The following is a 72,089-nucleotide window of genomic DNA, read 5'->3' on the forward strand; positions in this document are numbered from 1 at the left end:
AAATATATAAACTGACTCCACAGATGTTCACCTCTTGGTGGAATCCACAGCACAAAAGGAGGCCAAGAGGTCAAAACTAAAGGTTTTATAAGGAATTGTATAATAGATTTTGAGGCTTTTGAGGCTATTCCAAGTATGAGATTCTAGGAAAGTTGGGCAGATTTAATCCCTATCACAGTGGAAATCAGCTTTTCTTTAGGTAGTAAGTCGTCCCCAGAAGGAAGCTTCATTCAGGCGGTTCTGAATCATAGACCAACTCTGGGTCTCTCCTGGTATAGTCAATTAACAGCGGCAAATATTCTGGTGTGAAAATGGCAATGTAAAGTAAAGGAGTCAAAAGTGTGTAGCCTTATTTTATGGTGTAATAAGTTCTGCAACTTTACTGTTTATCCAGCCTATGCACAGTGTACATTCCATAAAAGATACTTACTAAATGGATGCTGACATTAACTAAATTCTTTATTAATGATGTATCACATTCAGTATATCAGAAGAAAAAAAAAAAAAAAACTTCCAAAGGATTATAATAGTGATTTTTTTTTTCTAGTGGGAATTGTAACATATACTAACACTTCCATAATATAATGAATGAAACCAAGGAATAGGAAACTGAGCTATGTACTAATATCTAAAGGTCATTTGTATAGAAAAAGGTAGTTAAAGGAGGTATAAAACAGGAAAGAGATGCATTAGGTCTGTGAAAATAAACACACACTTTCATAAAAGAGATAATTCCAAATAATTTGAGTTTATTTCTTATTTGAATGTATTTATGTATCACTTTGTTCAGAAAGTCTTTATTTTTTATTCTGTCCCATATTGAATTTAGGTGAGAATTTTGAGGCATTTTAACCCAACCTAGTAAAGCAAAGAATAATTAGAGTCTGTGTTATGCATAACAATCATATTAATAGGAAATATATGAACGTGGTTATTTTTCAAATCAGGAAATTATATACTAAATTGAATCTTACTGAACAAATATAACTACCTGTTTAATACTGTATAGTGTATTAAAGTAATTTGATTCTTTGCATTGATAATTTCTGATGTGTTTTATAAAGTAATATTAAGACCACTTTTTTCTGTGCACATTTTAACATAAAGATATATATTGATCAAATTTTGAAGAGAAAATTTTCTTGTGGAAATAAACTGTATAGCAACTTGTACTATTAGGACATTATTTTATCAAACAAAATTTTTCACAGCTCAAAATTTGCTTTTCTAAATTTTCATTAAAAGATTCTAATAATTTATCAGTTTTATTATTTGCCTTTAAAATATCTAACTTTATCTAAGTTTTTATTAAAATTTTCCTTGCATTCACCCCTTTATTAGAGGCAGACGGACTAAATACCTTATCATACAACATCTATGGGCCCCATATGTGTAGTTTAAAACGACACTCGAAATATGGCATTGCCCCAGTAGACCATTGTTTCCTTGAGATTAAGGAGAATTTTTAATAAGTTCTTATTTAATCAGTACTTGCTATAGCTACTAAAGTACTAAGTATTCCTTCCTTTTATTTTCTTTATTTTAGTCTGCCTGAACTCTTAGCTGAATGAATAAATGCTTCTGGGTAAGGACATGAATAAGAAGACATAGGTAATGTCTCAGTTAAGCACCCCTAACTTATTGTCATAAAAAATCAAACAAGTGTTGAGTGGGATAGTTTTTAACTGATGATACACAAACCACATGTCCTCAGATTACTGCAAATGTGACTTTTCTCTGCAATGAGTGTGTATAAGTCTGTTAACAAGTGTCGGTGTGTCTATGTGGTGTGCATATGCATGTGACAGGGAGATATAAACAGGCATAGAGACAGATAAAAAGAGAGACAAAGAGAGAGAAAAATAAAGAGAAAGAATAAAAAAAAACGGACAGAGAAGAGAATTGAAATTTGAGATAAACTACTGAGGAAGCCTTGTAAATTCTTGGATCTCATCAGTAAATGGGTATGTCTGAAAAATTTCATGGAAACCATATTCATTTCCTGACCATATTAATCTAGGCCAGAACACAAAAAGAACCGAGACACCCAATAGACACAGTCAGCCTGAATCTGACTCTTAAGCAAGGGTGCTCTAAGGCAACATGCTCGGGCTCAATGGAACAGTCTTCATGCCGTCGGTGCTGGTGCTCATTGGAATCCCTGGCTTGGAGGTTATGCAGTGCTGGATCGGGATTCCTTTCTGTGCCATGTACATCATTGCTCTGATGGGGAATTCCCTGCTCCTAGTCATCATCAAAAGTGACCACAGTCTCCATGAGCCCATGTATTTCTTCCTGGCAATGCTTGGAGCAACAGACATTGCTCTCAGTAGCTGCATCCTACCCAAAATGCTAGGAATATTCTGGTTTCATCTGCCAGAGATATATTTTGATGTCTGTCTCTTGCAGATGTGGTTCATCCACACATTCCAGTGTATTGAGTCAGGTACTTTGCTGGCCATGGCACTGGATCGCTATGTGGCAATCTGTTACCCGCTGAGGCATGGATCCATTTTTACCCACCAATTTCTCACTTGGATTGTGGTTGGGGTGACCCTCAGAGCAGCCCTTCTTGTAGCTCCATGTCTCATCCTTATCAAATGCCGGCTGAAGTTCTACCGGACCACTGTTATCTCCCATTCGTACTGTGAGCACATGGCCGTCGTGAAGTTGGCAGCAGAAGATGTTCGAATCAACAAGATCTATGGTCTGTTTGTGGCTTTTAGTGTACTTGGACTCGACATAATCTTTATTGTACTCTCCTACATTCAGGTATTTTTAACTATCTTCAGTCTACCTCAAAAAGAGGCTAGGCTTAAGGCCTTCAACACCTGCATTGCCCACGTTTGTGTTTTCCTTGAGTTTTATATCCTCGGTTTCTTCTCCTTTTTTACACACAGGTTTGGGTTTCACATTCCATCTTACATTCATATTCTTCTGTCCAACCTTTACCTACTTGTCCCACCTTTGCTCAATCCTATTGTTTATGGGGTAAAGACCAAACAGATTCGAGATAGAATGTTCAAGATTTTCTACTCTAAAGATGCTTCTTGATTTCTTAGTTGTCTAATTTTAAGTAACAAAAAGTCATTCTTAGTAAACTTTGTTCTTGGTGAGAGTCTGTGCTGTATTAAGTCTATTGTGTGCTGAAATGTAAAGTTTTAGTTTTTCATTCAAAACAGGAAAACTTTGACACCTATTTAAACAATTTCACTTGTTCTGGCTACAGCACTATTTGAAATATACAGTGCTAATGAAAGTTAATTAGCAGATGACATATGACAGAGTTTGGATATGTTGTCTCCCCCAAAGATCATGTCAAAACCTCATCCCCAACTCGGCAATCTTGGGAGACATTTGGTTCATGCAGGGCCCAACCCTTGAGAATAGGTTAATTCCCTCCCTAGGTGGTGGGGTAGTGAGTAAGTTCTCAATCTATTATTTCCCATGAGAAATGGTTGTGTAAAGAACCCTGGCACCTCACTCTCACTCTCCTGCTGACTCGTGCCATGTGATCTTGTACCCTCTGGCTGCCCTGCTGCATTCCACCATGAGTAGAAACACCCTGAGGTTGGCACCAGATTCACCTGTCCTAGAACCATGAACAAAATAAACCTCTTTTCTTTATCAATTATCCAGTCTCAGGTATTCTATTAGAGCAACACAAAAGTGAAATAATACAACATTCAAGAAAAAAAATAGAAGAATTTATAGTTTAATTAGTTCTCAGTAATAAACACTTTAAAAAATAAGACTAAGTTAATATTTCAGCCTCTGTTTAAAAATTCAAGTGGCATTAATGCCACAGCATATAAAATTCAGCTTAATGCATTAGAATTCTAATGTATATGACACAATCATTTTTACTATCATTTATAATCGAACTAATTATTTTTAAGACCACCATTACTAAAGTTCTTTACTGAATGATTATGGATTAAGAACTAAGTGGAGAATGTGGGTTTTAATTTATGCAGCAATATATATGTTGTCTTCCAACAAATATTTTATACAACCTAAAGAAAGGACATATATAATAGAATTATTAACATAAAATTGAGTCCCGATAGGAAAATTTGGATGGAAAATCAAATAAGTAAATGAGGAATGATTAGCAGTTAGCATACTTGTTTTGTGCTAATATTTAATGTAGACAAATAAGACGTTTTATATAAAAGTAAAATAATTATAAAAGCAAGATTTATTTCCATAGCTCAATGGAAAATCAATATTTTCTGCAAGTGAGACTATATTTTTTCTATTATTTATGTTCAGAGTTTTGTTATTTTTGCATTTCCCTGGAACTAATATTCAAGATAATGAGCACACTTGCATACATATATGGGAAATGTGCATGAGCATATGATAGACTTTTTTCTGAAAATGGATTTTGATGTTATCATTTTTAGAGAGTAGAAGACAATGGTTTTTGCAGAAACCTTGAATAGAAGTTTTAAATCCTTCTCTTGTTCCTGTTCTTAATGGAAAAGCTTTGAGATTTTCCCCATTCAGAATGATGCTGGCAATGGGTTTGTCATATTTGGCTTTTATTGTGTTGAGATACTTTCCGGTTATACCTAAACTGTTGAAGGTTTTTATCAGAATGGATGCTGAATTTTGTTAAACACTTTTTCTGCACCTAATGAGATTATCATATGACTTTTGTCCTTGATGTGGTGTATCACATTTATTGATTAGTGTGTGTCCAAAAATTTATGCATTTCCATTTCCTCCAGATTTTCAAATTTGTAGGCATATTCTTGTTCATAATAGTCTCTAATGATTCTTTGTATTTCTGTGGTATCTTTTTGTCACCATTTTTATTTCTGATTTTTGTTCCATGGGCATACTCTCTTCTTTTTTTGTACTTAGTAGGATTTATACCAGGGATGCAAGGGTGTTTCAACATTGCAAGTCAATAAATATGATACATCATTTCAACAAAATCAAGGACAAAACCCACATGATTATCTCAATTAAAACAGAAAAATCATTTGAAAAAATTCAATATCTCTACATGATGCAGACTCTCAAAAATTAGGATTAGAAGGAAAATATCTCAATACAATAAAAGCCATATACAACGAAACCACAGGCAATATCATCATAAATGGGGAAAAGATGAAAGCTTTTCCTTTAAGAGCAAGAACAAAACAATAATACCCACTCTCCACTATCCTACCTAAAATAGTATTGGAAGTATTAGCCAGAGTAATCAGGCAAGAGAAAGAAATAAAGGACATGCAAATTGGAAAAGATGATGTCAAATGGTCACTGTTTGCAGATGACATGATCCTATGTATAGAAACAGCCATAACCTCTAACAAAAAACTCCTAGAGCTAATCTAAAAATTCAATAAAGTTGTAGGATACAAAATGAATACACAAAATGAATACACAAAAATCAGTAGTGTTGTTAAACATCAACAACCAATTACCAGAAAATGAAATCAAGAAAGCAAGCCCATTTACGATAGCTACCAAAAGAACAAAATAGGAATAAAATTAACCAAGAAGTGAAAGATCCCTACAATGAGAACTACAGATCACTGCTGAAAGAAATCAAAGAGGACCCTGGAAGATGGAAAGACATTACATGTTCACGGATTGGAAGTATTAGCATAAAATTGTCCATGCTACCAAAAGCGATAAACAGATTCAATGCAATCCCCTTCAAAATACCTATGACATTCTTCACAGAAATAGAAGAAAACAATCTTAATATTCATATGGAACAACAAAAGACCTCAAATAGCCAAAGCAATCCTAAGCAAATTTAATAAGTAAACTAGAGGTGTTACACTACTTCAAACTGTACAACAAAGTAATAGTAACCAGAACAACATTGTATTGGCATAATAAAAGACAAACAGATCAATGGAACCGAATAGAGAACCCAGAAAACAACCCATGTGCTTACAGCCAACTGACTTTAACAAAGGCTCAAAGAACATATGCTGGGGAAAAGAGAGCTTCTTCAGTAAAAGGTTCTGGGAAAACTAGGTATTCATGTGAATGAAGCTAGACCCATGCATCTTGCCATATATCGAACTCCACTCAAAGTGGATTAAAGGCTTAAGTATAAGACCTGAAACTGTAAAACTCCTAGAAGAAAAAATAGGGGAAAGATTTTAGGACGTAGGGCTTGTCAAAGACTGTAAAACTAAAACCCCAAAAGCACAAGCAAAAAAGAAAAAAAATAAACAAATTGAATTATATCAAGCTAAAAAGCTTCTGCACAGCAAAACAAACAATCAGTAGAGTAAAAAAATAATCTACAGAATGGGAGAAAATATTTGTAAGGTATGCATCCAATAAGGGATTAACATCCAGAATATACAAGGACCTCAAACAATTTAACAGTAGAAAAAATAACGAATCCAATTAAAATATGAGCAAAGGAGCTGAATAGATATTTCTCAAAGGAAGAAATAGAAATGGCCAATAGGTACACGAAAAAAAAAATGCTCAACATCACTAATCATCAGGGAAATGTAAATCAAAACCACAGTGAAATTTCATCTCACCTCAGTTAGATTGGCTATTATCAAAAACAGAGAGAATAACAAATGCTGGCAAGAATGTGTAGAAATTGGAACCTTCCTACACTATTTGTGGAACTGTAAATTAGTACATCCATTATGGAAAACAGTATGGAGGTTTCTCAAACAACTGCATGTAGAAGTACCATATGATCCTGCAATCTCACTTCTGGGTATATACCCAAAGGCAAGGAAGTCACTATTTTGGAGGGATACCTAATTCCATGTGCATCACTGCTCTATTTACAATAGCCAAGATATGGACCCAACCTAAATTTCCATTGATGGACAACTGGATATGGAAAATGTGGTATATATACACACAATGGAATACTATTCAGCCATAAAAAAGGAATGAAATTCAGCCATTTGCAACAACATGGATGAGCCTGGAGAATATGATGTTAAGTGAAATAAACCAAACACAAGAGAAGAAATATTACATGTCCTCACTCAAAAATGGGAGCTAAGAATGAACGAAGTAAAGGAAGGAAGGAAGGAAGGAAGGAAGGAATGCAATAATATGTTGAACTTTCAGAAGGAGAGAACAGATCTATTCCACATCATAGAGGTGGGAAAGAGGGAGAGGGAGGTGGTTTAGGGAGAAATTTGGTAATGGACACAAAGAATGAGTATGATCTATAATGCTGAACATGCTAATAATACTGATTAAATCATCACATATTGTACACAAATATTGACAGTCTACTGTGTACCCCATAAATATGTATAGTCAATTATGTTTCCAGTGTAAAATTAAAATAAATAAATAAATAAATGTAAAGGGCAGGAACAGACTGATAAAGACAATTATACGGGGAAATTAGTGACTATGGCCTAATGATACAGCCAATTGGTGGCAAATGATAACACTCAGAGTATTTGGAGATGTGGATTTGGGACAGTTCCTTTACTCTATATACCTCCTGGTTAATGTATATTTACATCGTGTCCTTATAGGAGCCTGACATATTCACTTCTGAGTGGTTGATCATGTGCAATGCCAGACACTTATGCATGAAAAGTAGCATTTTCATTATATTAATGGGTTCAAGTTTTGGTTTAGGTTTCTCACGTGCAGCTATGGTTATCTGTCCTACAAAAAATTCTGTGGGGTTTCACCATTAACACTGCTCTGTCTTTTGTTTCCAGTGATGACCATTGAACTCCATAATAGCAAAAGCCAGAATTTTTCTAACTGGACACCTACTTTTGCCTTAAGATGTTATTCTCCTCAAGAGATATTTCCACTCCTCTTAGTTTTTCCCCCACTCACTCTCATTGTAATATATTCTGCACTGGAACCTCATTTCCTGATTCCGTTAGTGGTAAAATAATCTTTATTCTCAAAGACTAACTCAGACTGTTCTTGACATTTATTCCATTTCTTGCCTTAGCTAAGTTTCCTCTGGTGCAGTTCTGTTCTCTGTGATCCATGGTAGCCTGTACAACAGTTTTCAAACTATGTTGTATTAGAATGTATCTATTATTTAGGGGTTTACACTGGGTGTCTAGTAATTTAATAAGTTACCACTTCATGTCATTTAACTTTGTGTCATATGTATGGTACTTAATAAACACTCAGTGACTTGGAATCATTTCAGTGACTTACTGTGTATTCAGTGAGAATAAATTTTGAAGGACGATCTGGATATGGAAATGTGTGCAATAAAATCCACTCATATTAATGATTACTTAAGGAAATAAAACTCTACTACAGATATCCACTTGACAGCTAAATATAATTTTTTTAAAAGGATTTAATCTAATTCATCTTCATATCTCCAGTACTGGTATGTAATGATAATAAAGAATAATAATTTATTAGATAAGTGTAATGATGAGATAATGTTCAAATTTTAATTTCATCCACATACCAACCCTATACTGTATTTAATGTATGATAGAAATGATCTGAGATCAAGTGTCCAAGATTTCCTTCTCTAAGGACTCATCTCACATGTATCTCATTTTATTTTAAATATCAAAAAGTTTCTTGTTCTTTGTGAGAGCCTGTGCTTTCTCAAGTTTATTGTGAGCTGAAGTATAAAGTTCTAGTTTTGCATTCAAGACAGGAAGACTTTTACTCCTATTTAAACAATTTCACTTGGTCTGCCTAGAGAACTATTTGAAACACACAGAGCTAATCACAGTTATTTAACAGATGACATACAAAGTGAAAAATTATAAAATATTTGTTTATAGTTTAATTTTTTCTAAGTAATGGACATTTTTTTAAAGCCACACTAAATATTAATATTTTTGACTCTAAAAATATCATGTGACATTTATGCCATTGCATAAGAAATTCAGTCTAATAGTGTAATTCTAATGAATATGAAACTAAATATGTATATTATGGTTTTTTTAATGATTACGCTAATCTATACTAATCACTGTACTAATGTGCTGACAAAAACAGTTGTAGGCTTGTATTCAAGGCAGCAAGCCTCTGATTCCTACTTAAAAAAAAAATTCAGGTTTTTTTGGATTCAGAATTAATTGTTCAACAGATACCATAATAGACAGAAATCATAAAGATTATTTAAAGTTAGTTACCAGAGATATTTCGTCAGTAATTCAGTGAATAAGGTTTCATACAAAGATAATTAAATTAAAGTGTATTCCTTTGATTAAAACTATTAAGTGCATGCATTTCTTTACCACCAGAACAAATTCAGACTTAAAATTAATTATTCCAATGATATTGAACAAACTGTTTTCAAATTTTGATTGCTATCATCATCATCATCATCATCATCATCATTTTCATCACCATTCAACTATTAAGTTATTTTTTGCCTTATGATGATCTGAGCCCTAGGAAGGTTTAGATATTTAATTACGCATTGGAATGTGTTTATACACTTGTTTTTCAGAAAAGATTTGGATTTACAGAAACTTGAATACATAGTACAGAGATTTCCCATACCTAGTTTCCCTTATTATCATCTTACATTAGTATGGTATATTTGTTACAATAAATAAATTGATATTGATATATTGTAATTAATGAAAATTTATATTTTCTTTTACACTTTTGTAGTTTTACCTAATTTCCTCTTTTTCCTTAATATACCATCCAAGATGCCATGTTACATTTAGTTATGACGTCTCCTTAAGCTCCTCTTGGCTGTAGAAATTAGTGACACTTTCCCTTATTCTTATGACCTTGAAACTATTCAAATATTCTATATGATGTCTTTCTATTAGAATTTATGTGATGTCTTTCTTATTATTAGAGTTTGATTATGTGTTTTTGGGAGGAAGATCACAGAGGTAAAGTGCTATTTTGATGACATATTTAGGTGTTAATATAAACAGTAATAAAGAGGAAATTAGGTAAAACTATGAAAGTGTAAAAGAAACTATAAATTTCCATTAATTATAATGTATCAATATCAATTTGTTGTAACAAATATACCATACTAATGTAAGATGATACTAGGGGAAACTAGGTTTGGGAAATCTCTGTACTATGTATTAAAGTTTCTGTGTTTTTAGGAGAAAGATCACAGAGTAAAGTGCTATTTTGATGACATATTTAGGTGTTAATATAAACAGTATAAACAGTAATAAATACATAATTAGTTAACATAAACAGTAATAAATCATGTTGATACTATGTATTTTTGATATCACTTTAAATTTGCAGAATTCACTGGTGACACCATTAAGGCCTGTTGTTTTCTGCTTGGGAAGGTTATTATTTATTGTTTTATTTTTAATAGATATCCACCAATTCATATTTCTATTTCTCTCTTTGAAAGTTTTCCTGTACTGTGTCTTCTGTATAATTGATCCACACAATCCATTATCAATTGAGTGGGCAGAGAGTTGTCCAGAGTTGTTCATGGTGACAATCCCTTTCATTACTGATATTAGTAATTTGTTTTTACTATCACTTTCTTGTTTGCCTGGCTATAGGTTTGTTAATTTTATTAACCTTTCAAGAAATCACATTTTACTTTTATTAATTTCTGTATGTTTTCTATATCCAATTTAATTGATTCATTTTTGAATTTTTATTATTTTTAAAGATTTATTTTTTATTAGAAACATATTGATTGTACATATTTATGAGGTACAGAGTATTATATTTCAATACATATATACAATTTGTGATAGTCAAATCAGGGTAGTCAGCACATTCATCACTGCAAAATTTATTATTTCTCTGTGGGGAGAACATTCAACCTCCTCCTTTCTAGTCATTTGAGAACATAAAATAAATTATTGTCATTATAGATGGCTAAAACTACTATACATCACTAGAACTTATTTGTCCTATCTAGCTGTAACTTTTTGTCCATTAATTGAGCTCTCCCAATCTGTCTCCCCCACTCCTTCCCAGACTCTTATAACCACAATTCTTTTCTCTACTTCTAAAAGTTTCATTTTTTTTTTTATCTCCCACCTATGAATGAGAGCATGTGTTATTTATCTTTTTGTGTTTGACTTATTTCACTAACGTAATGTCTTACAGGCTCATCCAAATTGCCTCAAATGACAGAATTTCAGTATGATCTCTATCATTATTTTTTTCATTTAATTTTGGAATTGGATTGCTCTTGCTTTTCTCATTCCTTCTGGTGCTATGTTAACTTGTTCATCTGAAATCTTTGTTCTTTTCTGATGTAAGCACTTATTGCAATAAACCTCTCTGTCAGTACTGCTTTTGCAGTATCCCATCGATTTTAGTGTGTTGTCCTTCTGTTTTCATATGTTTCAAGCAATTTTTTGATTTCCTGCTTAACTTCTTCTCTGACCTATTGGTGATTTAGGAACATTTTATTTAATTTTCAAGATTTGTACAGTTTTAAAACTTTTGCTTGTTATTGATTTCTATTTTTACTCTGTCATGGTCTGGAAAAATACTTGACACGATTTTAATTATTTTAAATTTGTTCAGACTTGATTTTTGGCCTAACATGCAGTCTATCCTGGAGAATGATCCCTGTGCTCATGAGAAGAATGTTTATTATGGAGTTGGAAGAAATGTTCTGTAAATGTCTGTCAAGTCCATTTGCTCTATAGTGCAGCATTATTGTATTTCTTCGGGGGTGCCATGTTTCCTTATTTTTTCATGTTTTTCATACCCCTACTTTGATGTCTGGGCATCTGGTGGAACAGTCACTTCTCCTAATTTTCTGTAGTAGCTTTTGAAGTGAGAGACTCTTTCCTGTATGTGTGTTCTATAGGGTCAGTTGGATAGTGTGTTTGGGCTTTGGTCTGGGTGAGTGTGGTAGTGTAGTCTTCATGTGATTTCTTCAAAGTATTCAAAGCCAGAGTTGTCGTGGGTGCTTCCTTGGCCTAGGCACTGGGGCTTCTTGCTCTGTGCCCCCGAGAAAAGCATGTAGGAAATCTGTAGCTTCCCAGCTGCAGTGGGTGGATATGAGTGTGTTTGCTAGAGCTGCAGTGCAACTCTGTGCGCCTGAGAGAGGTACATGGTGTTCCACAGAAGACAGCAAAACCTCTAGTAGTGGAAGAAAGCCCCATTCAGTTAACTCTCAGGCTCTGGAAAGTGCAAACATTGACTCCGTCTGTCCTGGGGGTGAACTCTACCCTGTACTGGACTGCCTGTTCCTGAGGGTGCATGGAACCATGTGGGATCAGATGTCATAGTCATGGTGTGATGAGGGAGCCTTAGGGGTATAGAGATGCTGGGGCCATTTGACTCCCGTCTGAAATGTACTCTGTTGATGGCTCTGGTCCCTAAATGGCAATGTCCTGTAGCAGTCCTGGAGCTGGTGGATGGGGTTGGGGTTTCATTGTGAACTCCCTCTCTAGATTAGTGCAGTTTCATGGGCTCCAAGCAGCTCCTCACATGGAGCTCATGGCTTGCAAGGGCTATATGGCTCCCTTGCAGTTTGGATTGTAGGCATCTGTGATACACATGGGCTTTTGGGGATTCCCCTTGCTTACCTGTCCCCCAGAGCAAGGAGTCTCTCCTGCCTCCATGCTGATCATGGTCAAGCACTTCAGTTGTCCTTCTATGCTACCATCACAAGTTTCCGAACCTCAGTGTGTCTTCCTTAACTTTTTGCTGAACTATGGTGTTTTCTCCCAGAAACTATTCAACATTTGATTATCCACTCATTGTTTTGGACTTTCTTTGCATCAGAAGCAAGAGCTGGGTGACTCTAGTCAGACATCTTCAACCTTCTTTTGGTACTTATTATGATATTTTCCTCTTTTTTCTTTAGATTTATATTGCTCTTTCTTTAGTTTCTTAAGGTGGAAACAAATTATTGCTTGTGGTTTTTTTCTTATAATGTATTCCTTTAATGATACAAATTTCCCTATAAATAATGTTTTTCACTGCATCCCACACATTTTCATAACTTTTATTTTCATCTTTATTTAGCTCAAAAATGTAGTTTTTGAAAATTTCTCTTGAGACTTCCTTTTTGACCTATGCATTACTTAGAAGTGTGATGTTTAATCTTGAAATATTTAGCAATTTTCTAAGCTATCTTTTTATTAATGAGTTTTAGTTTAATTCAATTGTGATATGAGAATGTACTTTGTATTATTTCCATTAATTTTCATTTGATAAAGTGTGTTTCATGTCTCAGTATGTGTCTTTGTGAGTGTTTCCAATGAGCTTGAGAAGAATGTCTATTGTGATATGTTGGATGGGGTATTCTGTAAATGTTAATCAGCTCAAGTGGATTGATGGTGCTCTTCTGGTCACCTGAATGTTTACTGAAATTCTGCTTGCTCAATCCATTACTGAAAGAGAGGGATTAAAGTCTCCAATTACAGCAGTGAATTTGTATCTCCTTGCAGTACTGTTAGTTTTTACCACATATTTTGGTGCTCTGTTAGGTTCATATGACTTAATGATTTTTATGTTTTTTGGAGAATTGACCCTTTATCATACATAATTGAAAATCTTTGTCTTTTAATTGGTGTATTTAAACAATTCACATTTAAAGTGTTTATTGATATAGTTGGTGTTGTAAATTAGAGGCTCCCCAACATCACTGAAGCTTAAATCCCCACTGTAACAACTGAGGGTGGGAAATCCTATTATTGTAATTGAAAGATGTAGCCTAGAAGAGGTGATTAAATTGCAGGACCATACCATAGTGAATGGATTTAATAACGGGGGTCAGGTGCATGGTTCTGAGGGCTTTAAAAAGAGAATGCTTGAGGAACACTCTCTCTCTCTCTGCTCCATCATTTTCTACCACATGAGACTCCTGCATTGCTCACCATAAGAGTTCCCTGGGCTTTGGACTTCCCAGCCTCTAAAATGGTAAGCAATAAACTTCTTTTTCTTATCAATTACCCAGTTCCAAGTATCTTCTAATAAGCAGCAGAAATGGACTAATAGAGTTGAATTAATACCATCATGTCTGTAACTGTTTTACATTCATTGCATTTATTCTTTATTTTTCCTTTCTCCTTTTTTCTCTCTTCTCTGAATTTAACTAGATATTTTATATAATTCTAGTTTCTTTCTCTTTAAAAGTTTCAATTATACTCCTTTAAAGTGTTTAGTCATTTCCCTAGAGTTATCAATGTACACTTACAGCTAATCTAAGCCCACTTTAAAATAACATACTTCTTCATTGGTAGTGCAGGTACCTTGTAATGGAGTTTTCCCAATTCTTCCCTCCCAATTTTTATAATATTGTTGCTATTCATTTTAATTATCCATATATTAAAATCAAATATCATCTTCTTACTACTAATGCTTTGAATAATGTGATACCTATTAAATTAAGAATAAGTAAAATCAAATATTTTATTTTACCTTTATGTATTTTTTTTTATGATCACCTTTCCTTCTTTACATAGATTTGAGACTCTGGCCCATAGATTTTTCTTCTCCCAAAAGAATTTCTTTTAACATTCTGCAGATGATGATACGTAAGTCTCTAGTGATATCTGTTTCTGGTAAGCTGATATTGACTATGAATCTCTGTGTTTGGATTTGGGGGTAGCGATTTGCCCAGTAACCTCATTTCTCTAATGAGTTAAAAAAAAAAGTCATTGGCATTCAGTATTTTCAGATATTTTTTCTTGCTGCAAGAATGGGAGTAATGATTTCTAACCTTTTTATGAAACTGAAATTGAACTGAAACTGAAATTCTTGTCTACATTTTAACCCCAAATTTCCCATTAAATATTTAGACAGCTTACTACCTCTCTCTCTCTCTCTCTTATATATATATATATATATATATATATGTAAGTACAGATATAGATAAATAGGTAGGTAGGAGATAGTTTGATAAAATTAGGCAGGTAGTTTGATAAACATGATTCTTGTAGAATATTTTGATAGAACATTTAAAACTAAGAAGTAGATCAATAAAACAACTATATAGTTATCTAAGTGATTTATATCTTATAATGTAGTCAGCTGTTCTAAATTATAAATCAGTGAACTTTTTTATGTAAAGGGACAGATAATAAATAGTTTAAGAATTGTTGGCCATGTGGTCTCTGTTGCGACTTTTCAAGTTTACCATTGTAGGGCAAAAGCTCCCATAGACAACACATAAATTAATGGATGTGGCACTTCTTCAATAAAACTTTATGTACAGAAAGAGGCAGCAACATGGATTTGGTCTATGGACTATAGTTAGTCACATGGGCCTTACATATTAATATTCTGTGTGGTTCATCAAGTGCAATATTAAGCTTCATAAGTGCAAAATACAGTCTTGCTATTTAACTCATAAATTCAGGTTTGGGCCAGATTTATTATTTGCAACCAAAGTCACTTATCACATACAAGTTTCTGTGGGCCTTTTATTATTATCTTTGCACTGTTCTTTATTTCCCAAGGTGGCCAATGACCTTAACAGTGTCACAAGCTAGATCTTTTATTGGATGTCTCTGCTTCATTTCTAATTGTATGATTATCTTTGAGACTTTTTCTTGTACTTTTAGGATATCACTTTCTTCTGGATGTGTTTTCACCTTTCTTACTCTTACTATTTACATTCATGCAATATTACCTTTATTTAGAAACTCTTGCCCTGTTTTCTTACCTGGTAAAATTATCATCATTTTATAAGACTCAACTCAGCCTTTCCGTGGCATCTCCTCCAATATACCATTATTAAAATTATTCCATAAAAGGAATTTTTTTCTCACCTCAGATAAAAAATTATTTGGTGTTCCATAATTGTGTGCACAATTTTTTAATCTATGTTACATTGAACTTATCTCTTTCTGCAGTATCTGGTAGAGATGCTGGATTTGATGTTGTTATTTTTTAAAAAAATAATTCATTTATTATTTTATTATCTAGTTTCTCATATCATATTAGCATATATTTGACAATAAATGCTCTATTACATGAACTGATTTTCCTTATTAATTTTAGCAACTTAGGGCGTTATTCACTGAGATAAGTAGTTTAGCAGAATGGTCATGGTGGGGGAATGAGTGCAAATTACCTACTTTTGGACATGTTGATTTAAGGGAATGGGATGTCCTAGTACAGATATTGAGTTGGAAGCTTTCTTTAAGTATCTGGAAAAATACAATTGCTAATTGGTCATCATATTTCCTTTTTCTTTTTTTTTTTTTTTTTTTTCAGTTTGGCATCATTCACCTTGTTTCATGTGCAGATTGACTGAAACCTGATTTTCAGAGCTCTCTGGCCTTCGCTGCCCAGATCCATACTTATGCCCTCTATATCACTACTGCTGTATACTTCTTAGCCAGAATATAGCTCTGGATGGCAGGGCTCAGTGTCCTGCATGCACCTTTCCCAAGGCCCTGAAAATTGTGGGTGTCAAGAAATGTGTGTGCCCCTGATACTGGGCAAAAATCAGATGCTCAGAACCTCCTTGTTTTCCCTCTGTTGGTGGCTATGTACTTCCCTATGACAGGGGAACGGTGGGGAAGAGAGCAGGAAATCACTTCTCGAGGCCTCACATGTCCCAGGCACAAGCGTAAGATCTTGATCCTCACAAAGACCCTGTGAGTTGTCCAACAATTACAGTGGAAGAAAATGAAGCCTGGGAATATTTGGCAATTTACTCACATAGCTAGTCAACTGGCAGAGCTAGATTTGAACCCAGATTTTAATGAGAATTAAATGAGCCTAGGCAGTGCTCTGCAGATAGTAGCCCTTATTATCCTCCTGTTAGGCAGCAGCGCAGTTGTGACACCAGGATAAGGAACTGCCCCTCTCTGGGCCTAGGTTTCTACATCCTTAAACTAAAGAGGGTCTGGATCTCCAAACTGTCTCTCCTGGAATATTGGGTTGCTGGAAGGTAGAAGGAGAAAGTAGAAAGCAGCAAGGAGAGGGGCCAAAATCCTCTAAAGCTATGAGGCTTCCCTTTTCCCCCCTATGTTCTGCCCCTGACCCCCCAAAACTCATGTCTTTTCATATGCAAATATATTCATTTCATCCCCAAAGTCTTAAATTGTTTCAATTCAGAAGTCCAAAGTTCAAAGCCCCATGTCTGAAATCAATATAAGCTATCAACTTCCAAGATACAATTGTGAGACAAACATAGGGTACATATTCTCATTCCAAAAGGGAAAAATAGGACAAAAGAAAGGTGTAACATGTCCCAAACAAGTCTGAAACCCAGCAAGGCAGACAGTAAATCTCAAAGCTGGAGAATCATGTACCTTGACTCCATATTCGACCTCCTCTGCACAGTGGTGTGGGAATTGGGGCCCCAAGTCCGCAGGCAGTTCCACTCCTATGGCTTACCTGGTCTCAGGCAATGCTTTAGTTCTCCCAGGCTGGTGCTGTATGCTGGTAGCTCCACAATTCTGGGGTCTCCATGGCAGTCCCCCTTTCATAGCTCCACTAGACAAGGCACTGATGGGGTTCCTCTGCTGCAACTCTGACCCCACATTTCCACTCAGCATTGCTCTAATGAAGGATCTATGTGGTAACTCTGCCTCTGTGAGAGATCTCCTTCTGGGTCCCCAAGATTTTCCAAGCATCCTTTGAAATTGGATTGGAGGCTCCCAAGTCTACATAGCTCTGGCATTCCACAATCCTACAGACCTAACACCACGTGGATGCCACCAAGGCTTCCGGTTTGAATTTTCCAAAGATACATATCCAGTCACACCTGGGACCAATTTAGCCATAGCTGGAGTAGCCCAAGCAACTAGGGTGCTGGTACTAGAAGCAGCTTCCTGACGTGGTCCTAAGCAGTGAGCCTGTGGAGGGTGCATCAGGCCTGTTCCCCAAGACCATTCTGTCTCCCTAGGCCTTTGGGCCTGAAATGGAGGTGTTGGTCCCAGAGGTTTTTGCAATGCCCTCAGGGCCTTTTTCTTCTTCTCTTGATAATCCCGTTCTTTTGTGTTAATCTTCTCAGCACCATTGAATTTTTCTTCTGAAAATGCTCTTTGCTTCTCTAACACATGGCCAGGCTACAAATTTCCTAAATCTTTATGCTCTGCTTCCCTTTCAAGTTCTGGCTTTATGTCATGCCTTTGCTGCCATAACTAAGCATAGGCAGTTACAAAGAGCTATGCAGCTTCCTTAAAGCTTTGCTGCTTAGAAATTTCTTCCACCAAATACTCTGGTTCACAGCTCCTAAGTTTCAACTTCAGCAAAGTCCTAGGACATGGACAGAATGCAGCCAAGTAACTTGCCAGTTCACAGCAAGGATGATCTTTGCCCTAGTTTCCAATAAACTACTTATTTCTATCTGAGACCTCCTTAGAATGGTCTTTACTGTCTATATTTCTCTCAGCATTCTGCTCACCACCATGTAACCAGTCTCTAAGACATTCCAAGTTTTCCCTCATCTTTTTATCTTCTCCTGAGTCCTCCAAACTCCTCCAACTTCTCCTCAACACCAAGTTCCAAAGCTGTTTCCACACTTTCAAGTATCTGTTAGAAGCAAGTTCCCACTCCTCAATTCAAATTTTCTGTATTATTTCATTTTTGTTGCTTATAACAAAATACTTGGAACTGGGTAATTCATAAAGAAAATTGCTTACAGTTTCTGAGGCTAGGAAGTCCAAAGTCTATTCAGTGATGGTGACAGTGACACAGGGATCTCACATTGCATGATGGTAGAAGCAGACAGAGCAGTGAGAGAGCTGGTCATAATATTTCTAATGCCCGTTGTAACACTGACGCTGTTATATATGGAATAAGATTTTGTTGGCTATTGTGTTCCATTCATTATCTCATTTAATCCTTACCCTGATCTTATAAAGCACATAAACCATTTTCTCCATTTAACAAATAATAAGAATTTAGAAAGTTAAAAATAAAATTCATGTAGCCATTAGTGGTGAAAGAAGTATTTTGATTTGACTTTTATCTCCCTGGATACCTAGCTCTTTAGTACCTGACAGAGCCACTCCAATATATACTCATTGAATAAATGGAGACAAATACTTGTTTATTGTTAAGGAAGCACACCTATTTGCTATATAGTGACATATGAAAAGTTAATCAAATACATATTCAATAAACGAACAAATAAGAATGAAGCTGTAGGAGCAAATGTAAAAAAGCCAAAGTTTCAAAGAGCTAAGTCATTTGAGAACACACAAATTTCATTAAATATTTGAAAAAATGCATACCAATGTTAATCAAAAATCAACAATTTTCAATGCAAAAAATCTTCTTCCAATGAAAATGGTCTAAAAGTAAAGGGTATTTTGAACAGAGAACTTACAGATATGCTTGAAGATAGTTCTATGCGCCATAAAAAAATGAAATTAATCTTCTTAATTAGGAAGTCTATTGGGAGTGATAACCCAAAATATTACTGTGACTATTTTTGGAAAATGCAGTCTGTAAATCCATATTATTAAATAAATTGTCAATTCTCTATTTATATCTTAATATATTTCCAGTATTTGACAGTTCATCATTTCCTTACTTGGACCTTTCTATTTTTTTTAAACTTTTTAAATTTAATTTTATTATTATTTTTTTAATTTTACCATTACATAATGTAAACATTTATTGTCGCCCTTTACCAAATTCTCACTAACACCCCTGTAAGAGAGATAGCAGACAACCTCAAATGCTCTAATATCTGAATTGTGGCTATTCCAAAAGTGGTGGAGAAAGGAAAAATAATTGAAAATCTGTTTAAAGAAATAGTAACAGAAAACTTCCCAGGTGTAGGGTGGGATACAGACCTTCAGATCTAGGAAGCTTAAAGGTCCTCAAACAGATTCAATCCAAATGAACCTCCCTAAGACACAATATGGTTAAATTTGAAAAGCTCAAAGACAAAGAATTCTGAAAGCAGAAAGAGAAAAACATCAAGTCACCTATAGGGGAACCCCCATCAGACTGACAGCAGACTTCTCAACCAAAATACTACAGGGCAGAAGAAAGTGGAATGATATATTCAAAATACCAAAAGAAAAAAAAAAAGCCAGCCAAGAATTCTTTATCCAGCAAGCTTCTCCTTTGGACATGAGGGAGAAATAGTGTATTTTTCAGACAAACAAAAGTTGTAGGAGTTCACCACCACATGACCAGCCCTGCAAGAAGTTCTCTAGGGAGTCCTTCATCTGAAATCTGAATAGTGATAACCACTATCACAAATACACAAGAAAGAGCAAAACCCACCGTTAAAACAAAAATGCCAGTGAGAAAGAGAAAGAAGCTAAATCATGCTACCTTAAATTTCCAGCCAACATTGAAGAAGAGATAAAAAACAGGAAGTAATGATCAAAAGATATTTAAATCATCTAAACGAGAAGCAATTAAGTGACAAGAATTAAACAATGCTTATCAATAACTACCCTAAATGTGAATGGATTAAACTCCACATTCAAAAGACACAGACTGACTGATTGGATTAAAAAGCTAGGCCCAAGTGTATGCTGTCATCAAGAGACCCACCTCACCTGTAGAGACACACACAGACTAAAATTGAAGAGATGGAAAAAGATGTACCATGCAAATGGAAACCAAAAATGCGTAGGAGTAGCTATTTTTATATCAGGCAATAGACATTAAACCAAACAACAACAACAACAACAACAACAACAAAAAGACAAAGAATGCCAGTATATAATGATGAAAGGATCTATCCAGCAAGAAGACATAACAATCATAAATATATATGTACCCAATACTGGAGCCCATATATATAAAACAAACACTCTTAGACTCAAAGAAAGAAACAGGCCCTAATAGGTTAATAGTAGGTGACTTGAACACCCCTCCCTCAATATGGGACAGATCCGCCAGGTAACAAATCAACAAAAAGACACAGAATTTAATCTATACCGGAGACCACCTGGACCTGGCAGATCTATGTATAGAATATTTCACCCAGCAAGTAAAGAATATACTATTTTCTCATCAGCTCTCAGAACATTCTCCAGGACAGACCACAAATTAGGCAACAAATCTGGTCTAAGCAATTTTTTTTTTTTTAAATTGAAAGCATTACAAGTATCTTTTCAGACCACAATGGACTAAAATTGGAAATTAATAATAAGCAAAACCCTGGAAACTATAGAAATATGTGAAAATTAAACAATAGGCTCCTAAATGAATTATGGGTCCAAGAAGGCATTAAACAAGAAATCAAAAAATATTCTTGAAACTAATGAAAAACCTGTGGGATACTGCAAAAACAGTACTAAGAGGCAAATTTTTTGCAACAAATGCTTACATCAAAAGAATGGAAAGTCTTCAAATAAACAACGTAATACTATGCCTCAAAGAACTTGAAAAACAACAACAACTCAAGATGGAAAGATATTCCATGCTTTTGAATTGGAAGAATTAACATTTGAAAATGTGTATACTACCCAAAGTGATCTACAGATTTAATGCAATTCTCATCAAAATACCAATGACAATCTTCACAGAAATGGAAAAAACAATCTTAACTTTCATATGGAACAAGAAAAGACCCCAAATAATCAAAGCAATCCTGAGCCAAATAAATAAAGAAAGAAAGAAAGACAGAAGCGTAACAGTAACTGACTTCAAATTATATACAAAGCTATTGTAACCAAAACACCAAGCTACTAGTTCAAAAATAGACACACAAACAAGTGCAGAAGAATTGAGAACCCAGAAATCACCCCTGAGGCTTATAGCCATTTGCTATTGGACAAAGGCAATAGAAATCTACATTGGGGAAACGACTGCTACTTCAACAAACTGGTGCTGGGAAAATTGGATATCCATATGCAGAAGAATGAAACAAGATATGCACCTCTCACCATATACTAAAATTAACTCAAAATGGATTAAAGACTTTAGTATAATACCTGAAACTGTAAAATTTCTAAGGGAAAATATACGTGAAACACTTCAGCAACTAGGTATGCACACAGAATTTATGAACATGAGCCCAGAAGCACAAGTAGCAAAAGAAAAAAAATAAACAAATGGGACTGTATCAAACTAAAAAAGCTTCTGCACTGCAAAGGAAACAATCAACAGAGTGGAATGACAACCTACAGAGCGGGAGAAAATTTTTGCTAACTATATATCTGACAAGGGAGTAATATCCATAATATACACGAAGGAACTCAAGCAATTACACAATAAAAATCCAAATAACCCATTTAAAAAATGGGTAAAAGAGCTGAATAAACATTTTTCAAAGGAAGACATACAAATGGCCAACAAGTAAATGAAAAAATGCTCAACACCACTAGTCATCGTGGAAATGCAAATTGAAACTACATTGAGATACCACCTCACCCCAGTTAAACTGGCTATAATCAAAAAGGCAGTGAATAGCAAATGCTGGTGAGGGTGTGGAGAGAAGGGAACACCCCTGCACTGTTGGTGGGACTGTAAATTAGTATAACTACCTTGGGAAACATTATGGAAGCTTCTCAGACAACTACAGATAGATATTCCATATGATCCAGCAATCCCACTTCTGGGTATATACCCAGAAGAAAGGAAATCATCATGTCGAAGGTATACCTGCACTCCCAAGTTCATCGCAGCTCTGTTTACAATAGCCAAGACATGGAACCAACAAAAATGTCTGTTAGTGGATGATTGGATAAGGAAACTGTGATATATATACACCACAGAATATTGCTCTGCCATAAAAAGAATGAAATTCCTCACTAGCAACAACATGGATGACTTGGAGACACTTATGTTGAATGAAATAAGCAAAGCACAGAATTATAAATACCACGTGTATTAACTCATAAGTGGGAGCTAAGAGAAAAAGAAGGAAGGAAAGAAAGACCACAGGGGAGCGTTAGACTTGCAGAAGGAGAGAGCATACTTTGGGCTACAAAGTGGAGTGGGGGGTGGGGGGTAGAGAGAAGGGGAGGGAGGATGGGGATAATTAGGTAGGGGACACAGGGTACAAACGTAATTTTTAGTAATGGGTATGCTTCCAGTATGAATCTGGCCTTCACATCTTAGGCACGAGGGGTGACAATGAGCTTTGTATTTCATGAATATTCATAACCAACGAAAAAGTGTTCCCTGAAGCTAAAGAAAAGGGAACCCCACGTGAATAAGTAAGATTTTCAGACATTTCAGTTTTTACTCAAGATTTCAAACTATAGTCTCAATGTTACCAGGTTGCATTGATTGGAATTTTCTCTGATAAAATAGAAAATAATTACATTTGGGCTTTTGCCAAAATATTGTAACACAATTTATCAGGTTCAGGGACTGAGGAAGACTGAAAAAATCTACCTCAATATCTAGAATAAGGAGAGCAGACATACAAGAATAAAATATAAAATACTAAGAGGAATAAGCTTCCTTGGTCATGAAGTCAATAAAATCTAAAGACTCTGTCATGGTAGACTATATTGTATAGTAGTTAAAACTATGTATTTTGAACCCAAATTCTTTGGATTCAAATTCTGCATTGTCACCTTTTAAGTGAGTTACCTTGTTCAATTTACATAACCTCTCTATGCCTCAATTTAGTAATTTTTTGAATGAGATAATAGTAATACAAATCTCACTTAGTGTATAGTTTTGTGGTCTAAAGGAGTAAATACATGTAAAAGGGTTAGTAAATGGCCCAACACAAAGTAATAATTACTCGGCCATTAAACCACAATTACTAACTTAATGGTCACTAAAAATTATCTTGAAAATAATAATTTTTACTCAAGAACTATTTTTTTAAGAGGGGATTTATAAAATATAAATTGTAAAAAAAGTCATTAATATAGTATTGCAAAGTCTGATATATTGTTTTAAACTGTTATAATAATTGGCTTACTCATTTTATATTTGTGATAGAGCAAAATATTATCAATAACATAAAATATGAAATAATAATATTAATAATAAAATACATTATTACTAATATTTATTGAAAACTTCACATAAAAAGGAATTTCTTTATTTTTAAAAGAAATAGAAAACAAAATTCAAAATGTTGAAAAAATGCACAACATTAAATACTCCTGCTATAATCCATAGCTGAATCAAAAAATAACATTTCAGGGACAAGGTTGCCACTTTCGTTTACACATCATGGCTTCATGAGCCAGAATCTGCCAACTTGAGTTTTATTTAATTTTTTAAAGTTTTTAGAAACATTCTTGTTTAGGAAGAAAAGTCCTACTACTTGGTCACGAATCTGCTTGGTCTTGATGCCATAAACCAGGGTATTAACTGCAAGAGGCAGTAGAGGGTACATACATTACGTGGATGCTTGGAGGCACCTTCTTGCCAATGCAATGAGTTATGAAGCTGAACAGCGCAGGTGTGTAGGAGACAAGAATAGTGCAGACATGGGCAGCACAGGTGCCCAGTGCTTTAGAGCCGGCATTCTGGGAAGAGAGCCTGAAGTCTGGCTGGAGGATTTTGATGTAAGATATGTCTATGAGCCCTAGGTCTAATATAATTACTGAAAGGGCTGCAGAGATTTCATGTACTCTGTTAATGAGTGTGTTGGCACTTGACAACTTCACCACAGCCATGTGTTCACAGTAGGCATGATTGATAACATATTTGGTATGATATGGCAGCCTCTTAATGAGAAGAGGACAGGGCAATAACATAATGATAGCTCGGATCAAACCAACTAGATCCATTTTAATGACCATTGATGTTGTCAGGATGGTTGTATAATGCTATGGGATGCCAATAGCTACACAGCGGTCAAAGGCCATGGCAATGAGGAAGGCTGACACAGTAATGCAAAATATGTGGATGAAATACATTTGCACTAGGCAGATATTAAGTCAATCCTCTGAGCATCAAACCAGATGATGCCAAGCATCTCGGGGACTGTGGAAGTGCTAAGAGCCATGTCATTCATTGCTAGCATGCAAAGGAGGAAATACATAGACTGGCGAGGCTTGTCTTTAGCTTAACGGTAATAAAGATTACACTGTCCTCCATTAGGGTCAGGACAGACAGGAGGAAGACAGGGATGCCAATACAACAGTGAAAATCTTGTAAACCAGGCACACCAACCAGGAAGAAAGATGAGATGTGGTAATGTGTAGCATTGGCAGCCATGTTAAAACTGGAGAGGTTGCATATTTAGTACAAAGTAGCCAGGCAAATCCCCTGTGGGCAGAAAGCAGGATTACAATGGTATTCTTCCATTGTTCTGCATGTGGGGAATCCAGATATACTTTATAATAGCCTACCTCAAGGGCTGACTGTTCTAAACCTCTGTAAATCCTTGGGTAAACCACTTCACAGTTGTCAGCCCCAGCATCTTCATCTGCAAATTAAAAGACTATTTATTTCAAATTTTTATTTTAGGAGAACAAATAAAATATTTGTTCCAAAGCCAGTGTTGGATTCTGTGATATAAGTAGTAAAAGGGGGAAACAAACAAACAAACAAAAAGCCAAGTTGTCTTTTCAAAAAAATTGAGATGAAATCTGGAGACACTAGCATAAACACACACTTATGCAAATGATAACAGGTTTTTCAATATGCAACCATTTGTTAATAATGCTGTTATCCTTAGGCAGCATAACTGAATAGTCAGAAATTCAGAGCAAGATCTCTTAACTCTAAAACATAAGAACAGAGCTTATTGAAATTAAAATTAATAAATACTTTATCATCAATCAAAGGCCAACCTATACCTATTTTACACTAATTCCTTAAGAAAATCTGAGTAAGGACAGGATAACACAACCTTATTAAAAAAAATCAAAGTTTTTATTTCTTTATGCTGTCAAATGATTTAAAGTTTCTGCATATAAACACGAGTTGTAATGAGTTTAGTATAATCTCTCAAATGCATCTGTAGCTCAGACTTGCTTCTGGTTCTGGCATCCATTTTGCCTAATGGAAGTGAAGAACAGAGCAATTACAATTCAGCCTTTTTGATCTCAGCAGCCAGAGTAGCTTTTGCTACTCCGACCACATCCTTTAATTTTGACAACAGCCCGTCTTTCTAAAGTCCAGTTTCTATCTAGTATCATAATTGTGGAATATTCATTCCACTCTTCATAACTTTTTTAAAAAATTTATAATTGTTTTTATTTACAATTGTTCCCAATATCTCAATTTCTGGTTCTGAACCCCACTAATGTGAACACTTCCGATATGTTAATAAATATTTCTAATGGAAATGCTTCTTTGTATGGATGTCCAAATAATACATGTACGAGAAAAACTTTGTATGGTTATGGTATCTGCATTCTACTGTTAAATATATGCCACTCCAGGCTTATGTTATTACCTGAGGTGTTTTCTAGTAAGGAATTGAATGAGTCATAAAATATTTCAGAAAATAATAAGAGCATAAATTTTCACCAGAATATTGAAAAGTAGTGTGGAAATTGCCGCATAACTGTAAAGACTTTAATCCCAAACAGAGTTAAGAACCTAAGGCAAAATCTAAAAATACAGAACTTTCAAAGTATGAAAAGTTTTAAAGTGTTTATTAAACCTAGGCTCTTTGCAAATCCTTAAGTGATTGTTTTCCATTTAGAAACTGGCTTGCCAAGTTCCATTCTTATATGGGCATCTGGGAGAATCAAACATACATGAGGCCAATTAGAAATGCCAGGACATAAAGTAAAGCAGAGAGTTGTGATGCAAGCAGAAAGGTAACCTTCCTAGAAATATGCACATATATTTTAGCCAGGAAACATTGCTTAATTTTACAAACAAGCATAATTGCCCTTGGTAAGCACATGTAAATATTTTTAAATAATTATCTGTTATTTTCCAGTAAATTTACTTATAAGGTAGCAACATGTCTAATCTATACCAAGAGAAAATAAGTCAAGTGACTTTCATTTTAACAGTAGAAGCTTCTTGTCAGGGACCCAAATGTGGGACACAGAGGAATTTTTGGATAACACCCCCAAATTATCATCTGCCTGTAGAGTCACCTTGCCCTGCTAGAAAGTCTTCTCTGTTGTCTCCAAGATTTTTTAAATAAAACTCTATACATGTCTATTTGTTTCAATAAGGTCATTCTTAACATTATCTTTAGCAAACAGTCTGACAGGGCAGTTGGAATACCTGCCCAGACCTCTCTGACTTCCTTTTTTGGCTATTATTCTATTTGTTTCTGAATCCTCCAAATTCCTTAAGTTTTTCGGACAGCCTGGGATTTGACATGTTGCTTGTTTCTGGGTCAATTAGTAAAGCTCTTTCCTGGATGACTGCATTGGAATATAGTGGTATTTCTATAAAGTCTTTTTTTCAATTCACTACATATTTTACAGTAATGTATTACAGTAACAACACATAAAGATACCCCAAATTAAATTCAGTAAGCTCTTGAATTCTTTTCCGTAAGATCGTATTTTATTCGGTAACAACAGCCATCCAGCCATTAAAGTAAGAAATCTCAGAATTATTTTTGACTCCTCTGTTCAACACTTCAGTCAAACATTCATTAAGTCTCTATTCTGTTAAAGATCTTACTGTATTCTTTGTGTCTATTTATTTTCATGTCAGTCTCCATCAGACTGAACACTGAAAGGAAGGTACTGAAACCCAGAAAATGCAATAAATTCTGAGGGAAGATCAGTTGTTTCTGGACATCCTCTTCAGTCTGTTAACAAATTCACAGATTTGTAATCTTGTTACTCAAACTTAAGGCTCTCCGGAGATGTTCAGTCTGTTCATAGTTATTGTAAACCCTTCATTCACTTCGACTGCCTTCTGAGAATATGTTCTTTCAGAATTTTTTCTATCATGAGTTGCATAAGCACAAACAACTCTGTAATACAGATTTACAAGGTTCTTCCATAAACAGTAAGATATTGAAATATGTACACACACACACACACACACACACACACACACACTCTCTCTCTCTAAGAGTGATTTTTATTTGGTTCCTCTTTTCCACTTCCAAATCACATTTAAATGTCCATTATGTCTCATATATTTATACTATCATTTATATGTTTACAAGTCTTCTTCACCCATTTACTTTTATCTGTTTTATCTTGAATACTGTCTTACAATCTATGACACATTGTGGATGATAATAAAGAACAACTGTTGTCCTCTGCAAATCCTCAAATAATCATTTTCCATTGCAGCATTTAGGCCTACATATATGAGTATATTGGGATGGCTAGAAAATATGACAATTTTTGTAATTGAAGCAGTGGGGACTCTACCAACTTCGTGGTTGTGGTTTCTTTGTAATAAGCTATTTTAATGCTCAGAAGGCCCCTCAGGATTGGAAGGCTGATTGGTCCCTTAGCAGGCATAACATCAAAGGGAATAGAGGACAGGGCCAGGACTAAACACAAAGCAGTAGCAATGTCCCTCTGGAACGTCCATGTTAACAATGTAAACTCCCCAGAGTTTGCATGTACAGTGTTCATGTGTTTCTCCTTTGCAGAAGAAACTCCTTTGAGGAGTCTTTAGAGACTGTCCCATGGTGCCCAGTCAAATGAGATCAAATATGTAGTTAACTGGAGAAATCTCTAAGAAGACTAAGAAGAGAAAATCAATTTAGTGTGGGCAAAGTATCAGCAAATTGAGGGAAGTACATTACAAACTCTAATTTCAGAATGACTACTACTGAATTTTAACTTATGACATAGGAACAAATTGAGGTCTTCTAAATGTGTCAAAGTGTTCAGATTATTTCATGATCTCCATTTTGAAATCATGCATCCAGTCACTTTTACTTTGCTTTTACTTGAGTTCACTATTTTACATTCTACATGTAAGTGAGATAATGCAGTATTTGTCTTTCTGTGCCCAGCTTACTTGACTTAACATAACATCCTCTAGACATACCCATGTTAGCACAAATGACGGAACTTCTGTCTTTCGTAAGGCTGAATAGTATTCTGTTGTATATATATACCAATTTTTCTCTATCAGTACAGCTTTTGATAGATGCTTTGGTTGATTTCATAACTTGGGTACTGAGAATAATGCTGCAATGAACGTAGGAATGCAGATATTTCTTAAACATATTGATTTTATTTTCTTTGCATATATACTCAGCGGTGGGATTGCTGGATCATAGAATAGTTCTTTTTCAATATTTCCAAGGAATTTCCATACCATTTTCCAAAGTGGCTATACTAATATATATATTTCCAACCAACAGTGTGCAGTGTCATTTTTCTTCTGCATCCTTGCCAACACTTGTTATATTTTGTCTTTTTGATAAAATCCATTCTAACAAGAGTGAGGAGATAGAGATCTCATTATGGTTTTAATTTGCATTTCTCTGATGATTTGTGATGTTAATTTTTTTCATACACTGTAGCAATATGTATTTCTTCACTTGAGAAATGTCTATTTATGCCCTTTGCCCATTTTATTTATTATTCATTTATTTATTATTGGAACATGCTGATTATACATATTTGTGGGGTATAGAATTGAATATGAATAAAGGTAGCACTGTGTAATGATAAAATCAGAGTAATGATCATATTCATCACTATAAGTTTTAATTATTTCTTTGTGATGTCAACATTCCTCTCCTCTTTTCTAGCCATTTAATAACATGTAGTAAATTATTGTTGATTATAGATGCCTTACTCAACTGTACACCATAGAACTTATTTTTCCTATCTACCTATGTGTTCATAAGCCAATCTCTCACTATGCCCCTTCCACCTCCTCCTTTCCAGCCTCTAATAACCATAGCTCTGCTCTCTCCTGATAGTTCAACTTATTCTTTCTTTCCTAATTTTCTTCTTTTTCTTTCTTTTCTTTTTTCTTTTTTCTTTTTTTTTTTTTTCGGTTGTTATTTTCCTTTATTTCCCACTTATGAGTAAGAACATGTGGTATATCTCTTTCTGCACCTGGCTTATTTCACTTAACATAGTTTTCTCTGAGCTCATTCATCCTGCTGTGAATGGCAGAATTTCATTCTTTTTTATAGCAGAGTAGTATTCCAATGTGTATACATACTACATTTTCTTTATCCAATCATGTTTAAATTGTTTTCATATCTTTGTTTATTGTAAACAGAGCTGTGATAAACATGGGAGTGCAGGTATCTCTTTAACATGATGATTTCCATTCCTATGGGTATATATCCAGAAGTGGGATTGCTGGATCATACTGTAGTTCTATCAGTAGTTGTTTGAGGAAACTTCACACTTTTTTTTTGTAATGACTCGACTAATTTACCATCCCACTTACAGTGCAGAAGAGTTCCCTTTTCTCCACATCCTTGTCAGCATTTATTATTTTCTGTCTTTTGGATAATAGCCAGTATAACTGGGGAGAGATGATGAGATATCTAAATTGAGATAATTTAGATTTGTTTTACACTTCTCTGAAGATTAGTGTGGGGAAAATAGGATAATTTAGCCAGGCTCCCTCAGCTTAGGTCTGGTTTGGGGTTGAGAAGCACATTTCTTGTAAACAAGTTGTGTGTGGGTGGAGTTAATGTGCATGTGCACCCACGTATCTTTTTAGTTAATTGCTATTGTGTGTTCTTCAGTTTTTGAAGCAGGAGCTGGCCGGCAGAGCTCGCATCTAAAAATAGAGCATGTCTACTCTGCTGGCAGCTGCTCAGTTTCCCTTTGGACCTTGCCAGCTGTAGTTGAGTTTTTGAGTTTCTTTTGTACTGCCTAGCTCCAAGATGTGTGTGTGCTGAATAAAGGCTATTCTTTCTTCAACCAAGGCTCCGAGGACCTTTTTGCCAGTTACCTAGCTCATATACCTGCATGTGAAGGGTTTGCGAATGGCCTCGAGGGGTCTGTGAGCTCTAGACCCAGCCCTAGCTCTACAATTGGTTCTGTGAGCAGGATTCTGAGCAGGTACAGGAGCCAAGAAGCCCTTGGAGAAGGAAGAAATGTGGCTACTTTTGAACATGTTGTGCCCAGTGGCCACTTTCCTGTTGATCAGGATCTGCTTGCTGCTTGCTGTAATGCAAGGCAGCATAGACCTGGCACTGAAGTAGAAAGCCTCTTGGGAGGTGGAGGAAATGTGCCCAGTGGCCACTTTTCTGCTGACCAGAGCCTGGCTGCTGCTCACTCTGATGCAAGTTGATCAAGATCTGAAGTGGAAAGCAGAGTTGTTGGCGGAAGACGTGCAGCAACTGGAAGATTTGAAGTGGAAAGCAGAGTCATTGGAAGCACAGATAGATGTCCTGGAGGATGACGTGCAGTGACAGGCCACTCTTGCTTCTCACACCAAGGAGGACGACCAACCCAGTGGTGAGTTGGGAGAGACCGTGTGTCCCCAGTGACAACCTGTCACGCACCAGAAAATGAAGCATGAGCAGCCTATAGGACCAGGCAGGCAACCAGTGGGCATCCACAGGTGACCTAATTTACCACCTATGTCCCATATCCCCAGGTTGAATTAGTTGACTTGGGGAGATGGTTTTGGCAGAAACAGGGGGAGCCCCTGGGTTCTTGGCTGTTGCAGTATTGGGACCTAGGGGTGGATAATGTGGTATGCTATGGTGAGGAGATGGAACCATTAGCCTTCATCACCATGCACTCATCTCATAGGCAGCAGCTACAGAATAGCCGCTGATATGCACAAGGTCCAGGTAATCAATCCTTTATAGAATGGGTGAGTGCAGCTGCCTGAACCATGTGGGCAAATGCTGGAGAACTGCCTAAGATTGTTAGTAAATGGCAAACATATGCTGAGTTGGCTCAAATAATTCGAGAGCTGGGGATGCGGCAGTCCATGTTTGATGTGAACACTCGGGGCCGGGACAATGAAAATTTTACAGGCAGCATGAGAGACGTAGTACTGCAAAATGCCCTGTCAACGTCCTTTGGGTCACTGATGACCATACTGGCCCCATACATTCGTCGTCCTACACATGAAGTAACGACCATGATAGCCAGCTTGGGTGAAGAAGAGGAGAGGAGACAAGCAAAAGGGGTCCAAAAGGTGGCTAAGATCAAATTCCCAAGAAATGCTCAGGATTTTATCCCAAAGGGACCAAGCAAGACTAGCCATAAGCAGATGTGGCTTGACTTGCTTTCAGCAGGCATTGATAGCAAGAAAATTGACTGGCAGCCAAATGCTGTTCTGTTTGCCTTGTGGCAACAATTGTGCCCTGAACAGCGTTTCACCAAACATCCAGAAACAGGTAGCAAGGTATGCTCAGTGGATTTAAAAAAAAAAAAAAAACTTATTACTCCTGAGGAGGTGGATGAACTGTTCCATTTCGAATAGGGAGCAGGCCAAGGTACTAGTCTTTTGGGGGCAGGCGAGGACCAGAGGCCTCATGCTGAATTGGCGATAATGAAGCTTAATCCTGTGAGCATCAAACCAGAAGATGCCAAGCATCTTGGGGGCTCTGGAAGTGCTAAGAGCCATGTCATTTATTGCTAGCATGCAAAGGAAGAAATACATAGGTTGGTGGAGGCTTGGCTCTAGCTTGATAGTAACAATTATTACACTGTTCCCTATTAGGGTCAGGACAAACAGGAGGAAGATAGGGATGCCAATCCAACAGTGAAAATCTTGCAAACCAGGAACACCAACCAGGAAGAAAGATGAGATATGGTAATGTGTAGCATTGGCAGCCATGTTAAAGCTGGAGAGGTTGCATATTTAGTACAAAGTAGCCAGGCAAATCCCCTGTGGGCGGACAGCAGAATGACAGATTGACTCTTCCAATTTCCTGCATGTGGCAATTCTAGAAGCATTCTCCAATAGCCTATCTGCAATTCTAGAAGCATTCTCCAATAGCCTATCTGTATGAGTTTTAGCTCATTCTTCTCTAAAACTTCCATAAGTCCTTCGGTAAATCACTTCACCAGGCTGAGCCTCAGTATCTTCATCTGAAAACAAAATTGAGTTAAGTTCTTTCTTAATTTCCTCTTTTCTGTGCTGTTTTATTCTATTCTACATTTTCATTTTTATTCTCTAGTAAGTAAATATTTAGCGATAAAATGTTCCCATCTTTGAGTCTATGAATTTTTGGATTTTGTATTATAGACAATCTTACATAATGTCTTCTGCTCTCAGGGAACTTGTTATCAAGTGTGGAACTACATATAGAAACACACACATGCAGGTGCAAATATATAATAATCCGCAGGTTGCATAAAAGGTAATTGATGTTATAACAATATACTAGTCCTCAGACGACTTAACCAAATAATCAGGAATGCTGGAAAGGAAATCTTAACAACCAAATATAACCAAAGATTTTTAGAACACCAAAAAATAAACTCCCATCTCAGTCATGATTTATACTTATTTCATTATAAATCTTAAGAATAATTAGAATATTGACAGGATAATAGAAATTTACTTTTAAACTAAAGACTACTAGCTGAAAATAGGAGGACAATGCAAATCAATAATTAGAAGTTTAAATGCATATTCCCTAGGTACTTTTTTTTTTTTTTTTTTTGGCAATGGTTTTAGCCCACACTACTTGGCTTTTCTATGTTTAAACATCACATACTTATACAACTTTATATATTGATTCATCCAATTTTATTAAGTGTATACTACGTGCCAAGCAATAAGGATGAACTGGCTTTTATGAGCCACCAAAGAAAAGTTAACTTCTTTTGACATCCTGTAAAATTACATATCATAACTTGTTTTAAAAAGATTTACATATGAATTAATTTAGCATTACACATGTTAAAACAAAATGCTGTAAATAAGTTACCTGTCCCTCCAAAATGAGTGTGAAAATTTTATGTTTTTCAGTCTTTCAGTCTATTAAAACATTGCCATAAATATGCACATTAGCAGTTAATGGGATAATATAAGCCCGTTCAGTGCTTTGTTCACCCGTCAGTTCTTGTCCTCTCTCTGGCTTTGGTGTCTGTCTTGCTGACTGCAGTGAAGAGCAAAGCAACCAAATCCAGTCCTCCAGGTCTCAGCATCACAGCCACCTCCCTATGACTTTTTCTCTGAACTAGTCCTTCAGTTCTGATAACTGCCCGTTTTCTTTCCTCCTAGGACGCAGTCTCCTCTTAGCATCGTAATTCTGGAATGTGCACCCCAGCTTTGTAATATGCCTTTTTTTATTTTTGGTTGCTCCCAACATCTAGATTCCTCCTCCTGAACGTTCAGTAAATATTAATAAATATTCTTGACAACTCCTCTTTATTTGGATTTTCAAACAATATCTGTATGGGGAAAAAAAAATCTTTCTAATTACACTACGTGCCTTCTATTAAACATACACTACTCAGAACCTATGTGAGTAAGTATCTGAGGTATTTCCTTGTAAAAGAGTGAGAATTAAAATTTGAGTCAGTTATTAAAAATGCTTCAAAAGAGTTCAGAGTTTGAATCTTATCCCATATATGGAAACCCAGAGTTCTGGTAATTTCCACATCAGAGGTGAGTCTTATAAGCTTAGAGAGCAATAAGAAATTGAGGTAAAAATCAGGGAGTATTGAATGTTTAAAATATGAAACATTTTTAAATGTAATAAGAAGAGTACCTGGTACCTTTCTAGGTTTATCCATGTTCCATGATTTTTTATGCTTTTAAGAGAACTGAAATTTCAAGAGGCTGTTTGGCAGAGAACTAGGAGTACAATGAGAAAAGTAATACATCTACAAATAAAAACTTAATACTTAACTTAGAAAATTACATTGGAAAAAAATCAAGGTTATTTACTTTTTGATTCACATATTAACTCATTAATAAGTTATGTCTTTTACTTGTCAACACATTTCCTTTAAGATAATACTAAGGAAAGATGTTAAGTCACTTTGCCTTATCCAGGTGACAGCCTCCCTTGAGGACAATAGGATGCGTGACACAGAGGGAGTTGCAAAGAACAACTCTAAGAACATAGCTACCTATACTGTCTTCTCCTAGGCCTATTTTGAATGAAATCCATGAGATCATTCAATTCTTATATTTATCAGACAGACTGCCCATCCCCATCCTGCCCATCCCCATCCCCCAGCTTCCTGTTGTTTCTGTCATTGTGTCTCTTTCTGAAACATACAGATGGCACATTCCATCTGCCACCTGGGCTTTGGCAATTTACCTGCATCTGGGTCATTTCACAGAGTTCTTTGCCTGAAAAATGTCCTTTCTGAGAGCATGGTGCTAGTGGAACATGTGACATATATACTTATGAATAAGTATATATGCTTACGGATAAGTATATATGTCTACGAAAGGTCTTAAATTATCTCACTTCAAAATTTCCTAAACAATATTCATTATTTCTCCGCAAATCTCCTATCATCTGATTATATCTTATTTGCTGGCACAGCAGCCACACCCCTCTACCTTTGGAACATTAATATTCCAGTCAAGTATTCATTAAATCTTACTGTATTCAATTATCTGATATCCATCAAATATAGCATAACATCTATCGCCATCTCCTTTAGCTATGATTTCATTAATTTCCACAGTCTATAGCACAAATTACTAATTTCCCTTGTTTCTGTTTATTTTTTTCTTATAAAATCCATCTTCTGACATTCACTCATCCTTCCTATAATCAAATATGATGATTTTACTTAAAAATCTTACCATTAAAAGCATCTTTTTTACTTTGAAACAATATTCATTTATTCTTTAACCTCTACCTACCAATCTCTAGCCCCCCAAGCTTGCCTCTACTTCCTTCAACATGTTGCAGAACAAATCACATTTCTGGGACCACACTACATGGTTTTATTTTCTATGTCTTTAAACTTACCCCACCTTTGGACTAGATTACACATTTCCTTGTTGGATTAATCCACTTCTACTTTCCTTTTTAATCTTTGCTTAGCATTCTCTAATTCTAAAGTCTATGCTGTCTGTATCGAACAGTTAATAACCCAACCTTTGCAATAGTAATACCTTGGAAACATGTTGATGAGCACACTTACCAGATCTTTTGGTAACTATCATTTATGTCCTCCAACTACTCAACTATTACAGAAAACATGAAATTAAAAAAAAAAATCCTAAATGGCTTTGTTTCTTCAGTATTTAGCTCTTGATATAGTAAAAGCAATTAATTTTATTGTTGTTGCTAGTAATTTTGATGTTGACTAAGACATTGTTTATGCCTGATAACATCACATTACAATAGTGTAAACATTGCTTTTTATCATGAGAGCATTTGATCTTTTATGCCTGCAAATGGAGAAAATAGTGGTTCTAGGCAGCCTAAATAGCCGATCTTCATCAAATTCATTCATCCTGCAGTCTAATCAAAGATATTATGTTCTCTTTATTCTCATCAATGCTGAGCTTCCTTTTATAGAGCACTGTAGTTTGGAGGCATAATGTTACCCATCAAATATCCCAGTATGTGGATTCCTAACAGGGTAAACAGGAGATTATTAAGGCATTGTGAATATCATTCCATGACTACATTTCCTAGTGACAGACATAAGTTCAAAATATCTTTTCTTCTGTTTCCACATAAATGATCTTGTATATATACATATATTTATTATTCTGCATTTTGTATTAATTCCAGAAGTTGTTATTCCAAATTTTGCTACCATTCAAGGAATAGGTCAAATAAATTAAAATAGTAAAGGGCAACAATTTAAGTATCAAATTTATTTTTTTTTTCAGCATAGAACTACCATTTAATCCAGCAATCCCATTTCTGGGTATATACCCAAAGGATTGTAAATCATTCTGTCAAAGGGACACCTGCACTCCCATATGCATCACTGCTCTATTTACAATAGCCAATATATGGAAATAATCTAAATGTTCAACAATGGAAGACAGAATAAGGAAAGTGGTATGTATATGCAATGCAATACTACTCAGCCATGAAAAAGAATGGAATTCTGCCATTTGCAGCAAAATGGATCGGCCTTGGAGAAAATCATGTTAAGTGAAATAATCCAGGCACAGAAAGAGAAATATTGCATATGCTCACTCATAAATGGAAGCTAATACAGAAAGAAAGACCATAATAGTATTTGAACTTTCAGAAGGAAGGAAAAGACCTATAGTTACTAGAGGTAGGAAAGGGAGAGGGGGTAAGGGTTTAGAGAGTAATTGGCTTAGGGACACAAAGAATGATTATAACTTGTAATAATGAAAATGCTAATAATAGTGATTTAATCATCACATACTGTACACTAATACTTTTTCTTTTTCTTTTTTGTCTTTTTCGTGACCGGCACTCAGCCAGTGAGTGCACCAGCCATTCCTATATAGGATCCGAACCCGCAGCGGGAGCATCGCTGCGCTCCCAGCGCCGCACTCTCCTGAGTGCGCCACAGGCTCGGCCCTACTGTACACTAATACTGATAGTCAACTCTGTACCCCTAAATATATATTATCAATTATGTTTCAAATCAAAAAATAAATTAACAAAAATAAAATAAAATATCACTAGAAATGCAAAAAAAAAGTGAAAACTTGATTATATTGTGAAAAATAATTATACCAATTTATTTTCCCATCAATAAAATAGACCCCCCCGAAATACTTAACTCATGACTACAACTTCATCTTCATCCCACAAAATTCTAAGCCATTATCTCATCTCAAAATGAAAAGAGAATAAGAAATTTAAAAAAATAATAATTATTTTCTTAATTAAGTTTTTGTCTTAAATTGCTGAAATTTGGGAGTGCTCATGCATCTCATTCCTTGTACTCTTATTTTTTATCTCATTACACTTTCGTACCACCCACTTAAACCATTATTCATTATCATCTTTTTGTTTGTTTGTTTTGGCAGCTGGCTGATATGGGGATCTGAACCCATGACCTTGGGATTATAAGGCTGCACTCTAACCAAATGAGATAATGAGCCAGCTTGTCATTATTATCTTTGAGGTCGAAAAACTAGATCTCAGACCCATATTCATTGAAGACTGTGATATGTCTTATATTTTACAATTCCAATTGCATTATTGTTATATTCGAGGATGATTTAAATACATATAACCCTTTCTACTCCACTTGCCACTCAGCATTCTCACTTTCCTTCCTCCATGATCAATTCCACTACATTCTACAAGACCACACACACATTTATTATCACCTATAACTGTACATACTCTGAAAGTTTAAATTCCGACTTACTTCATCATGGCTACAGTCTCCTATTCTTCTCCCGTGTGTTCTAACACCCAGCATAAATTCCTACTCTCTAGATAGATACAGACTAAAATATCACTTAATAGTTTTAATCATCTGCATACTCACACATCTTTTTCCATTTTCTTTCTCATCTCTTTTGTAACTCCACAGAATTGTACCCAATTCTTTTACTTCTGCATCTACGCTCCTGAACACAATTGGGAAAATCATATAGCTGTGGAGAATAGTATCATTTAAATTAAATCTCAGCTTCCCTAACTCTAAAATGTGGATAATAAAAATATTTAAAAACAAATTTATTGTGTTGTTGTGAGGATTATATAAGCTAATATATGTGAAATGCTTAGTCTGCCACCTGGCACATAGTGAGCACCTAATAAATGTTAGCTATTATCATGGGAAACAATATTCAAATAACACTCCTTAGGTGGAAATTCTGGTTATGCTACTAAATAGGTGTTAGATCTCCACAAAACTATTTGATCTCTCAATACACTGGGTTCTCAATAAGTATAATAAAATAATAATAATGAGTACTCATTGAAGTGTTTTTTTATAATAAAAGTATGTAAATAGAAGAATACACGTTTAGAACAGGAAACACTCAACACATGCTATTAATAGATTTTATTACCCACACTCACTATCTTGTGTTTGTATAAAATTAGATATTACTTCTCAGAAGGGAAAATTGTTAAGAATTATAAGTTGCCAGTAAATTCCTATTCCACACATAAACATTCTTAGATGTGCACTCCTCCTTATTATCCCCATCCTAAAAGAGAAGAGGTCCTTTCCCATCTCCATAGTTAACTATCCACCTATACGTGTCCCAGACGTCATCTTTTAGACTCCGCAGGGGTGTCAATAGACTCTGTTCTGTTAAATTTAAACCTTCTGCCACGACTGCATTATCTTAGTGAGTTGCACTGACTTTAAAACAAACCCGTTCATTTTTAGCAGCTCTCTACTTGCCTCAAGCCATGTTTCTTGAAAGAAAATGAAGACGTCTCTATTTATTTCTTAACACTAATCTATTGCCCCTACAAATACAGTGATACTCCTTTTGCAGAGGAGCACAGCAATTACTGAATAACTGAGAATATCACCATGTCCCTGAATTGTTCTGTATATATTTATTTTCATGTTTGTATCCTTCATGAAACTGAGTGTCACAAAAAAGAAAATACTGAAACCCAGAAAGCTCTCATTAAATTCCAAGGGAAAACTTGAAGCTTTTGCACACCCTCCACAGCCTAAGTATTTTACAGTTTTTTATCCTGCTACTCAAACTTTTGACTCCCAAGAGACGGTCAGTATTTCCATAATAATTTTCTACCCTTGGTTTTCCTCAACAACTTTCTTAGAATATATTCTTTCAACATCATGACTACCATGAGTTTCAAAAGTAGAAATGATCCTGTTCCAGAGATTTCTTTGTGTCCTTGCAGAAAAGGGACACGATACTAGTCCACTACTTTTTTAACCTCTGAGAACATCAGTTTTTTATTCTCTAATACCAAATCATACTACTCAAACACTGTTTATGTCTTCAAAAAAGGTATTATGGTTTTTCTGTCTACAAATCTTCATTGCCCACTTGACTTCTAAATGCTTCATCTCAAATAATACCTCACATTATAACATGAACAGTAACTCTCTGTAAATCCTCAAATCAATGTTTTCCATTGTAGTGTCCAGACTAAGCCACTTACCTGGAAAAGGTTAAAATATATGACAGCGGCGGCTTTCAAGCATCGAGTTCTCTGTGGAAAAGTAGCTCTGGTTGCCTTGTAAAGGGATATTATGATACTCAGTTGTTTCATCAGGTTTTGGAAGGCACAGAGGTCCGCTGATTATATACGCAGGAAACAAAAGCAGCGTGAAAACCAGCCTTGGCCAGGACTATGCACGTACATTTTAACACAAAAGCAGAAATATTACACTGTAAATTCTTTAGCACTGGTATTTGGATGGAGCTTATCTGTTTCTACTTTGGATAATACTGTCCCTAGGGACAGTCCCATGATACCCAGCTTTACTGGAGTGTGAATTAAATGTTTAGACTGCAGCTAATGATGTAAGAAAACCAAGAAGTGCAAATGAGTTTAATACAGACATGCAGACTGAAAAGCAAGAGAAGGGCATTGAAAACCCTACTCTGGCTCAAAAGCATTCGATACTAATACAGGGCGCAAGAAATAATAAGGCCACTGAGATCTGAACACTCAAGATATTTCAAGATCTCCATTCTATTATTTTGTTGCCCTTGCACCATCTTACTGTGACGTAATTTCTATACATCCAGTCACTTCATGATCGCCCCCCCTCCCAAATTCAATGTGCACAGATGAACTGAAAGCCTCAGGCATATTTGTAGTTTCTTCAGAATTAGTGAGAAAATAGTTGCTCTCCAGAATAGCAACATTTATCTATTCTCCTATCAGCGGTTCAAAAGAGATTGCAATTCCTGCATCTCTTGGTTTTGAGCTTCTGATATCTTCTGGTCTAATACAGTAATTAAATGATACTTCACTTATTCCTATATTTCAGTTATGACATTTCTTTAATGCATCTGAACACACTTTCACATGCTGCAGAGCCTTGTGATTTTCTCTCATGTAGTTGGTTTAATGAATTGTTTATATTGATTGTTGATCCTCAGTATTTTTATTGTGTGCAAGTGCCTCTTGGATATTTACCTAATACTTATCAGTGGTAAACGTTGACAATAACTTCTAATTGGCTCTTAACATTGTCTATAATGCCCCTAGTTGAAAAAAAAATGATCCTTTTTGATGTCAGTTCATCCAAATTTGCCTATGATTTTGCTCTGGGATTTCTTTTCTTTCTTTTTACATTTTTTTTTTTTTCCTCACACCTGTGTCACTAAGTCATGTTACTGCTTTATCTTCTAATTTTATAGTTTTAACATTCACACCTTGGTATTTTGTTCATCTGAAGTTCTTCTTTCCATATGATGCATGGTAAATATCCGGTTTTACTTTTCTTCTTATTATATAAGCCATTTCTACAGAGCCAACTAAAAGATGTTTGTTCTTTATTTGGGATGCAAACTTAAATATATATTGATTTCCAATATGCAAATAGGCCTACCTCTACATTCTCCAGTTGATTCTACTGCTCTCATTAACTGTTTTTGTACCCGTACCTTGTTCCACTTATTACCATTATTTGCAATATTAATTCATTTTAGTAGAGAGTTTGATGTTGAGTGATCCTTACATTTTTGGTGTAAATCTTATTTGACAATGATATTTTGCTCATGTGATATCTGACGATTTGTGTTAACAAATATTTGGCAGTATATTCACATCAATATTCTGAAATCACATGGATTTAAAATTTGTATTCTTGTATGTCATATTCATTAAAAATAATGTATCTATTGGCCTGATAACAAAGTATTGTTATTATAACTTATTGGAATCATTTGGCCTTGTGAATTTTTTTGAACCATGAGTCCTTTAAAAGCACTTTGGTTTAATTTGCAAATATTTGACACACAACTAACTTTTGTTGTTGATTTATGTTTATGTTTTATTGCAACCTAAGAAAATAACTTAGTAAATAAGCACATGTTTTAAGTCCTTTGAACGTTATTGAATCTTTCTCTGTGGTCCAGAAGATAGTGTATTTTGTTGAATGCTCATTTGTGAGTGAAAAAAAAAGTATATTCTGCACTTACTACCATATTCTCCAAATGATCATTAGGCTAAGGTAATGTCTAGTGCTGTTCAGACCTGCAACATCCTTTCTGTTTTATTCGTTAAATCAATAATTGAGACAGGAATGTCAACATGTCAGAAAGAAATATTGCTTTGTATATTTCGCCTATTAATTTTATCAGTTTGGATTGAATATATTTTGAAAATCTACAAATAGATCCATTTAGATCTAGAATTATTTTGTCTTCTTAGTGATTAGACATTTTTGTCATAGCTAAATGTCCCTCTTTAGCACTCATATTACTCATCTTGAAGTATCATTTAATACTCATGATACAGCAACTTGTATATAGTTAATACTTATTGGTTATAACCTTTCTATATTTTCACTTTATCCTAGCAATGTTTTTATTTTGTAATGTCATCTGTCTTGTTTAAAACATGAATACCCTTAACTTTTGCATTTTATTTGGTGTGACAACCTATATCTCTGAAATTAACTTTAAAAAATAATTATTAGTATGTTTAGGTTAAATTCTACCGCCTTAAAATTTATTTTCTTTCTTTAACTTTTTTTTTTCATTTTAACGTTTCCATATATATATTTGTGGGGTACAGTGTGTTGTTTCAATACATACATATATGACACAATGATTCACTTAGAGTAATAGCCCATTAGTCCACCACTTATTCTCTGTGCTGCTCCCTCACCTGCGGGCATTTGGTAACTGTTTGTGAGATCATGCGGTATTTGTCTTTCTGTGCCTGACTGACATCACTTAACATGATGGGTTCCAATTCTGTCCATGTTGCTGCAAATGATAGGATATCATTTTTTTAAATCAAATAGTATTCCATTGTATAAATACACCATGTTAAAAAAAAATATATCCCTTCATCCATAGATGGAAATTTAGGTTGATTCCATCTCTTGGCTATTGTGAATACAGGTATCTTTTCGATATATTGATTTTACTTCCTTTCAGTATGTACCCGGTAGTGATAAGCTGGGTAATAAGGTAGATCTATTTTTAGTTCTCTGAGTAAACTCTATATTGTTTTCTACAATGACTACCAATTTACATTCCCACCAACAACGTAGAAGAGTTTTCTTTTCTCTGCATCCTTGCCAGCATTTGTTATTTTCTGTCTTGTTGGTAATAGTCATTCTAACTGGAGTGAGATGACATCACATTTTTGGTTTTAATTTGCATTTCCCTTATGATTAGTGATTTTCAGCATTTTGTGATGTGCTTGTGGGCCATTTGAATGTCGTCTTTGAGAAATGCCTGCTCTTCTTTAATTGAATTGTTTGGGTATTCTTTTAGTGTGTGTTATTTTTGTTTGTTTGATTTTTCTGTAGTGTTGCTTGACTTCCTTATCTATCCTGGATGTTAGCCCTTGTCTTATATCAAATTTGCAAACACTGTCTCCCATTCTGGAGGTTGTCTCTCCATTTTGCTGATAGTGTCCCTTGATGTGCAGAAGTTTTTCAGTTTGATGTAGTCCCATTTGTGCATTTTTGCTTTAGTTGCCTGTGCCTTTACAGTCTTGTTCAAAAAAACTCTGCCCACTTCCATTTTGTGTAGAATTTTTCCAATGTTTTCTTCTAGAAGTTTCAAATTCAAGTTTGAATCCATTTTGAATTGATTTTTTGTGTTTGGGTATAGATAGGAGTCTTGTTTCAGTCTTACATGTGCGGATATACAGTATTCCCAGCACCATTTCTTGAACAGTCTGTCCTTTTCCCAGTGCAAATTTTAGGCACCTTTGTCTAAAGTCAGTTGGCTGTAAGCATGTGGGTTTAATTTTGGACTCTCTATTCTGTTCCATTGATTGATTTGTCTGTTTCTATGCCAGTACCATGTAGTTTGGGTTGCTATAGCATTATAATATATTTCAAAATCAGGTAGTGTGATGCCTCCAACTTTGTTTTTTTTTTTTTTTGAAGACTCCTTTAGCTTTCTGAGGTTTTTGTGCTTCCATACGAATTTAAGATCTTTGTTCAAATCTCTGTTAAGAATTCATTGGTATATTGATAGTGATTGCATCAAATACTAAGATTGCTTTGGCTAATATGGACATTTTCATGATGTTAATTCTTCCAACCCATGAATATGGGATATCCTTCTATTTATTTGTACCTTTTTTGTTGCAATCTTTGACCTATGTTAAATATGTTCTTTGGTATTTCATTTTTTTTTTTTTTTGATGGCTATTCTAAATAGGATTACTTTCTTGATTTGTTCATTTAATTCCTTGAGGTACAATGTTAGGTTGTTTATTTGTTATTTTTCTTATTTTTTTGGTGTAAGTGCTTACTGCTATAATCTTCCCACTTAGAACTGCTTTCGCTGTATCCCATAGGTTCTCCTATGCTGTGTTTTCAATTTCATTTTTCTTGAGGAATTTTTTAACTTACTTTTTGATTTCTTCTTTTACCCATTCATTGTTTAGGAACATGTTGTTTGATTTCTATATATTTGTACAGTAAACAGTGTCCTTTTTGTTGCTGATTTCTAGTTTTATTCCATTGGGGTTGGACAAGACAGTTGATATCATTTCAACTTATTTTTATATTTGTTGAGATGTGTTTTGTGACCTAAGATATGGGTTATTCGAGAGATGTTCCTTGTGCTGCTAAGAAAAATGTGCATTCTGAAGCTGTTAGATGAAATGTTCTATAAATGTCTGTAAGATCCAATTGACTTAAAGTTTAATTCTGATGTTTCTTGGTTAATTATCTGTCTGGATGATCTTTCTGTTGCTGAAAGTGGGATATTGAAGTCCCAACTATGATTGTGTTGGAGTCTCTCTCTCTGGTTAACCCTAGCAGTAATTGCTTTCTATTCAGGGTGTCTGGGAGTTGGTTAAATATACATTTAGAATCTCTTGTTGAATTCTTCCCTTTATCATAATATAATGACCTCCCTTGGCTCAAAGTCTATTTTATCTGACATTAGTATAGCTACTCCGGCCCCTTTTTGGTTTCCATTTGCATGAAACATCTTTTGTCCTCCCTTTACTTTCAGACAGTGTGTGTCTTTAAAAATTAAGTGAGTTTCTAGGAGGCACCATATTGTTAGTGCTTATGGATAATCCATTATCCTCTCTGTGTCTTTTAATTGGGGAATTGAATCAATTTCAGTTAGATTTGTTGATATATCTTGTTACTGCCATTTTGCTGCTTTTTTCCCAGGTGTTGTATAGATCCTTTTTATCATTCTCTCTGGTCCTAGTATCTTCATTGTGGTTGGGCAGTTTTCTCTAGCAGTCTATTATTATTTCTTGCTATTTACTTTTAATATGTTGCAAAAGATTTTCTGTTATGGTTACCATGAGGCTTACAAGAAACACTTTATAGTTAGGTTATTTTGTATTAATATCAACTTAATTTTGAAACCTAAGAAAAAAAAGAAAGAACCATAGCCAACTCTAAACTAGGGGAAGCTTCCTATTGGCTTTGCTGGCTTGGAAGATGGAATGGTCCACTCTAAAGTAGCAGAATCCTTCACCATGCAGACTATGTGCAGTTTCATACAAAGGGCACTGCTGTAGCTTTGTGGTCTCCTTGTAGCTACTCTGTGTGCTGGCAGCCACACTTTGTCTTGTATCACATTGGAACCAGAAATGGCCCAAACTTGGAGTGCTCATAGAAGTCCCTCCTTCCTGTTACCATGGCGTGTCAAATCTTTATGAGCTTCATGGGTGTCCCTGTCTTCCCTAGAGCTTCAGGGATCTCAGGATGGAAGTTTTAGCATTTCAGCATTTGTAAGTTGATTGTTGTTGATGGAGAGTAATTCTGGAGATGATCTGTTCTGCCATCTTGGTGATGTCATTCCTCTTGATTTTTTTTTTATATTTATCTTTCTTTTTGTTCCTGTCTTACCTTTTTTGCACTAACAAAATATATGTAATATTCTACTTTGATCTTCTCTATTGGATTTTTGTAATTCTTAATTTTATACCTCTTTGTCATATTTTTTGAGATTTCTCTAAAATCACTAAAAGTTTATCATTGAAGTCAAACATTAAAATATATTGAGTTATGTGAATAATTAATATCATATTTTAGTATGTTGTAAAACCTTTAGAACAGTAAAATTCTTTATTGTCTTTTCTGGTTATGTACTGTTGTCATAATTACTTAACTAAAAAGCTTATTTTAAATAAACTAATTCGAGGCACACATCACAGGACCCTTAGCCCAGGCCAGTCCATGCTGCCCAGAGAGGTCTGCTAGCCACAGGGCCTACATGCCCTGAGCCAACTGTGCTGGAACAGGCAGGCGCCATGGGACCCCAAGCCCAGGCTAGTCCCCACTGCCCAGAATTGGCAGTCCCTTCAGGATCCAGGCCAGACATCAGGGTGGAATGAGTGGAACGTGATACCCCTGCCACAATGACTGAACCACAAAGGTAAGATATTGGAAATATGAAAAATCAAGAAAGTATACATCACCACCAAAGGAAAATAACACCTCTCAAGCTCCAGGTCCTATAGAACAGGAAGTCCTTCCGATGACTGACAAGAAATTCAAGGAAGAATTCTAGGAAACTAAATGAGATATAAAAAACTCAGTTAAACAACACAATGAAATGAGAAAAAATAAACAGGACCTGAAGGAAGAAATGTACAACTAAATCAATGCCCTGAAAAAGAATGGAGCAGAGTTTTTGGAACTGAAGGATTCATTCAACGAAATAAAAAACACAACTGAGAGACTAACCAGCAGGCTAGAACAAGCAGAAGATAGAATTTCTGACCTTGAAGACAAGCTGTTTGAAATAACACTGTGGACCAGAAAAAAGAACTTAAAAAATTGAAGAAAATCTAAGAGAGATAACAGACAACCGTAAGTACTCAAATGTCTGAATCATTGGTATTCCAGAAGGGGAGAAAAAGGGAAATGGCATTGAATATATTTTGAATGAAATAATAGCAGAAAACTTCCCAGGCATAGGGAAATTCACAAATCCTCAGATTCAGGAGGTGCAAAGAACCCCAAACATATTCACCCCCAAGAGGTTCTCTCCAAGACATGTTATCATCAAACTGGCAAAACTCAAAGACAAAGAGAGAATATTAAAAGCTGCAAGAGAGAAGAAGCAAGTCACGTGTAAGGGAGCCCAATCAAACTAACTTCAGTCTTTTCATCAGAAACACTAAAAGCCAGAAAAGAACAGGATGATATATTCAAAATGATAAAGGACAAAAATTGACAGCCAAGAATACTTTAGCCAGCAAGGCGATCTTTCCAAAATGAAGGACAAATAGTATATTTCTCAGACAAACAAAAACTGCAGTATTTCACTACCACACAACCAGCCTTACAAGAAATTCTCAAAGGGTTAGTGGATTTGATACCCGAAAAACAACCACTACTGTCATGAATACTCAAAAAAGAAGAAAATCTACCAGTAAAACTAAAATGCTAACAAAAAGGAGAAAAAAAAAATAGTTTATCTACCATCCCATGAAACCCACAGTGAACACAAATAGAAAATCAGAAAGAAATTACCAAAAAATACTTAAGACATCAAGAGAAAAATCAATAAAATACTAGTAGTAAATCAACACCTTTCAATAATAATAATAAAGGTAAAAGTATTAAATTCCCCACTCAAAAAACACAGACTGGCTGAGGGGATTAAAAAGGTGGACCCAACAATGTGATTCCTTCAAGACACTCACCTCACCTGTAAAGACACATAGACTTAGAGTGAAAGGATGAGAAAAGATATACCATTTTAATAGAAATGAGAAATGAGCTGGGATAGCTATTCTTATATCAGATAAAATAGACTTTGAACCAAAAGTCATAAAAAGAGCTAAAGAAGGACAATATATAATGATAAACATATCTACCCATCAGGAAGAAATAACAATCATAAATATATATGAACCCAACATTGGGACAGCCAGATTTATAAAGCAAGCACTATTCAATCTAAAATATGAGGAAGACATTAAAACAATAATACCAGGGGTTCTGAACACCACACTCTCAACATTGGATATATCCTCTAGGCAAAAAATCAGTAGAGAAACACATGATCTAAATGACACTTTAGACCAATTGTACTTGGCAGATATCTACTGAATATTCCATCCAACAAGCTCAGAATACTCATTCTTCTCATCAGCACATGAAACATTCTGCAAGATAGACCACATATTAGGTCACAATCAAGTCTCAACAAATTCAAAAAAAAAAAAAAAAAAGGAATTATTCCATGCATTTTCGCAGATCACAATGGATTAAAATTAGAAATCAATAAAAAATGAAACTCTGGAAACTTTACAAACACATGAAAATTAAACAGCATTCTACTTAATGACATATGCATCCAAGAAGAAATTAAATAGGAAAGAAAAAAATTTCTTGAACCTAATGAAAATAATGACACAACATACCAAAACCAGTGGGATACTGCAAAAGCAGTACTAAGGGGGAAATTTATCACATTAAATTCTTACTTGAGAAGAATGAAAAGATGGCAAATAAACAGTCTAACACCTCACCTTATAAAACTAGAAAAACTAGAACAATCCAAACCAAAAGTTAATAGACAGAAAGAAATAAAATCAGAGCAGAACTAAGTGAAATAGAAACAAACAAAAATGATACAAAAAATCAAGGAAACAAATACATGTTTTTTTGAAAACATAAATAAAATTGACAAACCATTAGCAAGGCTACCCTAAAAAAAAGGAGAGAAAATATCCAAATAACAAAAATTAGAAATGAAAAAGTTGATATTACAGCTGATACCTCAGAAATACGAGGAATCATTAGAGACTACTAGAAACACCTATATGCCAACTAATTTGTAAATCTGGAAGAAATGGATAAATTTCTGGACACATACAAACTACCAAAACAGAGCCAAGAAGATATAGAAAATATAAAGAGACTAATAAAAATAAAAGAGTTTAAAGCTGTTATCCAAAGGCTCCCAAAAAGAAAAGCCCAGGACTGGACAGGTTCACGATAGAGTTCTAACAAACCTTCAAAGAGGAATTGACACCAATTCTCTATAAACTATTCCAAAAGATTGGAACAGAGGCCATTCTTCCAAAATCATTCTATGAGGCAAGCATCACACAGATACCAAAACCACACAAAAAAACATCAAAAAGAGAAAACTACAGGTGAATATGCTTGATGAATATTGACACAAAAATCCTCAATAAAATACTAGCTAACAGAATACAGCAACGCATATGCAAAGTTATTCACCATGATCAAGTGAGATTCATCTGAGGGATGGACGGTTGGTTCAACACACACAAATCAATAAAGGTGATACACCACATCAATAAAAGCAAAGAAAAAATATGATCATCTCTACAGATGCTGAAAAAGCATTTCCCAAAATTCAACATTTGTTCATGATAAAGAGTCTCTACAAGGTAGGTACAGATGAGAAATATCTCAACGTAATTAAAGCCATATGTGATAAGTGCACTGCCAATGTCATACTGAATGGGGAAAAGCTGAAAACTTTGTCCATTAAGAACAGGAACTAGACAGGATGCCCACTCTCCCCACTCCTAGTCAACATAGGGTTGGAAGTATTAGCCAGAACAATCAAAGAAGAGAAGGAAATAAAGGCATTCAGATTGGAAAAGATGAAGTCAAACTGTCCCTGTTTGTGGATTATATGATCTGATATATTGAACAGACTAAAGCCGGTATAAAAAAACTCTTAGAGTTGATAAAAGATTTCAGTAAAGTTGCAGGGTAGAAAATCAACACACAAAAATCAGTAGTATTTCTAAACTCCAATAGTGAAAATGCAGAAAAAGAAATCAAGAAAGCTAGCCCACTTACAGTAGCCACCACAAAAATAGAATACTTAGGAATAAAGTTAACCAAAAATGTGAAAAATATTTATGAAAAGAATTACAAATCACTTTTGAGAGAAATTAAGGAGAACACAAGAAGATGTAAAGATATCCAATGATCTTGGATTGAAAGTATTAACATTGTGAAAATGTCCATGTCCATATTACCCAAAGTGACCTATGGATTCAATGCAATCTCCAACAAAATTCCAAAGACATTTTACTCAGAAATGGAAAAAAAAAAATCCAGAAATTTACATGGAATAACAAAAGACCACACATAGACAAAGCAATCCTAAGCAAATAAGCAAATAAATAAATAAATAAATAAATAAATAAATAAATAAATAAATAAATAAATAAATAAATAAAGCTGGAGGCATAACACTACCTGACTTTAAACTGCACTACAAATCTATGATAACCCCAACAGTGTGGTATTGGCATAAAAACAGACATACAAACAGATGGAATAGAATAGAGAATCCAGAAATCAACCCATACACCTACAGCCATTTGATCTTTGAGAAAGGAATCAAATCTAGACACTGGGTAAGAGACTGCCTCTTCAGCAAATGTTGTGGGGAAAACTGGATATTCATATATAGGAGATTGAATCTAGACACGTACCTCTCACCAAATCCCCAAATCAACTCAAAATGGATGAAATAATTAAACACACATTCTTAAAAACTAAAACTCCTTAAGGAAAACATAAGGGAAACACTGGAGTGGTACACAATTCATGAATATGACCCCCAAAGCACAGGCAACCAAAGGAAAAATACACACATGGGATTACATTAAACTAAAAAGCTTCTGCACAGCAATATAAACAACCAACAGAGTTAAAGGACACCCAATATAGTGGGAGAAAATATTTGCAAAATATACATCTGACATAGAATAAATATCCAGAATACACAAGGAACTCAAACAACTTTTTGACAAAAACCCCCAAAATAACCCCAAAATTAAAAAATGGGCAAAGGAGCTGAATAGGCATTTCTCAAAGCAAGATATATGAATGGCCAACAGACACGTGAAAAAATACTCAACATCACTCAGCATTTGGGAAATGCAAATAAAAACCACATTGAGATACCATCTCACTCCAGTTAGGATGGCTAATATTCAAAGACTGAGAATGACAAATGCTGATGAGGTTGTGGAGAAAAAGTAACTCTCATACACTGTTTGTGGGACTTCAAAATGGGCCAGCCATTATGGAAAATGGTATGGCAGTTCCTCAATTACAGATAGTTCTACCATATGACCCAGCTGTTCCACTGCCTGGAATGTACCCAGAGGAATGGAAATCATCTTGTCGTAGGGATACCTGTACTCCCATGTTTATTGCTGTGCTATTTACAATATCCAAGTGTTGGAACGAGGCCAAATGTCCACCAACATATGAATGGATAATTAAACTGTGATATGTCTATACAACGGAATACTACTCTGCTGTAAAAAGGAATGAAAATCAACTACAATGTATATTGAGAAGTTAAAATAAAAAAAGAAATTATGAATAAAAATTGCATGTTTTATATTTCCATTGTAATGCTCTTTATTTTTTTATGTAGATCACGTGCTGGCAAACTAAAGATTGCAGGCGGTCTCATGCTGGTTGTCAATCTTTCCATACCCTGTGAGTTAAAAGATAATTTTGCAGTTGTAAAGGAATATATATATATATATATATATATATATATATATATACATATATATATATATATATATATATATATATACGTGTATATATATACGTGTGTGTGTGTGTGTGTGTATACGTGTGTGTGTGTGTGTATATATACGTGTGTGTGTGTATATATATGTGTGTGTGTGTCTATATATGTATATATACGTGTGTGTGTGTGTGTGTGTGTATGAAAGGCACAGGTTAGAATATATGACTGAGAACATATGTGGCTTGCAAAGCCAAAAGGATTTGTTATTTGACCCTTGCCAAAAATGTTGCCAAAACCTGGTGTATATATATTGATTCAATTTGATATTACTGGTTTTAGCTTGGAAAACAAACAAAAAAAAATGTATTTTAGGTATCCTGGTGAATAATTAAATCACCCTTTGTTTATTTATCTTATTCAAATTTATTTTCATCTTCATTTTTGAAGGATTTTCTGTTATACATAAAATTCTACCCTTTTTTTCCAGAAGTTTAAAGCTATTTCATTCTCATTTTGTTTTTATTTTTTCAAATGAGCAGTAAGTGAAAAAAAATCTTATCATCATTCCCATGTATACAACATGTTTTTATTTGCCTTGCTGCTTTTAACACCCTCTAATTATCTTCGCTTCTCAGCAATTTAAATAGTATATAGTGATGCAGTTTTTTTGATTATTCATCCTAAAAGTAGGTCAAAATTTTTAAAGCAAATTTGAGATTCTTTGAAAATCATTTTCTTCAAGTAATTTTTGTTTCTTTATGCCTACTGGGAGCCAAATCACACTAGAATACTGATATAATTCAAGAGATTCCTTAAACAATATATAAATATAAGTTCATTTTATTTTCTCGATATACAATGTGGTTGATTATTGTGGCCCATTACCAAAACCTCCCTCACTCCTCCCTCTCCCCACTCCCTCCCAACAATGTCCTTTCTATTTCCTTGTCATATCCACTTCAAGCAATTGTAATTGTTGCGTCTTCTTCCCTCCCCACTCCCCCCAGTTATTTGTGTATTTATTTGTTTACTTTTAGCTCCCACAAATAAGTGAGAACATGTGATATTTCTTTTTCTGTGCCTGACTAGTTTCACTTAATATAATTCTCTGTAGGTCTATCCATGTTGTTGCAAATGGCAGTATTTCCTTCTTTTTTATAGCAGAGTAGTATTCCATTGTGGAGATATACCACATTTTCCGTATCCACTCATCTGATGATTGACATTTGGGCTGGTTCCAACTCTTAGCTATTGTAAAGAGTGCTGTGATGAACATTGGAGAACAGGTATATCTTGGACTTGATGATTTCCATTTCTCTGGGGACATTCCCAGCAGTGGGATAGCTGGGTCATATGGTAGATCTATCTGCAATTGTTTGAGGAACCTCCATACCATTTTCCATAGAGGCTGCACCATTTTGCAGTCCCATCAACAATGTATGAGAGTTCCTTTTTCTCTACAAGGTCACCAGCATTTATCATTCACAGTCTTTTGGATATTAGTCATCCTAACTGGTGTGAGATGGTATCTCAGTGTGGTTTTGATTTGCATTTCCCTAATGCTGAGTGATGTTGAGCATTTTTTTATGTGTCTGTTGACCATTTGTATATCTTTATTTGAGAAATGCCTATTTAGCTCCTTTGCCCATTTTTTAATTGAGTTACTTTTGTTGTTGTTGTTGTAAAGTTGAGTTCCTTGTTTATTCTGGATATTAATCCTTTTTCAGATGTATATTTTGCAAACATTTTCTCTCACTTTGTTGGTTGTCTTTTAACTCTGTTGATTGTGTCTTTTGCTGTGCAGAAGCTTTTTAGTTTGGTATAATCCCATTTGTTTATTTTTCGTTTGGTTTCTCAGTCTTATGGGGTCATATTCATGAAGTCTGTGCACAGTCCTATGTCCTGAAGTGTTTCTCCTTTGTTTTTTAAAGAAGTTTTATTATTTCAGGGTGCATATTTAATTCGTTAATCCATTTTGAGTTGATTTTAGTATATGGTGAGAAGTATGGGTCTAGTTTCATTCTCCTGCATATGGATATCCAGTTATCAAAGCACTATTTGCTGAAGAGTCAGTCTCTTCCCCAGTGTATAGCCTTGGTGCCTTTTTCACATATCAAATGGCTGTAGGTGTGTAAGTTTTGTTCGGGATTCTCTATTCTATTCCATTGATCAATGTGTCTGTTTTTATGCCAGTACCATGCTGTTTTTGGTTATTATACCTTTGTAGTATAGTTTAAAGTCAGGTAGTGTTATGCCTCTCACTTTATTTTTTTGCTCAGAATTGCTTTGGCTATGCATGGTCTTTCATTATTCCATATAAATGTCTGGACAGTTTTTTCCATTTCTGAGAAAAATGTCATCGGAAATTTCATGGGGATTGCATTGAATTTGTATATCACTTTGGGTAGGATGGATATTTTCACAATGTTAATTTTCCCAATCCAAGAGCATGGGATATCTTTCCATCTTCTTGTGTCCTCTTTAATTTCTCTCAACCGTAGTTTGTAATTCTTTTCATAAATATTTTTCACATTCTTAGTTAACTTTATTCCTAAGTATTTTATTTTTGTGGTGGCTGTTGTAAATGGGCAAGCTTTCTTGATTTCTCTTTCTTAATGTTTACTGTTGGAGAATAGAAATGCTAATGATTTTTGTGTGTTGATTTTGTATCCTGCTAGTTTGCTGAAATCATTTATCAACTCCAAGACTTTTTAAAAAATTTTTTAAAATTTTTTTACCAGTAAGGGGATCTCAACCCTCAGCATGGTGTTGTCTGCACCATGCTCAGCCAGAGATTACACTGGCCATCCCTATATAGGATCTGAACAGGCAGCCTCTGCGCTACCAGTGCCACACTTCCCTGAGTGAGCCATGGAGCTGGCCTTCCAAGAGTTTTTCTTATCTTTTTTTTAGAGACTTCAGGCTGTTCGATACATAGGATCATGTCATCTGCAAAGAGGGACAGTTTGATCTCATAATTTCCAATTTGGATGCCCTTTATTTCCTTCTCTTCTCTGATTGTTCTGGCTAGTACTTCCAACACTATGTTGGATAGGAGTGGTGACGGTGGGCATCCTTGTCTAGTTCCTGTTCATAAATGAAAAGCTTTCAGCATTTCCTCCTTCAAGATGATATTTGCAGTGGGTTTATCATATATGGCTTTAATTATGTTGAGATACTTTCCATCTATACCTAACTTATAGAGAGTCTTTATCATGGATGAGTGTTGAATTTTATCAAATGCTTTTTCAGCACCTATAGAGATGATCCTATAGTCCTTGTGCCTGATTTTATTGATATGGTGTATAACATTTATTGATTTGTGTATGTTGAATCAACTTTGCATCCCTGGGATGAATCCCACTTGATCATGGTGTATAATTTTGCATATGTGTTGCTGTAATCTGTTAGCTACTATGTTATTGAGGATTTTTGCATCTATATTCATCAAGGATATTAGTCATCCTCACTGGGGTGAGATGGTATCTCAGTGTGGTTTTGATTTGCATTTCCCAAATGTTGAGTCATGCTGAGAAATTTTTTATGTGTCTGTTGACCATTCGTATATCTTCCTTTGAGAAACTCCTATTTAGTTCCTTTACCCATTTTTTAATTGAGTTACATGTTTTATTGTTGCAAAGTTTTTTCAGTTCCTTGTATATTCTGGATATTAATCCTTTGTCAGATGCATATTTTGCAAATATTTTCTCCCACTCTCTTGGTTGTCTTTTAATTCTGTTAATTGTTTCTTTTGCTGTGCAGAAGCTTTTTAGTTTGATATAATCCCATTTGTTTATTTTTCCTTTGGTTGCCTGTGCTTTAGGGGGTCATATTCATGAAGTCTGTGTCCAGTCCTACTTCCTGAAGCGTTTCTCCTATGTTTTCTTTAAGAAGTTTTATGTTTCAGGGTGTATATTTAATTCTTTAATCCATTTTGAGTTGATTTTAGTACATGGTGAGAGGTATGGGTCTAGTTTCATTCTCCTGCATATGGATATCCAGTTATACCAGCACCATTTGCTGAAGAGGCAGTCTCTTCCCCATTGTACAGGCTTGGTCAAAGATCAGATGGCTGTAGGTGACATGATCCTATATACTATCTTTGATTAATTTTTAAATGACTGAAACCATTAAGAAACAAAGAGAGTTGACAACTTGTTTCCACTGAGCACTTGTAGAACAACCAGCATTGGAGCATTTAAATTTACTGACATATGCATAGGATTCTTAGATGAGGAAACATAACCAAGGACTTAAAGTGAAAGACAAAGAAGTAACATAGATTCACTACTTTGCTCTTTTTGTTTCTTATATTCATTTTCCAGATAGGATCCACAATGCCATTTATTGATAGATCTCATGGCATAGGATGACATGATATTCAGGTATGATGCTAGCAAACTTCATAACCCATTAAATGGAAAGCAAAGATCTCAAATAACGCAGGTTTTCTTTCATAATATTTTAAGAGATGGTTACTATTGCACAAAGAGGAAACTGTGAAGGTATTAATCAAGGTGTATTTTTTGAAGAGAACATTTTTACCAGATGTGTGCGTATTTGCTTGGTCTTTACACCATAAACAAGTGGATTGAGAAATGGAGGGACCAGCAAGTACATGGTAGAGAACAGGATGTGGATATAAGGGGGGATATGAGAACCAAACCTGTGTGTGAAGAAGGAGAAGAAGGCAAGGAGGTAGAACTGAAGGAAGACACAGATGTGAGCGATGCAGGTATTGAAGGCCTTGAACCTCGCCTCCTTCTGGGGCAAACGAAAAACTGTGATAAATATCTGGATATAGGACAATGTGATGAAAATGAGGTCAAACCCTGCAACAGTGAAGGCCACAAACAAACCATAGATTTTGTTGACCTGGACGTCTCCTGCAGCCAGTTTCACAATGGCCATGTGTTCACAGTAGCAGTGGGAGATGACTGTTGTGTGATAAAATTGAAACCGGCACTTTATCAGGAGGAGGCATGGGGCCACAAGAGTGGCAGCCCTGAGTACTGCAAAAGAACCAATTTGGGTGACCAGCTGGTGGGTGAAGATGATGGCGTGTCTTAAAGGATAACAGATGGCCACATAACGGTCCAGTGCCATCGCCAACAGAATGCCTGACTCTATACCCTGAAATGTGTGGATGAGCCACATTTGAAGCAAACAGGAATCAAAATAGATTTCTGGCATATGAAACCAGAAGACACCAAGCATCTTGGGGAAAATGCTGCTTGCAAGAGCAATGTCTGTGGCTGCTAGCATGCCTAAGAATATGTGCATAGGCTCATGGAGGCTGGGCTCTGATTTGATGATGATCAGAAGCAAGGAATTTCCAACTATAGCTATGTGATACATGGCACAGAATGGAATTCCAATCCACTTCTGCACAGCCTCCAGGCCTGGGACCCCTATGAGTGTCAGCACAGCAGGCATGAAGACTGTAATGTTGGAAAAGGTCATAGTGTCCTTGGACTTCCTGCTGCAAACCAAATATCCTTATTCGATGCTACTGTTGCTGTTCTACTTCCTCCTTTGAACCAAAGTCATCATATTTATTCTCTCTGATTTTGTTAGATCTCTAACATCAGATAATCCTCTCAGTCATGTCATTGATGGGAAAAGACAGACACATAGATACACGTCACTGGTTTAAGGAATGGCATCCACAAGCACCGTGCCATAAATGAGCATTACATTCATGTGGCTCACAGCATTAGAACCAACAATATCAACTGGGTAAGGAGTTAAACTACTGTCCTCTCAGTAAAGTTTTTGCCAGACCTGTGGGGGGAAAAATAAAAAAGTCTTTATTTTATTTGCTAATTGCTTTTTAAACACAGTTACATGAATCTATCTCTATCTCATATTTCAGCTACTCTTCTATTACTTTATTATTCCCAATTGTCTTTAAATCAGGAACATGTGATCAGACCAACAAATTCTCATACTCTGACCTGTGTATTAGTGTAACACTTCCTACGAAAGAGAATAGAGATAGAAAAAACTGATACCTGGGAGCGTATATATTTGTGTATCTGTATCTACTCATGTCTTCCATATCTACGTAAGACTGGATGCCGTTCCTAAAGAATATGCAGGGATTATTTTAGAAAAGACAATTCAAATCCATGTAATTTTGTGGATCTGGGACAAAGCACCTTGCCATGTTTTAAATTTCTATTGTGCAACTGTATTTTTTGTTTCTATATTTCCAACAGCTGAAATACTTAAAATGTTTGTGTGCTTAAAATACTTGATTCTGAAATATACTTTACAGAATACATAAAGAGGAAGACTTGCTAGGATATAAGAAAATGTTCATCAGCATTTCATTGTGTAAGAGGATTCATTCTGATGAGCTACAGATATAGTAAAATGGAAAAATGGGTAGCTTAGCCAGAACAGAGGACAGTTTCCTAATCTTTAACTGTTCCGCGTTATCAAAGCATGAGAGTGGTAAATATAGGCTGCTTAGTCCTTTACAAAAATAAGTAATCTGGAATGTTTTGTTGTTTTGTAAGTTCAGGCCTAAGGATTTTGAAGAAAATCAAGGTGTGAAAAGACAAATTTCTTATCAAGAGTGAAATATAAAAGTAGACAGGCAAGACAAAGGAAAGATTTGGAAATGCCGGAAATGATTCAGAAGAGGCCTATGGAATAACTGAAGAAACTTTACTCCATTCTTATTTTCACCGGTGACTGAATTTTCTGAGAACATGGGATCTTATGGTTTATATACAAGATCTCAGATAAAAATCATCACTTTTTAAAAATTACGTATTTCAAAGCAAGAAATATTCAGGCTATACATTAGAAAAATGATTTTGATTCTATAATATGATAGTTAGATTATTTTGTTCTTTCCCAGATTATTCAATAAAGCTGCTTATTTCAGCAAGCTCATGAATCACCTAAGCACATACTGAAGGTCACAAAATATGCCAGTCATTTAGGCAGCAGCTGTGGTTAATGCTTTTAAACCTCAAGGGAAATGACCAAGCCAGCAGTGTTCGTTGAGTGGCAGGAAGCCTGTGTCAAATAAACATATTTTGGGTGCAAACTAGTCAGTCCACTAGTATTGTAATTTTTCACAAGTTTGCTCCCTGATTCTTAATTCTATAAAACTCATCTGTGGGTCACTGAATCTTTCTAATAAGGCCAGAGATTTTTTCTTGTTTTTCTTCTCTAAAGCTAATCAGAAAAAGAATCCTTTCAGAGCCATCTCAGTGTGTGACATATTCGAGAGTAAAGAATTACCACGTTTCAGTAAAGCTGACACGTGAAGATTACCTGACAGTTGCATGTAGCAGGATGGCAGGGGGCTAACATGTCAGTACCTGGTTAATTGGATGGAGTGATTGTTATCAGAAAAGCTGGTTATGAAAAATTATGGGGTAAACATGGGAATAGTCGGACTTACTCCACAATTGTTGTTGGGAGCTGGATTTGCTCTTACCAGACACCTGAAGAGTATTGTCAGTTCTCCAAACCACTTTGTCTCATCACCTGTCAACTCTTCTCCAGGGATTCCAGTTTCGATCCTCCAGGTTCTGTGTTCTGCATGCCTCTGCTTTCCATATGGATTCTCTCTAACAGCACCCAGTTAATGTAATCAACTCTGTTGCATTTGTTGCCAAGGACATCGGTCAGAATAATGCTATGGGACCTCTCTAGGGTAGCTTTTCACACTTCTCTTTTGTCTCTGCCATGCACATGCTCTTCTTCTGCGGTCTGTCTGAGACAAAGTTTGTGTGCTCTTCTCCCAGCAAAACTCATAGCAAGGTCTGTAGCATTTGGGGATATGATATAAATTTATTGAGTTCTTATTGGTAAAGAAAGCCTCTAGCCACCAATTTTAATGTTCCCTAATGAATATGTGGAGAAGGAGTTGTAGTTATGAACATAGAACAGGGATTTCCGAGTCACTAGCCAAAACCAGGAGGGACAGAGAAGGTTTTAAGTCAGCCCTCCTGGGTTTATCCATACCTAATATCCTTGTAATTATGTCTACACCTGTAGAAATCCCCTCACATTCTTGTTTTTCTTTCCCTAGTGGATGAGTGCAGAGAAGCTGATAGGCATAAAGTTTATTTTTATAAGCTGGATTCCTTTCTTACTGTTCATATTTGCAAAAATTTAAAGTCCACTTAAATTCAGACATGTTTCTCTGCAATTTCCAATATATTTGGATAAATATACTTCTGACTTTCTGTTTCACTGAGGCTATTCTGAAAAAAAATCTGTATCCCTAATTATCCTTTCATCATATATATGCCAATACAGTCTTCTGCAGTCTCATGCTTTCCACTGTTATTTCACCAAACTAGTTTTTGTAAATTCAGTAATATTCTTAGAGACCAATAATAATGGACATTTCTATGTCCTACCATGTGGATCTTTGTCCATGTTGTTGCACATTTGACTAAACTTTTTTTCATAGATGAATATCTATTTGTCCATCATCTTTCTTCCTTCTTTCTTTCCTTCCTTCCTTCTTCCTTTCTTTCCTTTCTCCCACTCTATATTCATGTATGTATTATTGATAAGACTACTGAAGCTAAAGGGTCATCAATTCCAATTTATTTCCCCAAATTAACAGATATGTATTCATTATAAATTACAAAACAACCCAACACTCTATGTATTCAGGTCTAAATCTATTAGACCTGTTTTATGCCCATCTCTTATTTATAAAAATTAAGAAAATTTTATATTTTAAATATTGCATGAAAGATGAAGAACTTAGTTGTCCATGACATCATTGTCTTTTTAAAAATTTATAATGTCAGAATATTTTCATTTGTAAAAAATATTTTGTTACACACAAGAACATGAAAACATAACACCCTTATGTTCTACAGAACTAAAGTTACATTGTTATGAATTCTACTTCAGCAAGTGGTTTTACTGAGAGATACATCCCATTATGACATACCATTTGATAACTCTATGAGATTTAAGTATTAAGAAATGTTTGCTTCCTATGCTATATAATTGTCTTTTTCGCCTTTGACCCATGAATTCTCCAAAGATAAATTTGAATCTTAACATTGTGAGTTGTATACCCATTCCTTATTCTTTGTTTTTTCCAACTGTCCCCCTTCCCCTCTTTGTCCTTATCTCTAAATACATATATATTTCCTTAATCTAATTTACATTTTATAATGAAGTCATTTTGTTGAGATTTTTACTATTAATTTTATTTCTCCCAGATTGGGTTCTCTGGGAACCAAACTCTGAAATGGACATCAGTTCAGCAGACAATTATTTAGATCGTGCACTTAAGATTAATGCTAGAGAATGGATATGAAAGAAAGATGGGTTGGACTTAGAGAAAAGATGGGCTGCACTGTGGTCTCACTCAAGGTCTCAGAAGGTCTTGCTGGGTGTCTTGAAGCTTGGTTGCCACTTAGGATTAACCTAAGTTTGGACAAGAGGGAGAAATTTTTAAGCCCTTGTTTTAGTCCGTTTTGTGTTTCTATAACAGAATTACCTGAGACTGGGTCATTTATAAAGAACAGAGGTTTATTTGGCTTACGATTCTGGGATAGTTGCATCTGGCATGGGCCACAGGCTGCTTCTACTCATGGTGGAAAGTGGCAGGTACAAGCAGATCACATGGCAAGAGGAAGCAAGAAAGAGAGATTGGAGGTGCCAGGGTCTTTTTAAACAACCAGCTCTCGTGGGAAGTAATAGAGCAGCAATTCACTTATTAATCCCCCATCCACGGAGAGCATTAATACATTCGTGAGGGATCTGCCTCCATGTCTGAAACAGCTTCCAGCACTGCCACATTGGAGATCAGATTTTCACATGAGTTTTGGTGGGGACAGCACATCCAAAATCTATCCATCAGGTCTCATATCAATCCATCCCTGAATGCATACTTGGGGCATAAAAGGCAAACCTATCCCAGAATATTTATCTGTAGCTGTCAGAATAAATTATTGACCCATATACCTAGAGCAGGCCCAATGTCATCAACTTGCTGCCGCTAAGTAGCTAGTTTGTCTCCCTGAGGAATTGTACTAGTTTGGAGGAAGTTGCATCCTGCCACAGGCACAGCTGGGTCAGCCTTGTTAATTAGAGCCCATGCTGTAATGTCATTCATGGCCTCCATCCTTACAATCATGGCTAAAATATTCATGAGTATCACATTCATGAGTGTCACACCATCACTGGTGTGTTTGATAACAGACTCTACCTGACATTAACTTTTCATGTTATGTTGTCTACAGTTGTTTAGCCGCTCTTCCATGTTTTTTTATTTGTTTTGTTTGTTTGTTTTTTCTGTTTCAGAGGTTGCCCATTATAGTGGGCAATAATAGATGAAAAAGTATTCACACTGTTTTCCGATTCCCATAAGCCCATCATATTCACCTAGATGATATTTTTGCTATTAATTTTCCAATCCTTTCACTTCCAAATCAGGAGTTAGCAGGGCAACTATTTGCCACTGTCCACAAGTACAACCCGGTATGCTCTATTCTTGACATACAATTTCCATCTTGTATAAGAATTTTTTCCAGACCATGACTGAGAATATTTCTTATATGGTAAATTTGTGTCCCTTCGTGAGACTCTTCATCTGTTCCAGGAGCCAGTATTATTCCAACAGCGGTTTTCCAAAAGAAATAAAATTCTCTACTGAACATACATGGGCATGCTCCAGTATTTCTGATTTCTGCATTATACTTCATGAATCGGGGTGTGCCAAGACTGGTGCATGGCATCTTTAAAAACTACTAATATTTCAAATTAATACTATAGAGATCACGTGGTATATGAGAGATCACATAGTTCAAGACCGAAGCTATTTACATAACAACCTGAACATGCCTAAACACACTTTTCCTGTAGTGGATCACACTCAGATATGACAGCGTTTTGTGCAACTTATGATGTTGAGTGAAAGAAGAATTCCCAGGTGTGAAATATGCTTCCTCTATAACTCAAAACCAATAGTTGTGCATCATTGTGAGAGATGAAAGATGTAATCTTTTTTTTTTCTTTACTAAATATAAAATGTTGTAGAATGTTCCAAGACATTTATAGCTAAAGGATTTACTTACTTGATGGACATCTAATTGTTTATGCTTTCTCTCCTATCCCTAGGACCATATGTATCTTACAGAGATCCTAATATATCAGCTATTTCTTGTACATTCAGTCAGATTAACATGAAATCATTGACACAATGGACAGTGTTATGTGCCATGGGATGTACAGCCAGTCCAGATTTCTTCAACGACGGAGGACAAGAAAGGAAACACACAGCCCTCTTGCAAGAATGTAAACCAATAGTCTTCTCTTTTTCACATGCATGTGAAGTGTCCGTATCCCATATACCAGGGATCCATTCTTTTGACACAGAGGCTTAACTATGGCATAGACAACCTGCAAATGTTGGGAGTTTAACCTCCTTTGAAGCTCAGTTGCTCTTACCATGATGTCTTAAACTTGGCCTCTAGCCTTTTTTCCCCTAATTACTTTGGGTAATATGAGCCACTCACTGTACTAATAAGGACACCTCTGTCTGTTATACTTAGCCTTTAAAACATTTTTATTTCATAACCTTTTAAAATAGAAAATTTTTTGGAAATATTAGGTTCATAGCAAAATTGAGTGGAAAAAACAGAGTTTCATATAACCCCTGACCACACACGAATGGGGTCCTCCACTGCTTACATCACACACTGGAGTGGTACATTTGTTACAGCTGATGAACCTGTGACATCATCACCCAAAGTCCATATTTGCCATTAGTATTCGCTAATAGTAGTTTACATTATTTGGTCTTGGACAAATGTATATGACCATGTATCCACCATTATAGTATCATAACAAATAGTGTCACTGACCAAAGCATCCTATGTTCTATATACTCGTTCCTTCCTCCCTCAAACCTTGGCAACCTCTGAAATTTTTAATGTCTTCATAGACATTTAGCTTTTGATAACCAATGAATCATTTCAGCTTTTTATTATTATTTTTATAGAGTAGCAATCAAGCTTAATAATAACCATCCAATTTGTCCGTACTTTTTAGTTACCATTTTCCCTATATTCCTGAAATGCCTGATATATTGCACTCTTACACAATTACACTATGCTAGGTCAATACAAACAGCCAGGGGTTATCAGTGTTTTGCTGGTACTAGTGATGAGGTCCCCATTCCAACTAGTAATGTGTGCCTCAGCTCTCAGATCCAATCCTAATATCTGCTTTCTCAGACAACTCCTAGCATTAATGCTTATGATTTTGTTGTCTAGGAAGTCAGCTCTAAGATGATAGAAGTGTATTAGGCATTGTTCTCAGGGTGAACACTTGTGAAGTAAGAGAGTGAAGCATGACTGGATGGAAGTCATGCTAATGAGGTCTCAACCAATCCTATAGAGAGTTCTGAATCTGAAATGACCCTTCCATTTCATCCTGTCTTAAGGTGAGAAGTTGGGCCCTTATAACCCCATTTTTCACTAATCAATGGATTAGATTGCAGGTTGCCCCAGGTAAGTGGCATAGCCATAGGCGAGACAGGTCACTTTAGCCATGGAAATTCCAACAGGGGGCTAACAGCTAAGGTCCCTCTGCTGGCAGCTCTACCATAAGTCATTCATCCATGAATGGGACTCGGGCAAGTCACCACAGTGATATTTCAAAAGCAGCATAGGGAAATATTCATTAATTAAATTCCATAGACTTAGGTATAAATATCTTACCATGTCTATTCAATACTCTCAGTTTTCCCATCTGTGTTTATTTGCCCTTTCTATTTTTTCAGGTTCCTAGTTGGATCAAAGAAAAGAACTGACAGATAAAATGATTTACAATATCTTTTTAATGAAAAAAATATTTAAAGGCATTTATTTATTAATTGACATGTATCGATTGTATATATTTATGGGATCCAGAGTTCTATTTTAATACATTTATATAATTTGTGATGATCTGTCAAGATATTTAGCACATACATCATCACAAACTATAATCTTTTTGTGGTGAAGAGATTTGAGCTCCTCTCTTTTTGCCATTTGAAAACATACAATAAATTATCGTTAATTATAGATGCCTAGTACTGTCATACACCACTGGAACATATTTTTCCTCTCTGGCTTTGTTGGTGTTACCATTAACCAATGTCTTTCTATCCCACCCTCCCTTTCCCTTCCCAGTCTATAGTAACCACAGTTCTACTCTTTACTTCTACAAGTTCAACTTTTTGTTTTTGTTTTTGACTTTTTAGCTTCCGTATATAAATGAGCATATGTGGAGTTTATCTTTCTGTGACTAACATATTTCACTTAACAAAATGTCTTCCAGGCTTATCCACATTGCTGCAAATGACAGGAATTCATTGTTTTTCATTGCTGAGTAGTATTCCATTGTGTATATATACCACATTTCCTTTATCCATTCATTTGTTGATGGACACCAAGCTTGATTCTGTATCTTGGCAATTGTGAATAATGCTGCGATAAACATGGCAGCTCAGCTATCTTTGGGTATGCTAATTTCCTTTCCTTTGGATAAGCATCCAGCTGTGGGGTTGCTGGATCATATGATAGTTTTATTTCTCATTTTTGAGAAACCTACACACTGTTTTCCATAGGGGCTATACTAATTTACATTTCCACTAACAATGTTTAAGATGCCCCTTTTCTCCCCATCCTCTAGCATTTGTTATTTTTAGTCTTTTTGATAATAGCCACTCTAACAAGCGTGAGGTAATAACTCATTGTGGTATTGATTTGCATTTCCTTTATGATTAGTGATGCTGAGCACTTTTTATATACCTATTTGCCATTTGTATGTTTTCTTTTGAGAAATGTCTATTCAGGTCATTTGTTCAACTTTTAATTAGATTATTAGTATTCGAGTTGTCCAAATTAATTGTATATTCTGTATATTAATCCCTTCTTGAATGAATAACTTAAAAATATACAGTCCCATTCTGCTGGTCACCACTTCACTCTTTGATTCTTTCTTTTGCTGTGGAGAAACCTTTTATCTTGATACAATACAATTTACCTATTATCGCTTGTGTTGCCTGTGCTTTAGATGCTATTTCCTTAAAATTTGCCCCCAAACAAATGTCTTGGATTGTTTCCCGTATGTTCTAGTTTAGTAGTTTTATAGTTTCAGGTATTACACTCAGGTATATAAAACAGTTTTAGTTTTTTTGTTATATAAAGAAAGATAGGGACCTAATTTCTTTTTTCCGCATATGGATATCCAGCTTTCCCAGCACCATTTATTAAAGAGACTGTCCTTCCCCCAATGTATGTTCATGAAACCTTAGTCAAAAAACAGTTGGTTGTCAATACCTGGATTTATTTCTGGATTATCTATTCTGTTCCATTGGTCCATGTATCTGTTTCTATGCCAGCATTATTCAACTTTGATTATTTTACCTTTGAAGTATATTTTGAAGCAAGGTAGTGTGACACCTCCAGCTTTGTTCATTTTGCTTAGGATTACTTTCACTATTCAGGGTCTTTTGTGGTTCCTTATGAATTTTAGGACTTTTTTTCTTTTTCTGTGATGAATGCCATTGATATTTTCATAGGATTTGCATTGAATCTGTAGATCCCTTTGGGTAATATGGTCATTTCAACTATATTAATTGTTCCAATACATAACATGGAATGTTTCCATTTTTTAATGTCCCTTTTTGTCTCTTTCATCAGAGCTTTATAGCATTCATTGCAGAGATCTTTCAAATACTTGGTTAAACTTATTCCTTGATTTATATATATATATATATATATATATATATATATATATATATATTTTTTTTTTTTGTAGCTGTAGGTATTGTAAGTGGGACTGCTTTTATGATTTCTTTTTTTGTAGTTCGTTGTTTCTGTAGAGAAATGGTACTGTTTTTTTTATTTTATTTTATTTTATTTTTTTGTATGTTGATTTGTATCCAGCCACTTTACTGAATTTGTTTATCAGTTCTAGACGATTTGGGGTGGAATCTTTTGATTTTGCTATATGTAAGATCATGTCCACTGCACACAAGTACAATTTGACTTCCTTATTTTTCCAATTTAGATGCCCTTTATTTTTTCTCTTGCCTACTTGCTCTGGCTAAAACTTCAAGTTCCATGTCAAATAAAAGTGGTGATAGAGGACATCCTTTGCTTGCTCCTTCACTCAGAGAAAAAGCTTTCAACTTTTCCTTTTTCAGTATGATGTTAGCTGTGCATTTGTCATTTATGGCCTCTATGGTGTCGAGATATCTTCCTGCTATACATAATTTGCTGGGAGTTTTTATCATGAAGAAATGTTAAATTTTATCAAATGCTTTTTCTGTGTACATTGAGATGGTCATATGATTTTTGTCCTTTATTATGTTGATGTAACATATCACATTTATTGATGTGCATGTGTTGAGCCATCCTTGAATCTCTGAAATAAACCCCCCTTGATCATAGTGAATGACCTTTTTAATGTGTTGATGTATTCAATTCGCTAGTATTTTGATCTGGACTTTCACATGTATTTTTCTTGGAGACATCGGTCTGTAGTGTTTTTGTTGTTGCTTTTGTTTCTTTATCCAGTTTTGGTATGAAGGTAATACTGGCTAATAGAATTAATTTGTAAGTATCCCCTCCTCTTCAATTTTTCAAAAGAGCATTTTTCATATCTGTATTTCTTCATGTATTAATTCAATGACTATCTGTATGTCCAGTCTATTAAAAATATATAATTTTCTTTTTTATGTCTTTTACAGTTCTTTATATATATTAGAAATTTTAAGTATTTGCCATTTGTATGCATATATTTTCCCAGTTCGTGTTTGTTGATTTGTTAATGGTCCATATCAGTTACAATTTTTTCTTTTGCAAGTGACAAAAACCCAATCAGAGAAGATTTATTTTCCAAAACCCAAAGGTACTTCAGTATTAGTTTGATTCAATCATAACTTACTTTACTAATTAATAAATGCATGTTGAGTGAAAGAATGAGAACAAACACATTAAAAAGCTATAAAATTTGCATGATAAGAATTAATTTCTGAAATAAAATTGTTATTTTTTAAATTAGAAGAACATATGCGGAAAGGGGTTTTTCAAACTAAAATAAAACAATTACACACTATTTTAACAGCCTTAGAAAAATATTTTATGCTACATTTCTATTTTTTACTCAGCATGGTTTTATTTTTTGGAGTAGTTTTAAGTTTATCAAAAATTTGAGTAAAAAGTACAAGATCTCCCATATATCCCTTCTCCACAGAATAAAGATTTTCACAGTAAGTAATACATTTCTTCACATTTACATTTGAGCTATCCTTTTTCTTAATCATCAAATTACATCAACACATTTATTGACCATGTTTTAACATTTCAAAACATATATCTAGTAGTGTTTTTAGTATAGTCTGCGTATACCAGGCTGAGCCGATTCTTTTTTTTTTTTTTTAATTGAGATACAGGGTACATATCATAAAATTCACCCTTTAAAGGTGTACAAGTAAGTCAATTACAGTATTTTTATGGAATTATGAACCTATTACCAGTATTTAATTTCTGAACTTTTTACTCACACCAATAAAAAAATCCCATTACTATTACCAGTCACTCCCCAATCTCTCCTGCTTTATTCCCAGGTTTTATCAGCTACTAATCTCCTTTCTGTCTCTATATATTTTTGTATTCCGGACATTTTATATTAATGGATTCATACAATATATGGTCTTTTAACCTTCACTTCTCTCACTTTGCATAATGTTTTTAAGGTTCATTCATATTTTAGCATAGCGTCCCTGGTGGTCTAGTGGTTAGGATTCGGCGCTCTCATATTTTAGCATAAATTGGAACTTTGCTTTTATGTTCGAATAATAGTAAATGGTCTATTGACTATATTGACAACTGAGTCTACTCTTGAACCTAGCAGACAGATTTCTGGCTAAGCTAAACTTTTTTTTTTTTTTAATTTTATTTTGTCGATATACATTGTGGCTGATTATTGCTCCCCATCACCAAAACCTCCCTCCCTTCTCCCTCCCGCCCACCCCCAACAATGTCCTTTCTGTTTGCTTGTCGTATCAACTTCAAGTAATTGTGGTTGTTATATCTTCTCCCCCCCCCTTTTTGTGTGTGTGTGTGTGTGTGTGTGTGTGTGTGTGTGTGTGTGTGAATTTAAGTGGATACGGAAAATGTGGTACATCTACACAATGGAATACTACTCAGCTATAAAAACGAATGAAATACTGCCATTTGCAACAACATGGATGGACCTTGAGAGAATTATATTAAGTGAAACAAGTCAGGCACAGAAAGAGAAATACCACATGTTCTCACTTATTGGTGGGAGCTAAGCTAAACTTTTCTATGAATCCTCTCCTCTCTGCACAGGAAGGCTTTCCATCTTCACTAGGACAATTCCACAAATCATATACACATATGTATGGCCAGGACCTGGTATTTCATATTTCCATATTTTATTAAAACTTATTTCTTCTCATGTGATGAATTTAATTAAAATGTAAAGTAAAAGCTATTTAGCTTCTTTTTTTGTATATTTTAAAACTAAATGCTTCATTTCTGTTTTTCTATGCAAAACATGTGTAGTTACAAATCTCTTCTAAAAATTTTATTTCTCTATTTCTGATTACAATTTTAAAGGTGCACATTTTCACAAAAATGCATGCAGAAGCAGTTATTATTATTATTTAATATTAATAGTTCTAAGCATCCATATGCCATCAAAATACTGAGACATGTTTTTTTTCAGATGGTTAGTATCATTGTGTCTAAGAATACTTTTATCTCTGCATTCTGTAGCATTATGATTCTTTAAGGTTCAAACATTTTTTGCAAGTTTCCAAAAGTATCTTGGGAGTCATTTAATAGATCTATAATTGTTAGTTACCCCATATATAAAGAGTAGTTTATAGATATCAGGCATGTATAGTTTTCACCTGAGCCTATTTCATATTCTATCCAAAAAGTATTCATCTTGTTTTCTTGAAATTATGTCATTTTACTTTAGCTCCTGTATAAGTCAGGGTTCTCCACATATAGGTATGGGATTTATTAGAGGACTTGGCTTACATGATTGTGAAGGCTGAGGAGTCCCATAATAGGCCATCTGCAAACTGGATGTTAGTAGTGTGGCTCAGTCCAAGTTCAAGAGCCTCAGAACCAGGGAAGCTAATGATGCGATTCTTAGTTGACCATCACGTATCTCAGGTAATTTGGTTATTCAGTTTTAGTACTATTTTCTTGTGTTATGTGCGGAATCGGAATCTTCTCCCTTCCACTTCCTGAGTACAAAAGTTAAAACCCTTTTGTTTTTCTTTTTTAATTGACAAGCAGTAATTGTAGGCAGTTGTGGTATACAGCATGACGTTTTGACATACACATACATTGTGGAATGGCTTAAATAAACTTTTAAATGTATGCATTACCTGACATACTTATCACAATTTTGTGGTGAGAAAATTGAAAATTTCCACTCCTAGCAATTTTCAAGTATTCGATGTATTGTTATTAGATGTAGCCACTATTATTAGCAATAGATCTCTTTAACTTATTCCTCTTGTACAACTGAAATTTTCTGTACTTTGAACAAAATCTCCCAAATCTCCCAATCCCCAACCTCTGATAACAATCATTTTACTCTATCTAAGAGTTTGACTATTTAAACCCTTTTCTAAGGAACAAACACTTCTTTAACTAAGTATATGCCACAAATACTTCCCAGCTGAGAAGTGCATATGGACATTATGACTAGCCCTATAATTTTTGAAAGTACATGTACCCATGTAAAATCTCTATCTATGATGAAGAAACCTTGGGAGGAGGTGATCTGTATATAGGAAATATTTGTGTTGTAAAAGTCTATGTGGAAAATCCTCAGACAGTGACAGGTGATGTAGGCTCTGAGGTGCACTTTCCAGTGCAAGCCCTATTTATGGGCCTAATAAGAAATCATTGCTTATCATACTGGAATAAGATTACACAAAAATTTATTTCATTTCTCTGTCAGCATTTGGCTACACTGAGTAGTCTGAATGTCTCAAAATAATATTACCTCCCTTTGTTGGTCCAGTATTTTTTGCATATCCGTGTAATTGATTTGTTTTGTGTTAACTTGGGAAACTGTTTTCACTTATTAATTTGTAAAAAAAAAAAAAAAAACAATTGTCTTGGTTCCAAGTCCCAAAGTGAAACCAAATTTTGAGAACTTTTTTTCACATACACACTCCTATTAGGCAATTAATCTTCTAGGTTCTGGACAATATTTTACCTCCTTTTTCTCCCTTACCCAAGGTGGACTCAAGACTCACCAGGGATTAGTGAAACTCAGTAGCTCAGGGGCATCCTACAGCACAAAGCACTCATCCTTCACTGTCTTAATCATGGAAAAGATGCTCACTCTATAGCTTCAACTAATGCTTCTATGGGTGATCCCCGGTAAGTCTTTGGACTTGAGATTCTACAGTGTAGGTGAGATATTGAGAGTGGGTTTCAAAGAGAATATATATTCTATGCGAGCCAATATGATGCCAGGAGGATAAAAAAGCAACAGAATCTTAAAGTAGCTGAGTGTTCAAACTCTAGAAAGATTTTGTCTCATGTCAACTCATGCTTTCCAGACTATTTCTAGATCAATTAATTAAATCCTATGTGATGAATTTTAAAGCGAGGTGACAAACAGGATGATTTCTATGATAATATCTGAGCTGAAAAATGAATGGAAAGATCATTTGCTAAAAGGTAAGAAACTTATAGATGGTTATATCGGGAAAGATCCAGGAAATATATTCTTTTTGTAATCAAATATCTGAAACTATTTCATGAGAAATAAGGATAATTTTCTGTGGATGCATAGGTGACTTTTATTTATAAGTCAATTTATTTCATGTTTCCTTCTAAATACTTGAAATAGATCACCTCATTTAGTTTTCACAGCCTGTAATGTGTTTCTATCCATTAGCCTTATTTTCTCAGTGAAGGTATCGAGGTACTTAAAAGTTGTATAATTGGCTCAGGAAAGTGCAAAGCTAAGCAATAGTAGATACAGCATTTGAAATCTTTGACTGACTTCTGTTCTGTACAAGTAGCTGATCCATGGCCAATTTCTATTATTAGGATTTAGGTTTAGAAGCTTTATGAGAAAGAAGAGTGAGGCAGTTTAGGGCTTGATGAAAAGAAAACCTATCCAACATATGGAACTGTCCTGCAATGTGGCAGACTGTCTCAGCAAAAAAGAGACTTTTCTGTCACTGCAGGGATTTAGACATAGCTCAATGACAAATGTCAGAGATGGTGTGGAACGATGAAATCCCTGATATTGTAGCTGGTGTGGATTAGCCCTGGTATGGAGTGTGAGTTTAGAACCCTAAATCCCTTAAAACTTTGAGGTCCTGGGAATTACCCTTAATCAGAACTGGGGTTGTTGGTATCACTGATAGTCCAGGTTTATTCATACAGTGAAGACCCGAATATTCAGATTGTTTTCCCTGGCTCAGTTTTATAAAGGGCTTAAGAAAGCTTCCTTTCATCCTTTAAGCAGCTTGCTTTTTGTCATACCTTTCAGTAATTTTCAATCCAAAAAATTTTTAGCTTTATGTATCTCAGTTTCTCCCACATAAAGTCAGTGAGACAAACAGATTTTATTTCCATTTAATTGGAATAAAGTCATTAACTTTGTAAATAAATGGAATTAACTTGCTATGGATTCGCTCTTGTCATATAGGTTCTTAATATCCCATCTGACTGTCACAAATAGTTTTTAACAGGATCTCACTACTTCTTACTTTCATGCTGTTCAAGTCATTCACTGAACTACCAGCAGATTGAATATTTAAAAGGCAAAATGTTTGTCCCATCACAAACAAATTTTAAATTACTCATTTTAAGTAGTAACCGCATTTGGTCTTCTCCCCTTTTGAATAGTTTAAACTCATATAATTTCTGCTTACAAAGCAATTTATATGATAAAATAATTATCAATTA

General features: G+C 35.1%; 2 protein-coding genes and 1 pseudogene across 2 annotated transcripts; 1 reads left to right on the forward strand and 2 right to left on the reverse strand.

Moving 5' to 3' along the window:
- Positions 1 to 2,103: 2,103 nt before the first annotated feature.
- LOC134377114 (olfactory receptor 52A5-like) lies at positions 2,104 to 3,054 on the forward strand. The gene has a single exon (XM_063095731.1). It carries the CDS (start codon positions 2,104 to 2,106, stop codon positions 3,052 to 3,054), a length of 951 nt encoding a protein of 316 aa, XP_062951801.1.
- A 20,902-nt stretch (positions 3,055 to 23,956) lies between these two features.
- On the reverse strand, positions 23,957 to 32,403 carry LOC134376332 (olfactory receptor 52P1-like; annotated as a pseudogene).
- Positions 32,404 to 55,623: 23,220 nt separating this feature from the next.
- Positions 55,624 to 56,574, reverse strand: LOC134376333 (olfactory receptor 52A1). The gene has a single exon (XM_063094920.1). It carries the CDS (start codon positions 56,572 to 56,574, stop codon positions 55,624 to 55,626), a length of 951 nt encoding a protein of 316 aa, XP_062950990.1.
- Positions 56,575 to 72,089: the final 15,515 nt, after the last annotated feature.

This window comes from Cynocephalus volans, chromosome 4 (genome assembly GCF_027409185.1).
Source record: "Cynocephalus volans isolate mCynVol1 chromosome 4, mCynVol1.pri, whole genome shotgun sequence".
Lineage (NCBI taxonomy): Eukaryota > Metazoa > Chordata > Mammalia > Dermoptera > Cynocephalidae > Cynocephalus > Cynocephalus volans.

Excerpts from the sequence above, each read along its gene's own strand:
- LOC134377114 (XM_063095731.1), top strand. The coding sequence starts at position 2,104 with ATGCTCGGGCTCAATGGAACAGTCTTCATGCCGTCGGTGCTGGTGCTC.
- LOC134376333 (XM_063094920.1), bottom strand. The coding sequence starts at position 56,574 with ATGACCTTTTCCAACATTACAGTCTTCATGCCTGCTGTGCTGACACTC.